The sequence below is a fragment of the Mesocricetus auratus genome, unplaced genomic scaffold (genome assembly GCF_017639785.1).
Source record: "Mesocricetus auratus isolate SY011 unplaced genomic scaffold, BCM_Maur_2.0 Super-Scaffold_100027, whole genome shotgun sequence".
Classification (NCBI taxonomy): Eukaryota; Metazoa; Chordata; class Mammalia; order Rodentia; family Cricetidae; genus Mesocricetus; species Mesocricetus auratus.
In genome coordinates, this window is record NW_024429208.1 from 23,308,505 (window position 1) to 23,376,416 (window position 67,912).

Genomic DNA, 67,912 nt, shown 5'->3' on the forward strand with positions numbered 1-67,912 from the left:
CACACACACACACACACACACACACACACACACACACACACAGAAACACACAGCTCCTCAGCTGAGCAAGAAGTCTCAGGAATAGAAGTCAGGGCCCAGTGTGCTCAGCACTTGGGGGGTGAGTTTGAGGCCAGCCTGGTTACTAGCAAGTCCCAGATCATCGAGGGCTACACAGTGAGACCCTATCATGAAGAAAAAGTGTGCTGGGCAATGATGGTACACACCTTTAATCCCAGAAGTCAGGAGGCAGAGGCCAGCCTGGACTATAGAGCAAGTTCCAGGACAGCCAAAGATACACAGAGAGACCCTATCTCGAAAAGCCAATGAAGAAGAAGAAAGAGGAGGAGGAGGAGGAGGAGGAGGAGGAGGAGGAGGAGGAGGAGGAGGAGGAGGAGGAGGAGGAGGAGGAGGAATGTGGCAGAGGGGACATGTGCCTGTAGATGGAGGAGGTCATGGGAGGCTGTCATTTTAAGCAGAACCAGATTTCTGGTGTAAGTGTTTTTTCCCAGTTGGTAGGTGCAGGCACTGCAATGAGATCCTCCCAGCCTACACTGAAGATGCTATATGGTGTGTGTGTGTGGGGGGGTGTCCCAGAGTGGTTTCCTTCCTTCCCCAGACTCTGCATTGGGAAGCCAGTCGTTCAGCTCCTCCCTGGTTCCCAGCTGCATTTAGTCCCTTTCAGTCTCCTGCTATCTAGGGAGGCACCCGGGGTATCAAAGGACAGTTTGGAGACTGACCTTAGTTCCCCCTTCACTCACACATGGTTTTTCTTCATTAAACTCCATAAACAATTGCAAACAAGTGCATCATAATAAGAACATCAGTTTTCTCTGCAAACAGGGGGAGTTGTTTTTTGTTTTTGTTTTTCTTAGCATCTGGGGAGCTCGCTAAAGTGCAGGTAATGATTCAGCTCTGGATGGGGGTTCTAAAACCCCGAGTTTCTAACAAGCTCCCAGATGATGCCAAAGCTGTTCTTAGGAAATGACAATTTACTCAAGGTGGCTTTAGGCAGCCCTACCTCTGCCTCTCACCAGTCAGCCAAGCTCTCCTGATACTATTCTACAGATTGAAGGACTGTGCGTAGTAGGAGGGCCCCAAAACCTTAGGTTTCAGTTAGTCTTCCCTCCTCCCCTCTGCACACAGAACAGGGGGTGGAGGGAGGAGGCTACATCAAGGACTGACAGGGACTGTGCAGGTATAAACCTGCAAGCCTAGACCTGCATTATAGTCTTAACTCTGCTGCAAACTGCCAGGAGTTGCAACCACTCCAGCCCCAGTGCTGTTGTGGTGTGTGCTCTCTGGAGTCCATCCGACAAATAGCTGAGGTCCCTCTCATTCTTTGTCTTTAATTAATAAGCACAAATAATCAACAAGTCTCCCCCAGGTTCATCTGAATCTGAAGCCTTGGCTTTGCAGCCACACCCCACTCCCCCTCGTGTGTCTTTGGAAGAGGTCATCTTTTCTGGTCTCTCTGTGCCTTTGTCAGTTGCAAAGGAGGGGTCGAGAGTCAAGGGATCCGGACAAGCCAGGACAGAAGACAAGCTTGTACACAGAGGTGCTTAGCACAGTTCTTGTTGAAAGAAAAGATCAGTCAAGATGGTTGAATTGGTTTGCATTTCTGTGAAGAATCAGGTGCGTGCGTGTGTGTGTGTGTGTGTGTGTGTGTGTGTGTGTGTGTGTGTGTGTGTGTATGGGGGGGGAATCAGACATTGTTCTCCTGTCACCTGGAAGCATGAATTCTAGAATCAAGGATAAGGGGCTAGGGAGATTGCTTAGCAGGTGCGAGCATGAGGACTTCAGTAAAAATTCCCAGCACCATGCAAAAATCCTGGCATAGCCGTGCTCATCAATGCTGGGGTGGCGGTAGGGGGCTCAAACAGGTGGACCGTGGAGTCTTGATTGTTCACCCATCATCCCCAGGTCTCTGCACTCATGTACAGCCACATATGTGTACACACACAAAGGGGATATTCCAAGTACTAAAAAATTCTATACATGTATGGCAGTTAAGGAGAGGGCTGGGGGTAGTAGCTCTGACCTGAAGAGGTTAAAAAACAAAACAGGGGACGGGGAGTATGCAGGGCAGACCTGATGTAGATCTTGAAGAACAGGCATGGGCAGGGGTGTCGGAGCATCATTCGACCTCACGGCGCTGGGGACTCAGTAAGAGTGGCGGGGTATGTGGGCATCAAGGACTGACCCAGGGGGTCTGGGTAGCAGAGAGAGAGATGCCTGGGACTTTCGGTTGTGTAAAGGTGAGGACGACTCAGCCAGCCAGCCAGACTTCTTCAGGGTCTTAGCTGCTGTGAGAGGGAGCCTGAGGGGTGCTCCCAAGGGGTACAGGGGAGGCAATGCTCCATCCTAGACACACAGATGGAGATAAGGATGGTGCTGCTAACGACACCCTCATTTAAGGATCGTCATTCAAGCTGGGCGTTGGTGGCACACACCTTTAATTCCAGCACTCAGGAGGCAGAGGTAGGCAGATCTCAAGATCTCAAGGCCAGCCTGGTCTACAGAGAGAGTTCTAGGGCCTCCAGGGATACACACAGAGAAACCCTGTCTCAAAAAAGAAAAAAAAAGAAAAAAGAAAAGAAAAGAAAAGAAAAGAAAGAAAATACTCTAGGAGGTCAGAAAATACTATAGGCATTTTCTCAACTAGTGATCAATGGGGGAGGTCCCAGACCATAGTGGGTGGTGCCATCCCTGGGCTGGTGGTCCTGGGTTTTATAAGTGGACTGAACTCCTAAGCCCGTAAGCAGCACTCCTCCATGGCCTCCATTAGCTCTGGCCTCTAGGTTCCTGCCTTCTTTGTGTTCCTTCCCTGACTTCCTTTGATGATGAACAGTGCTGTGGAAGTGTGAGCCAGATAAACCCTTTCCTCCCCAAGTTCCTTTGGTCATGGTGTTTGATCACAGCAATAGTAACCCTAAGACACCAAAGTCTTCCTTCACAGACCCAGGTCAGGTGGTTGCTTAGATTCGGCCTGTCTGCAGGCCCACACTGGCTGGAAGTGACCAGCTGTGTCCAGTATGTGGGGAGGGTTGGGGTGAGGGGGAGGAGTAGGAGTGTTACTTTGAAGCACTGTTCCTTCTTCAGCCTCTGGAAAGCTGGAATTATAGGAGTGAACCACCACACCAGGTTCAAGTTACTTTATTTGTGTGTGTGTGTGTGTGTGTGTGTGTGTGTGTGTGTGTGTGTTGAGTGTGTATGTATGCTCTCAGAGGCCAGAAGAGAATGTCATGGAATTATAGGCCCATGGGAGCCATCTTATGTGATGTTGGCAACCAAACTCACTGAGCCTTCCCTTTTGAGTCCCTTTTAAACAACCAACTTTTCATGCCTATATCTTGGTACTCCGGAGTCTGAGCAGAAGGATTGATTCAAGTTCAAGGCCAGTTGATAGCTTTCACAACAGAGTGAGACCTCCCTGCCCCCCCCCCAAGTATAGCATAATCATCCCCCAAACTGCTGAGCATAGTGTCCCACGTCTGTAATCTCAACATCTGGGAGGCGGAGGCAGGAAGATTGAGAGTTCAAAGTAGCCCTCCGATACATGACCAGTTTGAGGCCAGCATGGCCTACATCAGAATTTGTCTCAAAACAAAGACTTGGTAGAGAGATATCCTGGCTACTTGAGAGGCTGTGCTGAGGCAGGAGGATACCTAGATCAAAGCCTTGCCTCCCCTGCAGAAAGAGCTCAAGGCCAGCCCAGGAGACTTAGTAAAACCCTGCGTCATAGAACAACAACAACATAAGGCAAATAAATAAAGGGTAGCCTGAAAGAGAAGTTCAAATCCAACTGGGCCATCTTCGGCTCTAGACACAGCCCCTATCCGGCCAGCAGGCGGCGCGCACGCGCTGTAGGGCGGCGTGCAAGGCCAGCTCCGCGCCGTGACGGACGTGCGCGCGTCCTAAATCGGCGAGGCCGCGCACGCCCGGGGCTCCCAGCGGCGGGTGGGTACCCCCAAGGCCATTTCCGGGAGGGGCGGGTCCGACGGAGGCGCACCTCCAATCTCTGCGGCGACGGCGGAAGGGGGAACTCGGGTCCAGCGCGGGCAGGTCAGTCGCTCGCCGAGCGGAGGCGCGTGAGGTTTGCGGCTGTGAGCTTGAGCCTCTGCGGGGAAGAGGGCGCGGGTCCTCGGCCTGAGGAGGTGGAGCCGCTGCGGCGGGCCGGACGGGGCTAGGGCCGAGGGGAGCCAGGCCGGGCTGAGGGGAGGGGAGAGGGTGCGCGCTTAGAGGAGCAGGGATGAGCTAAGGGGAGAGGTGGCGGGGGTGGAGTGGGCGAGGGGCGAGCCGGGAGGAGCAGGAGCGAGCTGAGGGGTGGGGAAGGGGAGCTGAGGGGAGCGGGGCCGGGGCTGAGTGGGTGCTGAGACAAGGGGAGCTAAGGGCAGGAGTTTGAGGCCCCGGCTGAGCCGTGGCGCGGAGAGTCGGGGCGCCCAGCTGGGTCTACGGCTGGGCGGGCTGGCAGAGCGGGCAGGAGCAGCCCGAAGTCTGACTGGGGCTGTGGGGCTGTGGGCCCGCGGACGCAGCTGTCTCGAATCCCAGCCCGGGAAGGGGCGTGTCCCACTCGTGGACTCCTTGGCTGAGTTCTTCTGGAATCGGATGTTCTGGTTCGGTCCGGGTGTTGATGAGCCCGGCAGTGAAATCCCGAGGCTTCCAAGGAGCTAGCCAGGCAGCTGATCTAGCGGTGTGGCGACGCCAAGTCTTCGAGTAAACAGATGTGTTTCCCCTTTTTAGACGCTGAAACAGACAGCAGAGGAAGATGCCCAGTACCGACCTTCTGAAGTTGGTGAGTCCGACCTAGGAGACCCTCAGCCCTCTTTACTCTTAGAAGGATCTGAGTCATGTGGTGATTTCACCTCTGACCTTTGCTTTTGGTAAAGGCTGAGCATCTCTGCCATTTTAAAACAAACAAACAAAAAATTGGAGTTAATGATCAGGATGAATAAATCGATGAATACAGTATATGCAGAACTTACAAAGTCTTGGAGGAGAATCTTTTACAGAGTCATTGCAAACTCAGCTCTTCCTGCTATCACCACTAGAGCAATCGCTATTGTTTTGTTTCTGAAATAGGTCTGGTTGTGTAACCCCGGGTGGCATAGAACTCAGCATATACACTTGGCCTTGAACTTTAAGTAATTTTCTTCCCCCTTTCCTCCTACTGCTGGGATTTTTATTAGTTTTGGGTTTTGCCTGGTTGGTTTTGGGGGATCTTATATGTAGTCCTGACAGGGCTGTAACTTGCTCTGTAGAGCAGACTGGCCTGCAATTCCAAGAGGTTTGTCTGTCTCTGCCTCTTGGGTGCTGGGATTAAACAAAGGAGCAACCACAGAACCCCACTTTTGTTTGTTTTTGAGGCAGACTTTCTCAGTGTAGCCTAGGATGGCCTTGAACTGGCAATGCTCCTCTTTCAGCCTCCTTAGTGTGCTAACATGCTGGGCCTCTTTTGAGACAGTGTATCACTAAGTGGCTGGAACTGCCCTTGAACTCTGTATAGTTCAGATGATAGACGAGTGCTTGCTTTGTCTTCAGAGCCTAATGATCAGCTCGTAGTCAAATAGGTTCTTGTCCCAAATTTCATGAGTTTTCAGTAGGTAATAAGTAGCCTTACTAACTTCAAATTTTTATTACAAGAGGATTAAGTTTAGAAATGTTGGGAACTAAATACAAGGAATCTAGTCTCTCCATCCCCCTTTACCCCTTCCATGCAACAGTTATTACCAAGACACAGTTGCTGTTGGCATATTGGATGATTAATGGAGAGTGACTCCTAACAGTTTCTTTTCTTTCCTCTAATCTATCTGGATGTGTATGTAAATGATGAATTCCCATACAGAAGTAGAATATTTCTTCATGTAAGGATTTGTGAGAGGGTTAGTGAACTTTGTTGTAGTTGGTTTTTCTTTTTTCTTTTTTCTTTTTTTTTGAGACAGGGTTTCTCTGTGTAGCTTTGGAGCCTAATCTGAAACTCACAGAGATCTGCCTGCCTCTGCCTCCCGAGTGCTGGAATTAAAGGTGTGCACCACTAATGCCCGGCCTGAGTTCTTTCTTTAACTGTCATCATACCTGTTGATGGCTTCCTGGTATTCTAGAATGGGGATTTTGTTCTGCTAATTGCAATAAGGAATAGACATAGATATGAATAATCTTGACACATCATTTTCTGACGGTAACATAGAGATTGTATAAATTGCTTTCACTAGAAAAGTTGTCATTCTTAACCGTAGTGTGTTGTTGTCTGGGGCTAAATGTTCTTTATTATGATCTGATCAAGGTTCTTTTTCTACTTTTTAATGATATATAAAACTGGGACTCCAACTGGGAAGAAAGGACCTAAAAATATGAGAAACAAACAAAACAACTTTACAGGAAAATGTCTTAGAATCTCAAAAAAAATCTGCCTCTCTTTCTCTCTCTCTCTCTCTCTCTCTCTCTCTCTCTCTCTCTCTCTCTCTGTGTGTGTTTTGGCTTTAGGATCTTACATGATAGGCAAGTGATCTTAAATCCTCATTACTTCTTTTAGTTTTTTTTTTTTTTTGAGACAGGATCTTACTAAGTGTCTCAGTCAGGCTTTGAATTTAGAATCCTCCTGCTCACCAGGCCCTGACTAAAAACAATCTTAAAAATCATATGGTGAGCTTAATGTTGTGCATGGATCCAGATAGTTATCCCTTATGTTAGCAGAATAAGATAAACAGTAGGTAGGAAATTGGTATAAAGTGCATTTTTGAATAAGGAATAATAGACAACTCACATCAAGTATGTATTAGAGGGGTTGGAGAGATGGCTCACTGGTTAAGAGCACTGGTTGCTCTTCCAGAAGACCCAGGTTCAATTCTCCACACCAACATGGCAGCTCACAACTGTCTGTAACTCCACTTCCAGGGGATCTGTCTCACAGACTTTCATACAGGCAAAACACCAATGCACATAAAACACAAATAAATACATTATTTTTTAATGAATGTATTATATAGAGAAAGAGATAGTCTACACACTTACTAAATTTTTATCTAAAACTCTGAAAAATATTCTGACACCTTTCTTTTAAAAAATGAAAAACTAGACTTCTACTGACTTCCACAGTAGTTAAGTGGTGGTTGTTTTACCTTACGTGAAATGATTTCAGAAGATCCCTCATTTTCACCTTTGTAAAACTGCCTTTGGAACAAATTTCTGAGAGGTAGAGGTTTGTTGATTGCTGTGGCTGACAGCAGAGGGTTTGGGAAGACCAGAAATTGGAATTATTTGGGGGGCACTTTGGAAATTAGTGGGGGGAGAAAATTCTTGTCTCCTAAAAGTCCCTGATGTATTATAAAATCTTGTTTGTTTTCCGTTATATAGCAGTTACTGCATTGGTGTTTTGAACTTTGTGCCTATAAGTATAATGTTAAAATGTTTGAAGGGCATTACAAAGTAACTGTTGTAAAGGAGCTATTGAGTGACAGGACTGAAAACCTCTATGTGAAGAGTGTGTTGGAGGAAAGATCACCTAGAGTCTGCATATCATCAAGGAGCTCCAGCTCTGTGCATTCCTGCTTTCAGTCTTGTCTGTCCAGTTTGAGTAGCTTACCTATCCTTTTTCCATTTAGTCACATGTGGCATGTTATGGGATTGTAACACTTTCCATTTGTGTCTCAGGGAGAATAAATGAGCATGTTCCCCTACAGAGAATATCTCAAGAGGGAATTCAAGTTAGGCAATTTTGTAGCAGCCTTTCTTCACTCTGGCAACATTTTCATATTCTCTTCATGTTGTATTTCCACCTAATGGTATCACTTTGTAAGTTGTCAAATACTTAAGAGCTGTAAAGGAAAAGTTACTTCATAAAGCCAGGTAATAGTTGTCTTTTCTCTTTCCAAAGATGAGGAAAAAGTTGGTAGATATTCTATATAAAACAAACTTACTTATTTATTTATTTATTTGCTGGTTTTTTGAGACAGGTTTTCTCTGTGTAACAGTCTTAGCTGTCCTAGAACTAACACTGTAGACCAGGTTGGCCTCAAACTCACAGAGATCCACCTGCCTCTGGCTCCTAAGTGCTGGGATTAATGGCATATACTAGCTGACTAGCTTATATTATTTTGATGGTAATTTTTTTGTTATTGTTGTTGTTTTTGTCTCAAGCACCCACCCGCCCCCTGGGTTTCTTTCTTAGATAAGTTCTTAACCTAGGCAGTTTTGCTTCTGAGAGACTTTTTGACAATCTTGGGAAACACTTCTTGGCTACTAGATTCTTCTAGATAAAAGCCAGGAATGAAAGTATCCAGTAATGACCATGGCCTCCCCAACTAAGAGATGTGTTATAGACTGTCTGCAGTCCTGGGGTTAAAAACCCAATTGGAGGTCTCTGATATGGCTAACTGTATATTCATTGGCTTTGTTTTCCTGTGTGGAGAAGTGAGCTTCTTGCAGTGTTACTTATTTGCCCATGGCTCTAGTCCTGTTATCTTGAGATATATCTGTATGAGTCTATGGTATGATCTTCTGCAGGCAAACGGAATCCTGAAGAAAATAATGCTTTCTTAGTTCAATATTTCTGCAGCACCCTTTGCAATCAAGCCTCCTTCAGTTTTTAATTTAGGTTCAAAAATAAAATCTTGCCAGGCGGTGGTGGCACACGCCTTTAATCCAGCACTTGGGAGGCAGAGGCAGGTGAATCTCTGTGAGTTTGAGAAAAGTCTGGTCTACAAGAGCTAGTTCCAAAGCAGCCTCCAAAGCCATAGAGAAACCCTGTCTCGAACCCCCCCCAAATAAATAAATAAAATAAAATAAAGAAAATTTTGGGACTGTAGAGATGACTTAGGAAGTCATGAACATTGACTAGTCCTCCAGACGACCCAGGTTTGATTCTCACATGGTGGTTAACAACTATAATTCCAATTCTAGGAGATTCAGTGTCTTCAGGCCTCTTCCAAACCAGGCATACAAGTGGAATACATACATACATGCGGGCAAAATACCTAGTTTTTTTTTTTGGATTGATTGATTGATTGATTGATTGATTGTCTGGCCTAAAGAGAGTTCCAGAGTACATCAATCCATTGAACTGTCATGTTTAAAAAAAAAAAGAAAGAAAGAAAATACAAATTTTCCAGGTCTTTGAACTTAATCCATGACTCTTAAAAATTATTTTAAATATTTTGTATTTTTATTTGATGCATATAGGGTTTTTGCTTGTAATATGTGTATATAGTTCCACAGAGGCCAGAAGGCATCAGATACCGTGGAACTGGAGTACAAACAGTTGTGAGCCACCATGTGGGGGGCTGGCAATTGAACCCAGATTTTCTGGACAATCAACTAGTGCTTTTAACTATGGAGCCCTCTCTGCACCCTGACCTTTGACTCCCCCCCCCTCCCCCGGGATACTTTCTTTCTGAATCTCAAATGGAATTTAAGAATAAAGTGAGATTGACACCAGAAGTTATTTTTTATTATTTGAGCCTGGTTTCTTCATTGTAAGATTAATTGGAAGAAAGGGAAATTTCATTTGACTGACATGACATTTGAAATTGTGTGGGCACCCCAGAGGTAATTGTAGGGTGGATGCTGTATTTGATATTTCTCCAGTCTTAAGATAAGCAGAGCTCTAATAATTTCTCCAGTCGTTAGTCTAAAGGAAAGGGGACTTGTAAATAGATAAGCTACAAATCCCATATTTGGCTTAGCTTTGCATTTTGTGTGCTAGTAATTTTTAGTAACATTTGCCTTCTTAATTAATAAACATTACTCAAATATTACATACAGTTGATACATATAGGTGACAGAATTGAGAACCAGCCTGGGGTTAGGAATTTTCCATGGGGAATTGATTTGCAGTGAATCACAGAATCCAATTACTGAGAGAAAAACTCATTCAGTAAATGGAGTGGTGGAGGCCAGAATGGTATGACTTTATCAGTCACCCAGCACATTCCAGCTGCATGTTTTGAGTGTTATGGAGACTATTCACCAAGGCAGGGCAGGCTTAAAGAAAACTAGTGGGTAGCCATGAATGATGGTACATATCAGTCAGGGTTCTCTAGAGGAACAGAACTGACAGAATGAATCTCTATATCTTTCTGTCTACCTACCTACCTTCCTACCTACCTATCGTCTGGGATTTGTTAAGAGTCCCCCCTGTCTGCTGGCATTGGTGGCGCACGCCTTTAACCCCAGCACTCACAAGGCAGAGGCAGGCAGATCTCTGTGAGTTCCAGGCCAGCCTGGTATACAGAGAGAGTTCCAGGACAACCTCCACAGTTACAGAGAAACCCGGTCTCGAAAGTAAAAAAAAAAAAAAAAAAAAAAAAAGAGTTCCTATCTACCTGCCTGCCTTCCTCCCTACCTTTTTTTTTGTTGTTGTTTTTTTGAGACAGGGTTTCTCTGTATTGTTTTGGAGGCTGTCCTGGAACTAGCTCTGTAGACCAGGCTGGCTTCGAACTCACAGAGATCCGCCTGCCTCTGCCTCCCGAGTGCTGGGATTAAAGTCGTGTGCCACCAATGCCCGGCTCCTACCTTCCTACCTCCCTACCTCCCTACCTACCTGGGATTTGTTAGAGTTCCTTACAGGCTATGGGTCAGCTAGTCCAACAATGGCTGCCTCCTGATGGAAAATCTAAGAATCCAATTAGTGGTTCAGCCCACGAGGATCTTCAGTATACATTAGAATCCCAAAGACATAGGTTCTAATACCAGTGCAGGAGTGCCTCAGCTGCAGGATGTATGAACTTGCCAGTGAGAATGCGGGCACGCAAGTGAGCAACAAAAGCTGCTTGCTTCCATGTCCGTTATATGCCCTGCCATGAGAAGGTGTGGCCCAGATTTAGGGTGGGTCTCCCAACCTCTAAAGAAAAAACCCTCACAGGTGTGGCCAGGTGCTCGGGTTTTTAGTTAATTCCAGATGTAGTCAGGTTGACAACCACGAGTAGCCACTCCACCTCCCATCTCAAACTCAAGTGGGCAGGAGGATCCTGAGTTGGAGACCAGACTGAGTTAAACACTGAACTCCAGGCAAACTGTACTACCCAGTGAGACTGTCACAACAAAACAAAACAAACCCAAAAAACATAGCTAACAACAACAACCCAACAAGGGATGGCTTGGGACATCCTGGTGATAGCAGATGGAGAGCCTTTGTCTCTCTTAGGCCTGAGAAGGCAGAGGAGGGAGTATAGTAATTTTTAGAACCTTGGGAGTTTAGCTGAAGGGGAGTGGCAGGTATTCTATAGGACTGCAGCCACTAGGAGGACTGGCCAGTAGGAAGGGAAACAAAACTATTTTCCCACCCTCTGATTTTTCCACTGAAGTTGGTATTCCCCAACAGAAAGCAGATGGTACAAAGAGCCTAGTTGCTTTGTAGAGGCAGCCTTTCGAGGAACGTGGTAGAGCTAGGAAAGGTTGGATGGAGGAACTAAGGGAGAAGGAATGCCTAGAATGCCCAAGTCAAGTTAGTTTTACAGGAGCTAATGAGGAGTTAGTGCTCCAGCAGAATATTGAGCATGGATAGAATCACAGGCAAAGTGCTGCTGCAGTTCGGGCAAGCCCAGGCTATAAGGATACTAGCCATAGAATTTTAATTACCATTAAGAAGGGCCTTTAGAATCCTGAACTTCAACATTCCCCTCTCCTCCCCTCCCCTCCCCCTTCCTCTTCCTCATTATAGCTCCCCAGCATATACACTCCCCTTGACAGGGTCCGGCCATATAGTCTGGGTTGGCCTTGCACTCACCTCTCCATCTAGTGTGTCACCCACTCCCTCAGTTACAGACATGTATCACCACACCTAGCTTGAAGTGCATGTATGTGGAAGCCAGAGGTCACTTTATCGAGTTGTTCCTCAGGAGCCACCCACCTTTTTGTTTCAGATAGGCTCTCTCATTGGGACCGGGGACTGGCTGATTAAGTTAGGCTAGCTGACCCTGGCCAGTAAGTCCCAGGTACCTGCCTGTCACTGCCTCCTAAGCACCAGGATTACAAATGGGTGCTACCAAGCCTTGCTTTGGATATGCATATTGGGAAATGAACATGCAGCAAGTACTTTACCAGTTTAGTTATTTTCCCAGGCCCTATAAATAACTAACTACCTAGATCAAAACAAAAAAGAATTCCCAGCACTCCAGCAGGTTCCTCATGTCCCTCCACTCCTAGTTGAAGACTACTTCAGGTGGTTATTCCTCTCACTTTAGATCATCGTATTGATTTTCAGAACTTTAAGTGGAAGCATACATTATTTTGTGAGTTGCCATTTTGTTGAGTGTTTTGTCTCTATGTTTTTCTTCTTGTTGCTGTGTAGTATTAACAATGTGTAAATATATTGCAATTTATTCAATTTATACTTGATGAACATTTATGTTTCCAGTGGGGACTGGTATGAATGACATTGTTACATTCTATTTATTTATTTATTTATTTATTATTTTTTGGTTTTTCAAGACAGGGTTTCTCTGTATTGTTTTGGAGCCTGTCCTGGAACTCGCTGGGTAGACCAGGCTGGTCTCTGTGGGGGTGGACTTTGCAGCTTCCTATGCTCAGGATACTGCCCAGTGCTTCAATTGACTTCCTATTGTCTGTGAGATGTAGAACTCTCAACTACTCCAGTACCACATCTGCCCGCATGCTGCCATGTTTCCCATCGTGATGATAATGGACTGAACCTCTGAAACTGAAAGCAAGCCACCCCAATTAAATGTTTTTTTTTTTTACAAGACTTGCTGATGTCATGGTGTCTCATCACAGCATTAAAAACTATTAAGACACAGAATATCACTGAATCTTAGACTGTCCTTAACTCCTTATATTTGCAACTGGAGTGGCAGAATTCTCTGGACATTTTTTTTTGGAAGTGTGTAGTCACTGTTTTGAATTGCATTTGGCAGATAGATCTCAAGTGGAATAGATCAATTATTTATTGAGTTTCAGTCTTACTCCTAGGTTTAAAAACATCAGAGGCAAAATTTTGTTTCCAAATTTTAGTAGAAGAATCTACTAGACCTGGTTTAGTCTAGTATTTTGTTTTTTGTCATAGTAGAGGAAAGCTTATGATTTTTTTTCTTAATCCGTTTTGATAGTGTTTTCACACACTTTCCTAGCAGTCTATTTGGCTGTCAGAAACATATGGGTTTATGATCTGCAAGCATAAGTAGTTGGCAGATTTAGTTCCTGTTTTGTCAGTAAGTTAAAGGCCCTTGCAGCCTTCTGATTGATTTATTTGATGTTGAAGGTTAAAATTTGGAATATCTGTTACCAAATGAACATATGCTCATTAAAATATATCCTATTATCACCCTCTTTGAGAAAGTACAATGTCAAGCACAGGAATTAAACTACTTAAGGCCTTTCCCAGCTCCACTGACTTTTGCTTGATCAATACAAAAGGCTGTTTTACATTGCTGTTTGTGAGAAAGAAAGATAATGATTAGCACCAGGTAAAATATTTGTCAAACATTTAGTAAGTGTTGATTATCAGTAGTGATATGATGTGTGTGTGTGTGTGTGTGTGTGTGTGTGTGTATGAATGAGTGTTTTGCCTGCATATATGTCTATGCACTGGCATAGACCAGAAGAAGGTGTTATATCCTCTGGCACTGGCTCAGTGTTAAGAGCATATGATCCTCTTTTTGGGGCCTCAAGTTCTGTTCCCAATACTCATGTCAGGTGACTCACAGCTACCTGGTAACTCTAGCTCTGGTGAGATCTGATGCTTCTGGCCTCTGCAGGCACTTTTCGAGAATGTGAATAATCCCATACAGACATACACATGAACACATAATTAAAAATAAAATCTGTAAAAAATTTTAGAAGTCTAGGATTCTTTTTTTTTTCTTTTCCGAGACAGGGTTTCTCTGTATTGTTTTGGAGGATGTCCTGGAACTTGCTCTGTAGACCAGGCTGGCCTCGAACTCACAGAGATCCACCTGCCTCTGCCTCCTGAGTGCTGAGATTAAAGGCATGCACCACTAATGCCTGGCAAGTCTAGGCTTCTTAATTCAGTAATAAAGATAAGCTAGTTTGTTAATTATATTTATCTAACTCACATGACTTTTCCTCAGCTGTGATATTTTCAAGGAAATTAAAACTTTTCTTCATGAAGAGTATAGCTTATTTTAATGGATCTTGCTTGTCAAAAAATTCACATTTCTAGTCTTCAGAGATGTCTTAGTTACCTTTCCACTATTGTGAAAGGAAAATATAACCAAGGCTAACTTATAGAAGAAATAAAGAGTTTATTGGGGGTTTACAGTTCAGAGGGAGTCTGTGACCATCATGGAGGGGAGCATGGCAACAGGCAGGCAGGGATGGTGCTGAGCAGTAGCTGAGAGCTCACATTTGATCTACAAGTGAGAGGCAGAGAGAGCTAACGGTGGGCTTTTGAAACCTCAAACCCTGTTACACACACCTCCTCCAACAAGGCCACACCTAATCCTTCCCAAACAGTTCTGCCAACTGGGGACCAAGGATTCAGACATATGAGCCTATTGGAGTCAGTTCTCATTCAAACCACCACAAAGGATAATACATCACAAAAGGATAATACATTTCTTTGTGCTTTGAAAGGCATCTTGACTGAGTCATTTAATTATGATAAAATAGTTTGGAGCACAGTTAATAACACATCAGAGGAAGCTTGCATAGGCTGAAAGAGTATTTCTCTATGAATTTTATTTTTTTAATTTAGGGACCTTTTTTGAGATAGGGTCTGACTGTATAGTAGTGTGCCGCCATACTTGGCTCCACAATACTCTTCTATGAGTCTCAGCATTTCTTTTGCTAATTGAATTTAGTTTTATGCATTTTTTCTTCACCTAATTTAAGCACCTAATACATTTTAAAAAGATATATTTTTACTATTTTTTTTACAATTATTTGTGTATTTGTGGGTATGTACATGTGAATGAAACCAGTGCCTATGGAAGGTAGAAGCCTTGGACTCTCCTAGGGCTGGAGTTACAGGCACTGGGTATCAAACTCAGGCCCTCTGCAACAGCAGTTCTTAACTGCTGAGTCATCTTGCCAGCCCCTGTAGTACCTTTTTGACGTATTTCAGAAGACAGACACTAAGAATTGTTACTTAAAGAAAGCAGCTTGGCTTTTTGGTGCCTTGTACACACACACACACACACACACACACACACACACACACACACGCACGCACGCACGCACGCACGCACGGGCGCTTGAGATCTGTCTGATCTGTCTGTCAGTCAATCAGTCAATCAATCAATCAACCAATCACAGAACTTTGGCTCATCGACTTCTGTGAGTTTAAAAGGCTTTGCTTTTCCACTAGTGTACTGGCAATGACTTGGGAACATTGTGTTCTTTCTCCTTCCTGTGGCCACGGTTGTTTGGTATCTCAGTGATTGGGAAAATGCCTTGCTCAGTGCTTCAGGGCTGCAAGTAGAAGAACAGTTAAACTTGAAAGTGCTTGTGGAATAATACCGAGCATACAGTCTAACCTGACAGTGGGGTGGCCGGAAAGAACCTGTGGCCTTTTATGCTTTGGTCACCTTGATGCCTGCAGTGAAAGTTGAGGGGAAGTGTGCAGTTTGTCCTTGATGGAGGCTGTTTCTGTGTATCACAGCTCGTTGGTTGCAATGGCTATTTGGTTTGTTGCTCAATTCTCACCTCTTTAATGACCCCAGAGAGTTTTCCCTTTGGGCTTATGATTGGCTTTTGCTGATTAACTCTGCTGCCTTTTGAGGCTCCCAGGTAATGTTTTCTTACCTGTTTACTTTGTGCTTTGAAGTTTTATAGACTGTGATATGTAAGAGGATCAGATTCAGGTTCTTATTCACAGAACTCTCAAGTAGTAGTTGATCTGGGTAAAACAGGTTTTTCTTTCCCTTGGTAGCTAATTTCTGCTCAAAAGTTCAGCGTTTTGCTGAGGTGTGAGATGGAAAACAAAATACATGACTGAATGGGAAGATGAAAATTAATACTTTACCTACCAAAAGTTGGTTATCTTTCCTTATCAGAATGTGTGAGAAGCAGGACTTTCACTTGGTAATAACATATTCACCATACTAGTGAAAGCAGAACAGTGGTTTTTTGACAGGATTTCACTGTGTAGGCTGTCCTGGAACTCAGTCTGTAGACCAGGCTGGCCTGGAGCTCACAGAGTGAAAGTTTTTATCATACGATTCTACAGAAATGGACACCAGCATAGAGAAAAGGCAAAAGTGACTGGTGTGGTGATTGTATTCAATTAAATCCCTAATTGTGAGAAATTTCTACCGTTTTTCCTATAGGCTGGTACTTCAGAAGTTACAGTCTTCACATTCTTTTAGTATAGACCCCTCTCTAAATTGCCCATCCTTTAGAACACAAAGCCTTATCTAATTTTCTCACCCCATCTTCTTTTCTGATTGTGGGCAACCAGTAAAGAACTCTTGAGTGCGGAGGAAACTGCCAACTAGTGGAAAGGGGCCAGTGCCTCCTGCTCGTCTGTGCCTTTTTGATGAGCACTGAGTATAATTCGTACTAAAAGTGGATGGAGTGGTTTTTTTCTTGCAAAGGTTGTACCTAGGGCTTTATCAAAGGTTTCACCCAGGGCTTTGTGTATGCTAGACAAGGGCTCTTCACTTCTATGCCTTTCTTTTCAGGATTGCAAGGTAGACTTAAATTTTCTTTAGTGTCTGTCCAAGAAATAAATATTAGGAACAAAATATTAGGAACAATTGATCTAGTTGAGCTGGTGGATTGATGTGACTGATTTACTGCTTCCTGAGAAAGCTTGGGAAATTTCTTTTTCTTCCTTCTCAAGAGCTGGGTAGTTGGGTCTCAGTAATGTAAGTGGGCAGTTTGCTATTTCACCATAAAGAAAGGGATAAGGAAAGGGTCCTCCATTTCTCCCTGCCTCTTGTACCAGGAATTGAACCTAGGGCTAGTCAGGTGCTGCACCACTTAGCACCTCCTCAGCCCTTTCACCTTTTTGTTTTTATTATTTTGAGACAGAGTCTCACTAAGTTGCCCAGAATGGCCTTGAACTTGTGGTGCTCCTGTTTCAAAATATGTATTACTGGGCCTCCTGCACTAAGTGAACTTCTAGTGGGGATATTCTGTACCGTGGCCCTTGGGTAATGTTCATGTACTCCATTGGTTTAGTAGAAATGGTGAACCAGAAGTTAGAGTCTTTTGCAGGTTTGAGATGAGGGGAATTACATTTTGAGATTAGTCTTTGAGCCTTCGTTTCTTCACCATTAAAATGAGATTAAAGTAGATGGTCTTTGAGATTACTTCAAACAGTAACTTTTTATGACTTTGGAAGTCAGTAATCTAAAAAAAAATTAAAATTTGTGTATGTTTGTGTGCGTGAGTGTGTGTGTGTGTGTGTGTGTGTGTGTGTGTACCCCCACCCCATGTGTGCCTGTGGAGCCCAGAACAGAGTGTCACATCTTCTGAAACTGGAGTTATAGATGGTTGCAAGCAGCTTTGTGGGTGCTGGGAACTGAACCTGATTCTTCTGCAAGAGCAGCAAGCTTTTTCTAACTGCTAGGCCATCTCTCTACTCCCCAGAGTACTTTTTGAATCAGTTTCTTTAATTAGAGGTTCATTTCTTAGATTAGAAGCAGGTAGCAGGTGTGTAAGCCTACAGTTTGAGAAAGCCACACCCACAGGGACTTGGCCTTTGTAGACACCATTCTGGTCATTTGACAGTGTTGTCTCTCTTGGTTGTGGTGTAGTGAAGCTGTGGCTCCTTACTTTGGCCATTAAGATAAATGAGATGGGAGGAACTATGAGAACCGCAAGTGTTGAACCTGTGGATCTTCTGGTTTGCATCTCTCATAGTTTGATTCTGAAAAATGAGGTAGTAGGAAATAAAAATGAAACAGGTTTTCAATGTGATCTTTGGATCTCAGTATCTTTGCCTGCGAAGGACAAATCTGCTCTGATGACCTGTGATACTGTGATTGGTGAGCTTATCAGTTGAGTGGATACAGAGCTCAGTTACAGATGACTGGCCAAAGTCATGTTCAGTCCAAAGCCATTGTGCCCTAAACAACTTCAGTGGTAGAGATGTACAATTTCCTAGGATCTTGCAAAACACATGATCTAAAGGATATGAGCATTGTAATTATTTTACTTCAGCTGAATAAGTGTTGAATTCCTGCTGTGGTAAAGGTAGATGCTCTTCCATGTGTTGTAGGTTAATCGAACTTGTTTGTGTTCTTAATAGCACCTGAAGATGTGGATTAAAATCTTTGGACTGTTCTCCCTCATTGGGTGCAATGCTTTGCTCCAGGTCAGATTAAATCACAATGCCCCTAGGCTAATGCAGTTTGACTGTGACTGATGCATTAAAAAATGACCAAGTCAAGGCATGTTAGATGTTTAGCACATTAAAAGTGCAAAGAAGACATTGTACTGTGGTATAAGGATCAATCCTCTGCTGGGAAGTAGCTTTCCCAGAGCTCTAATTTTATAGTGATTTATAGAGGTCAAGAAAATAGTGTCTTCCTGGGTGAGCAACTGATACTCTGCCTAAGGTCTCAGTTATGGCCAGATGTGTACTGTGGGACAAACAGGCAATTAGCTTATATTCCACTATTTAAAAACCAGTAGCAAATTGTTGCAGGAGACAGTATGTATTAAGTTTTAGATTGGGATTGATTGAACTCATATGAAAATAAAAGAGGAGACAGATCTCTATGAAAGCAGATTTTCCTTCATCAGAACAATGAAGGGAGAATTCTCTTTGAGGGAATGGAGACTGTGTGCCCAGGTGCTTAAGGCTTTTATAGGGCAGCAAAGGGAACTTTTGGGGTAGAAGATTCTACATGCAGAGCTGTTCCTCTGCAATTTCGAGGTTATAAATACCAATGGAAGTTGGTATGTTGGTTTCTTATTAGGAGACCCTGGATCCTAACATCCTGAGGATGATGTTGTCAGTGTATCAATGTACTTGTTTTAGAATTTCTCAGCTCACCTGAGGTTTTTAGGTTATTAGCCCTTATTAAGTTCTTGTGCCAGTAGATATTGGTAGGTAGTTAGGACTGAAATATACAACTTTAGTTGGATGTGAATGGTGTCATATATCCAAAATATAGTCTGCCCTGAACTTAAATTATAAACAGAAAGCTCTTGGGGTACCATTGAATGTAATGTGTTATGCAATATTTTGCCTAGGGACAGTAAGAATCAAGAGTTGAAAGAACACTGGAAAGGTTAGGGTTGTAGTTGAGTGGTAGAGTATCCATCTGGTATGCAAGAAGCCCTTGGCTCAGTCCCCAGAACTGCAGCAGCAACAGAGAGAGGGAAGGTGGCTGAATATTGAATGAGGAAACTTAGGTTCTGACTTTCTATTCTGTCTTAAACCTTTCTGTAGGACCATAAGCATATCATTTCAAACCCATGGGGCCTCTGCTTATAAAGTGAGAATATTTATACTGTATTTGATCACTAAAGTTCCCTTTAGGTCCTAGATTCTGTGTTGGAGTATTGCATCAGGACCCAATTTGGGGTTTGTACTGTTGTCAAGACCCAAAGGAGCTGCCTTTTTCCAAGGAGATAATTCTGGGTTACTCCACAGAACTGCTCAACAAGCTGTCCATGTGGTGAGGTGCTTCTTCACTGGGGACTGAGCCTGCTCTTTGGAGTAACCCAAAGGACTTCAGGATGAAGCCAGAAGTGATTTCTGTGGTTACTTAGTTGCCTACACAAAAAGCTTGTCATGACCCATTTTCCTTTGTTATTATTCTGTCTTTTGAGATAGGGAATTTACAGTTAACTGAATTCCAGGGTTCCCATTCTCTTCCTGATAATCAACACAGTTGGGCCTAGAGAGACAACCAAGGGCTAAGGGCAGGAGCTGCTCTTACAGAAGAGCAGTACCACGTTGGGTGGTTTCCAACCACATGTAACTTGAAGAGGGACACACACACACACACACACACACACACACATACACGCACACTCTCTCTCTCTCACACACACACTCTCTCTCTCTCACACACACACTCTCTCTCACACACACACATACACTTGAAAATTAAAAATATTTTTTTTAAAAAGAATTGGCACAGCTATCAAGAAAATATGTTCTTTGCTGAACTTAATTTTGTAACTAATTAATGAAGACTGTCTGTATACTGGAATTTTAAGACTTTTGAGAATTGTTTTTCATTTCCTGTTCTTTACTTTGTCTCTAATGTTCTGTTATTTTTCATTTGGTGCTGTGAAGAATCAGTATCCAATGTTATCTTTTGACATTGCTGACATATAATTTTTATTATATGTGAATTAGGATTTAGTAACCCCACTCTGTAACATATTGTTGAACTATGTGGTTTGATTACAACTTTGACCCAAGTCATCTCTGGTAGAAATCATGGCATCCCTTTGATGGTGAAAGACTCCTGGTCTTTCCCAATTATTTTTTGCTGGATTTGCTGTAGCTTTGTAGAATTGAAGTTGTTGATAGCAGCAGTGGACTCTGGGGAATGGCCACCTGTTGTCGATAAGCTGTTTCCATGGATAGTCAGTCCACAGGGAACCTAAAAGTTGCCTAATGTTAATTGCCTTTTATTAGTCCAATTACTAAAGGTATTGTTTTAGTCCATTTGGGATGCTGTGTAACATAATGCCTTAAACATGGTTTATAAACAACAAAACCTCATTTATTTTTTTGACAGTATTGGAGGCTGGAAGTCTAAACTCAAGGCAGCGTAAGTTGAGGAACCACTTCTAGAAGTAGCACTCAGAAGAGAGTTCATACAAGGGGTTCCTAGGTGGTGACCATTTGCTGTGACCCCACTTAGAAAGAGCAGGTTTACTCTCTGGGGTCTATCTCTTGCCAGGGAACTAATTGTACTTGGGGATGTTCCTCTATGATCTCCTAACCTCTAAAGGTTTCTCCCTCCTGATAATGCTAGCTTGAGGGGTTGGTATCAGCAGAAATTTTGTGGGAGAATATAAGCATTTAGTCCATAGTAGGTTAAAGAAAAGTGTGTTAAGTACCCGTTCTATTTGTGAGATTTTGTGTTCTTAACAATTACAGATACCCAAGAGGAAGAAAATTCAAGCCAGTAGTACCACCTTTATGTCAAAACATCTACTTCTTTAGCTTTCCTTTTCTCCTAGTCTTACCATAGTTGATGGTAAACCACTTAACTAATCTCTCAAACTTGAACTTGAAATTTGGAATTATTTGTACTATTTTCCATAGTTTCTCATAGCCAAATTTTTTTGATCTAGTATCCTTTCTGTTGCTGTGATAAAACACTGAACAAAAGCATTGTAGGAAAGGAAAGAATGTATTTGGCCTATACTTCCAGGTCAGAGTCAGTTGTTGGGGGGAATCGGCTGAATTTGAAGCAGAAACCTCAGAGGAATGTTGCTTGCTGGTTTACTCTTAAGCGTAACTCAATACAGCCCAAGAACACCTACTTAGGGAATAGTGAAACCCACATTGGTCTGGGCCCTCCTATACCAATTAACAATCAAGACAGTTCCCCACAGACATGCCCACAGGCCAGTGTGATCTAGCAATCCCTCATTCCAGACTCTCTTCTTACATGACCAAGCTGCGTCTCGTTGACAGTTGAAGCTGACTGTGACAGTCACTAAATCTAGTTTCTGTAGCTTTAGAAATGTCTTTCAACTTACTAGCTGGGTAGCATGGCTTAAATCTATGATCCCAGCATATAGCATCATAAGATTACTGCTAGTTCAAGGCTATCCTAGGCTATGTAGTGAGTTCAAGGACAACCTAGGCTACAATGTTGAGATCTTGCCTTTAAAACAAAGCACAAACCACCCCAATTTTTCATTTGTTTTGACAATGAGGAGAGAAACATTTGTTTAGGGTTATGACTCCAGAGGGTTAAAGTCCATGTTGGTGAGAGAAGACATAGAAATATGGTGGCAGGAGCAGGAAACAAGCTAATCACATTTTGTTTTTTATCTGAACATAGGAAGTACAAAGCAAAAATGTGTATTTTTTTATCAGATTGATATAACGTTCCCAGTATATCATGTAAGGGCAAACCCGGTTGATACAACGTTTCAGTGTTATGTAAGGGTAAACCCAGTTGCTTTGTCTCTTGCCCTTTCCAGCCATCACTCAACTGAACTATTTGTTGCTGATGTCCATTCTTAGTCATCTTCACCAGTCTTTCAGAAAAAAAATTACTTCCATGTTCAACAATTTATGTCTGATATTTTTATCATACTGATTTGTTTCCCTTTACTCAGTATTATTTTCCACACATTTTTCTTTATAAAAAGATCTTTATTTTTAATGTTTCAACATGGATACATAAAATGTGCTACAATTTAACGATTTCTCTATCTGTGGACATTTACATTTCTTGAATTTTTTCTTTTACTATTACAAAGAATATTGAAAGGAACACACTTGAGCATTTCTGTCTGTGAACAAAATAAGAGGTTTATAGAAGTCCCCAAAGTGGTGTTTCTGGATCAAAGTAGATAAAGATTTACAATGTTAGTAGATGTCATTTACTTACTTAACCAAAACTTCATATTGATTTATAATTTTACCTGTCATGCTGTTTTCACTAAGCCTATTATCATTATTATTATTATATAATTATTGAGAAAGTGTTTGAGTATGTAGACTTGGCTAACTTGGAACTCAAACTCAGTATCCTCTTGGCCTGCCTCATCCTTCCAAATTCTGGGATTATAAGTATGGCATGCTTTTATGCCTTGTTTCCAAGCCCACTTAAAAAATTTATTTATTTTTATTTTATGTGCATTGGTGTTTTGCCATGGGTGTTGGGTCCCTGGAACTAGAATTACAGACAGTTGTGAGCTACCATGTGGGTGCTGGGACTTGAACTCGGGTCTTCTGGAAGAGCAGTCAGCACTCTTAGCCACTGAGCCCCCTGCCAAGCCCATCTTTAATATCCTCTCTGTCTCAGTTTTCTACTTTCCCTCCACTGTCCACAGTTGTGTTCAATTAAGAGTGTATGCCTGCTATATGGTGGAAACTCAGCAGTGGGTAGGCAGAAATGGTCCCTATCTGTGTAGCTTCACTTTTACCACATGGTAAGAACTTGTGCTGCTCCTGGGTTCTTTTTTTTTTTCTTTATGATAATGTAATTTTTAAAATTTAAATTAAAAACAAGCTTGCTTCACATGTCAATCCCAGCTCCCTCCTCCCCACCCCTCACCAACCCCCCCCACACCCCAAGCAATCCCCATACCGCTCCCCAGGGTATGAGGGATCTCCAAAGTCTGTCATATCATTCCAGGCAGGGCCTAGGCCCTCCCCCATGTGTCCAGGCTGAGAGAGCATCCCTCCATGTGAAATGGGCTCCCAAAGTCCATTGGTATTCGAGGGTTAAATACTGACCTACTACCCAAAGCCCCATAGATTGCCAAGGCCACCTCACTGACACACAAATTTAGGGGGTCTGGATTGGTCCCATGCTGACCTCTCAGCCATCAGTCTGGGGTCCATGAGCTCCCCTTTATTCAGGTCAGCAGGTTCTGTGGGCTTCACCAGCCTGGTCTTGACCCCTTTACTCATCACTCATCCCTCTCTGCATCTGGGTTCCAGGAGTTCAGTTCAGTGTTTAGCTGTGGGTGTCTGCCTCTGCTTCCATCAGTCATTGGATGAAGGCCCTAGGATGGCATATAAAGTAGTCCTCAATCTCATTATTGGGGAAGGGCATTTAAGGTAGCCTCTTCACTATTGCTTAGATTGCCAATTGGTGTCATCCTTGTAGACCTCTGAAAATCTCACTAGTGCTAGATCTCTCCTCAAACCTATAATGACTCCCTCTATTATAGTATTTCTCATCCTGCTCTCCTCTATTCCCCAACTCAACCTTCCTGCTCCCCCATGTCCTCTTCTCCCCTGCTTTTCTCCCCTTCTCTTTTTCCCAGCTTCTTCTCCCCTCCCCCCATGTTCCCAATCTGCTCAGGAAATCCTGTCCTATTCTCCTTCCCCAGGCTACCATGTATATCTCTCTTAGGGTCTTCCCTGTTTCTTAGACTCTCTGGTGGTGGGATTGTAGGCTGGCACTCCCCTGCTCCATGTCTAAAATCCATATATGAGTGAGTACATATCATGTTTGTCTTTTGGTGACTGGGTTACCTCACTCGGGATGGTTTCTTCTAGTGCCGTCTATTTGCCTGCAAATTTCAAGATTGCATTTTTTTTTTTGTCCTGCTGAGTAGTACTCCATTGTGTAAATGTACTGCATATTCTCTATCCACTCTTCAGTTGAGAGGCATCTAGGTTGCTTCCAGGTTCTGGCTATTACAAATAATGCTGCTATGAACATAGTGGAACAAATGTCCTGGTTGTATGAATGCGCATCTTTTGGGTATATGCCTAAGAGTGGAATTACTGGATTTTGTGATAGACTGATTCCCATTTTCCCGAGGAATCTCCATACTGATTTCCAAAGTGGCTGTCCGAGTTGGCACCCCCACCTGCAGTTGAGGAGTGTTCCCCTCTCTCCACATCCTCCCCACCATAAACTGTTGTTGGTGTTTTTGATTTTAGCCATTCTGACAGGAGTAAGATGGTATCTCAGAGTTGTTTTGATTTGCATTTCCCTAATGGCCAAGGATATTGAGCTCTTTCTCAAGTGTCTGTCAGCCATTTTAGACTCCTGTTGAGAATTCTCCATTTAATACTGTACCCCACTTTTAATTGGATCCTTTGGTGTTTTGGAGACTTGCTTTTTGAGTTCTTTGTAAATTTTGGAGATCAGTCCTATGTCAGATGTGGGGTTAGTGAATATCTTTTCCCATTCTGTGTCTTGTTGACTGGCCTTTGCCTTACAGAAGCTTCTCAGTTTCAGGAGGTCCCATTTATTAATTGTTGATCTCAGTGTCAGTGCTACTGGTGTTGTGTTCAGGAAGCTGTCTCCTGTACCAATTCATTCAAGGGTACCTCCCACTTTCTCTTCTAAGAGGTTCAGTGTGGCAGGATTTATGTTGAGGTCTTTGATCCATTTGGACTTAAGTTTTGTGCATGGTAATAGGTATAGATCTATCTGCAGTCTTCTACATGCCAGCATCCAGTTATGCCAACACCATTTGTTGAAGATGCTTTCTTTTTTCCATTGTGTAATTTTAGTTTCTTTGTCAAAAATCAAGTGTTTGTAGGTGTGTGTGTTACTATCAGGGTTTTCAATTCGATTTCATTGGTCTACCTGTCTATTTTTGTGCCAATACCAAGCTGTTTTCAGGACTATAGCTCTATCATAGAGCTCGAAGTCAGTGATGGTGATGCTTCCTGGGTTCTTTTTATGCATTTTTAATTGCTATATTCTTCCTGGTATGCCATTTTTTTTAAGTTCTGTAGGATTTTCTTTTACTTTTTAAACTAGCTTAAAATTGATCATCTCTCAAGCCACTCATGGTGTCACATGCCTTTAATCCCAGCATTTGAGGCAGAGGCAGACAAATTTCTATGAGTTAGAGGCCAGCCTGGTCTATGTAGTGAGTTCAAGGACAGCCATAGGAAGACCCCATTTCAAAACAAATGTATCAATAAAATTATTCTCTCTTGTTATCATTTTTCCCTTTAGTAGAGTTAGGTAGCCTTTCCTTGATGTTCTCTGGAGCAAGGAACTAGCTTTGTGCCTTAAAAATGTTAGAGAATGAGCCTGGTGGTGGTGGTGGTGGTGGTGCACGCCTTTAATCCCAACACTAGGGAGACAGAGACAGGTGAATCTCTGAATTTGAAACCAGCGTGGTCTATCAAGTTCCAGGACAGCTAGAGCTGTTAGAGAAACCCTGTCTCTAAAAACCAACCAACCAACCAACCAACCAACCAACCAACCAACCAACCAACCAAACAAACCCCAAGAAACTATTAGTGAAAGAAAAACAAAGAATCCAACAAACTAAGTTATGAAAGACACTATGGCCTAGTAAATAGGCACAAGGAAGGTCCTAGCCTTGTAGTCAGGGAGATAAGAAATAGAAGAGTAGACTGCTAGGCAGGTTGTGATAAGCCCATCACAAATTAATACTTGACAGAAATTTAGAGGTGAGTTTTTAAGAGTGAATGGCTCACTTGTAATCCTAGCTGCTTAGGAGGTTGAAGCAAGAGGATTTAGATTTGAGAACTGCTTTCCTTATAAAGTGAGTTCAAGACTAGCCTGGCAACTTAGTCATACCCTATGTGAAAATTAAAAGTTAAGAAGAGCTTGGGATGTCACTCAGTGGTAGAATATTTACCTGGAATCTGGCATGCATGAAGGAGGTCCTAGGTTCCATCACAGAGAGATTTTTACTGAGTCTGGTAAGTTTACAGGTGGGATTTCATTGTTGTTTATGTCAGATACTGTGTGGGATACAGTGATAATAAAATACTGTGCCAGACTTCAAGAGTGGGACTAGCCAACAGTAATCTCATAGTTGAATCTACCTCTATGAACCAAGAATTATTTTTCCTTTTTTTTCCTTCTTCAATAGAGTCTCATTATGTAGTCCATGCTGGCCTCAAACTTGTGGCACTGCTTCAACCTCTGAGTGCTGGTATTGTTTTCATGAACCACTTTGCATGCTTGATTTTTACATTTTCAGATTGCTGGCTAAAAAGAACATTTTGTGATATGGGAATTATCTGAAATTCAGATTTCAGGGTGCATATAGTTAAGTTGTGTAGGAACCCTACCGCACTCATTAGTACACAGAATCAGTTCATTGTCTGGATCCACAAAAGGGGAAAATTCAAACAGAGTAGGGGAAAAGTGGCACTCACATTGAGAACTGGTTTAAGAGAGAAACTGTCCCAGTATACTTGCAGTGAGATAAAGGTCTTAGCTAACACTGATGTGCTCAAGATTTGTCCTCTTATTTTACGAAATAGGCAGATCAAAAATTGTATCAAAGTCCTTGTGGCACTGTTAGATGGGAGCAGCTGGTGTAGAATCTTTGAAGGCTACAGAAGATGATAAGATTATTGCTAAGGTGCGGCCACATCATGAATAACAGTTTTGTCCTTGAAAAATGAGGATTTAAGAGCAGACTTTCTTTCTCTGAGTTTAGTAATGTTTTTGTTTTCCTTTTACATTTCTAGAAGGACTTTGAGCCTTACCTGGAGATTTTGGAGGCATATTCCACAAAAGCCAAGAATTATGTGAATGGGTATTGCACCAAATATGAGCCCTGGCAGCTAATTGCGTGGAGTGTCCTGTGTACCCTGCTGATAGTCTGGGTGTATGAGCTTATCTTCCAGCCAGAGAGTAAGTATATTACCCCTAGTGTAAAGGTGGGTTGGAATGTCACTCATGCTTGGTGTGTTGGAAGCATTTCTTTGTTTAGTTCTGCCTTTTAAAATCTATTTGGATGGGAAATAGACTGATTTATGAATTATGAAGTTCTATTAGTACTTTTGGGTAACTATTACTATTTATGGTTTTGTAGATCATTTTCATTTATAATTTACATATCATTTTCATTTATAATTTACATAAAAATTCCTTAGATATTTGTTACTAGATGACTCAGAGTGTAGCTTACACACTTTTCAATACCAGTTTCTTCCTAGAACATAATTGTGTTATTTGAGATTCCCAGACAGGGAAAGTCAGTTTAGAGACTAGATTGTTTTTATCTTTTTTAAAAACGATTTTGTTCTTACTCTTTTTATGTGCATTTGTGTTTTCTGAGCATGTGTGTCTGTGTGAGGGTATCAGAGCCCCTGGAACTGGAGTTAGAGACAGTTGGGAGCTGCCATGTGGGTGCTGGGGTTGAACCTGGGTCCTCTAGAAGAGCAGGCAGTGAGTGCTCTTAACCACTGAGTCATCTCTCCAGCCCCCCTTTTGTTTTTTAATCTTTTTATCATGCAGCCATTGGGCCATTTTAGTAGCATTGCAGTTACAGCAAAATAAATGTTGCAAAACATGACAGCCGAGAGGCAAGCTCCACTGCTTTAGAGCTTTTTAATTAAAGTGGAAATGAGACGTGACTGCCCTGTCTAAAATTATAGTTCACTGCCAGCTTTTAAAACACTGTTTAAACCCTGTCTTGAAGAAAAAAAAAAAAACAACCAAAAACAAGCAAACAAAAAAGCTACCACTGTCTTCAGTTTCTGTTCCTCATCCTCACTAGATTTTCTCCTACACTGTTGAGGAGACTGGCCTTTCATTTCAGCTCGTGGTCTACATGGTGGCTGAGGCTTAGTTGTCTATTCAGGTGTTCTTCTTACCAGCAAGTGTTTGGTTTTGATTCAGTGGCAAGGAGCCCATTATCATATTCATTTATTCATTTATCCACTCTATCTTACCCTTCCCCCTCCGTCTCTTCCTCCCTCCCTCCCTCTTCCCTCTCCTCTCCCCTCCCTCATTTCATCTAATATGTCTTGTCTTGTTTTGTTTCAGTTTGATATAGGGTCTCACTGTGTAGACCAGACTTGCTTGTAGCTTGCCGTGATCCTCCTGAATGCTGAGATTATAGTTGCATACCACCACCTCCTGAATGCTGAGATATAGTTGAAAAAAGCATGGCTATCTTTTTTTCTTTTTTTACTGTGATTGGACATACACATCTATATATACATCGTTGTTGCCTTTTAAAATTATTTTATATTTTGTGTGTGTGTTTGCCTACATATGTGTCTATGCACCATGTTCATATCTTATGTTACCTTTGGAAAGGGACTTGCTGGGATCAAGCACTGAGCCTTGTGCATGCTAGGCAAGTACTCTACCAATGAATTATGCTCCAGTCATTTTAAAGTATACAGTTTAGTGATGTTCACATTTAATTCACATTTACAATCTCTTTCTTCAGAATTTTCTCTTTAGTCTGAATGCATGGCGGTTTAACTTTGAACTCCCAGCTCTTGGAAAACTAAGGCAGGAAGATTGTTAAGTTTGAGGTTAGCCTGGACTATATTGACCTTGTCTCAAAACCCAGAAAATTTCAAAGTCTCCATTTCCCATTTTCCCTAACCCCTAAAAAAATCACCATTCTGGGTACTTTTCACTTTAAGATTGTATATTTATAAAACCAAAGTAAAGTTGGAGCTGTTGACATTTTTATTTGTTATGATTAGTATTAGTTTTAGGTATTTACTTCTTTAAATTAAAAAATGTATTTAACTGTAAATATTATGTTCAACATACTGTTTTGAAGTATGTATGCGTTACATAATGGCTAAATTGAGCTACTTAACATTGATTACCTCTGTTTTTTGTGGTTTGAGCCATGTATTTTGCTGAACTTGTAGCAGAAGCACAACCATCTTGGGTCCTGGTTTGCTGACCCTGAGCATTCCATATGAAAACTACCAAAACATATTAGTATGATAGGCTGTTTAAGTCTTTGTGGGTTGAACTCTAAGCCATTTTAGTTTTTAGTATGTATTTTCATTAAAAAGGAATCTGTGCTTATTTTCAGAAGCTTATACAATATGGATAAGCCACTGAGACCAATTAAAATCTTGCTACTAGAGAACACCAATTATATTGGTCAGGGTTCCTACAGGAACTGAACAAGTAAAATGAAAGAGATTCATTAAATTGGCTTACATGATAGGTACTGAGTAGGTGCAATAATGACTGTCTTGTCATTGGAAGTCTGAGGTACTGAGTAGGTACAATAATGACTGTCTTGGCATTGGAAGGCTGAGACCCTAATAGCTGCTCAGTCTGAAGCTGGGTCTATCATCAGTCCCAGTCTTGTGCTCAAGAGCCTGCCAAGAGGACTCATGAGTGCCACTGGCCTTAGTCTGCCTTGGAAGGCCAAAGATGGTAGGTTCCAATGGCTGAGAAGGATGATGGCAAAAGCATCATATCTGGGCTCCTGAAGGTGTGGCCCACCCTTGGAGAGGTTCTTCTCCCTAAGCTAATCCTTCCTGGAAATGCCCTGACAGAGGCTTGTCTCTTAGTTGATTCCAAATACATAGGAACTAGCAATCAAGATTAACCATCATACAACTGCCTGTCTATTTCTAATTTGAATTAGATTGAAGCAGACAAGATGGAGTTTTATAGGCTAAAACTAGGTGGACACTGACAGTTTCATTTGGCTTGCCAAATATACCCATACCTGTTTTTATTTTGTAACTTCCAAAAGGAATGTTGAACACAGATAAGAATGTTACTCCAAAGCTAGACATTGTAGCTTATGCCTGAAATCTCAACATTCAGGATGCTGAGGCAGGAGAGTCTGCAGGTGGGAGTGGGCATTGAACTAAATAAATAGCAAGTTCCAGACTAGCCTGGACTATAGAGTGAGACCCTGTCTTAGAAGGAAGGAAGGAAGGAAGGAAGGAAGGAAGAAAGGAAGGAAGGAAGGAAGAAAGAAAGGAAGGAAAGAAGGAAGGAAGGGTGGGTGGCATATCATTTTGATGGAATCATGGCATTGACTTTGCCCCCTTGATAATATTGGAATATGCTACATAGTAGAACAATCAAGTTATTTGTAGTGTAGTGAACTTGAAAGTCTAGAATCTAGCCTAGTGTTAAATCTGACTGATCTTTAAACTCTGTTCTCCTCCTGAGGGTAGTGAGGGTAACTGTGGAGCATATAGTGGAAGTCAAGGGAAGTAAGAACCTGGGGAGGGGTTGGCAAGCTGTCTGAAGTCCCAGTTCTTCCTGAATTCTGACTGGGGAATATGAGCTCATAGTTTACCCCTGTGTACTGTTGGTTTTTATTATGACTCTGCAGGTAAAGACACTTGCTGTTCAAGTCTGGATATCTGAGTTTGAGTTTCTAGCACCCATGTAAAAAAGCCAGGCACAGTTACATGTGTCTGTAATCTCAGTGTGCCTATGGCAAGACAGGAGGTAGAGACAGGAGAATCCTTGGAAATCCACAGCCTGTATACACTGTAGCGAACAGCAAAGAGACCCTGTCTCAATGTGGAAGGAAAGGACCATTACTTGAAGTTGTCCTCTGACTTCTACAAGTGCCATGTCCATCCCTTCCCAAATATATTAAAGAAATTTTCACTTTATATGTTTGTTCATGTGACCCTGGTTGTCCTGGAACTCATTGTGTAGACCAGACTAGCCTCAAACTCACAGAGGTCTGCCTCTGTGCCACCACACTCAGAAGAAGGAAATTTAAAATCTTTATTTATCATGGAGGTGTGTACATAAGTACATGAATATATAGGATGTATCTGTGTGCCACAGCACACGTGGTCAGAGGTTAACTCTGGTGTCAATTTCCACTTTCTACCTTTATGTGGGTTCCCAAGATTAAATTCAGGTAGTCAGACAGCATGTACCTTTCTTTACCTGATGAATCATCTCACTGGTCCAGAAGAATTTTTGTCTGTTTTGTTTTGTTTTTCAAGACAAAGTTTCTCTGTGTAACAGTTCTGGTTGTTCTGAAACTCACTCTGTAGGTCATGCTGGCTGGTCTCAAACTCACAGAGATCTGCCTGCCTCTGCCTTCCAAGTGCTGGGATTAAAGGCGTGTGCCACCAAACTGAGCAAGAGCCTTTAATATAGAAGAAGGGATACAGTTAATTCATGTAAAGAGATGTAGTTGTATGTTGTAGTGTCTAGGAGAAAACTCTGAAAACAAAATAGTGCCATAAGTGAGTGGCTCCAGTCTCTCTTGTTGCTTTATTGCAGTCCGGTTTCAGTGGTTCTGTCGCTGGGATTTACAGTGTTGATGGGTATTGTAGTAGAAGGACTGTGCCACCTAAAGCAAGCGCAGTAAAACAAAGATGCAGGCAGGCCTCGATGAGGAGACATGCCTGTGAGGCACCAAGTTAGGAGTTGCCCTACCCAGGTCCCATAGGAATGCAACCAAGGTTTGTTTTCAGTTCATGACTCAGATAAAAGCTGGTCTAGGGTCTTCTAGTTGCAAAAGAATAACAAAAAAAAAATCTCTGCAGTGCATTTGAAGCAGTGTAGAGTCCTGGGAGCCCTAGATTTAAAAAGTTGAAGACTTCACTTAACTCCTGCTCTCTCAGTCCTCTGAACTGTGTATTGAACATGTTCTAATTCTCCGACCTTCAGTTACCTTTTATGTCTGTCATTCTTAGATAGCTTGTAAAGCCTTCTAGCCCAGCCTTAAAGTGCTGCATGCAGGATCAGTGGGTGTATATTCAGTGTGAATGCACAAGTGGCCTGCCAACTTGTTGATTTATAATTATTAAAGTTGACAGGGCCAGGATTCTTTGTCCTTTGTAACTGCCCCAAAGTGGATTCTGACATCCATGGTTTTTCAGGTTCCTTTTAGGTCTAGAAAATGTAGTCAGGGTCAGTGTTGCTTGAGAGACTGAAATATAGGTTCTGGAAGAAAGCATGAGTTAGCCATTGCTTTGGGGGTAGAGAGACTTGTGAACATTTGGAAACCTTGGAAAGGTCAAGAACTATAGAATACGCCTATCATTTTGACTGGCAATTCTACTTCTGGAGATTTACTCCATGGATATACTTCTGTGTGTGCAGTATGGTGTGTATTAAAAAATTATTTATTTTTAACATGGTTCCTAGCAGCAAGACTTGTGAAGAGCCTGTGTGTCCTTTAGTGAGGAGAAGATTAAATAGATCATGGAACTTTCCTTTAATGGATGCACATGCGCATGCACACCGGCACACAGATGAGCATGAGTACACATCTGCTCATACCTTATACACACAGACAGGAGCGGATGAGGAATTGCTAATCTTTAATATTTCTGAGTGGGAAAACAAGTAGTACAGTAGTAGGCTCTGCCACCTCTTCAGGAAAAGAGAGAAATAAATGAGAATTTTTTTTTCCTGTACCGGTAAATGCATCAAATTTTAGAAGTGTATGCTGGAAACAAAGTGCTTATGTAAGGGCAGGATGAGGTCTGGATGGAAGGAAATGAGAGTAAAGAAACATTATCACATGTGCTTATTTATTGAAATTTTGGGCTACATAAATATATTACTTAAAAATTAAAAGAAACTTTCCCTCTGGTGGAAGTGAAGTGGTAAGAGACACCTGAATATTGCTGTCTGTTGACTAGTAGGTTATATCTGTGGAATTTCATGTAACTAATAGAACTATTTGTTTCTTGTAGGTTTATGGTCACGGTTTAAAAAGAAATTATTTAAGCTAGTAAGGAAGATGCCATATATTGGACGAAAGGTAGGTACGGTCTGTGCAGGGCTTTCCCTGCTTGGCATGTATGCCTCTTCTTCCTGTTGACGGATCAATATTCTCAAGGAAGAGGAACTATTTTTGTCCCCCAAAGTTATGGGGCATTTGACAGTGTTTGGAAACTGGTTAGGTTGTGACAACTCCAATGGTAGGCTCCTGGCATCTATGGCTGGAGGCTGGGCGGCTGTAAGACACTTCCAAGTGCATGGCATGGATGGCCCCACAGCAGTTATATCTGCCTTAAGGTGTTGGAAAGACCACCTTTGAGAAACCTTACTTTCTCCAAAGGAGAGATGAGGAATATTCTAAGAACAACTTGAAATTAGAAAACCTACTGAATGAAGTCTTGCTGTGCTTTAAAACAGTATTTGGCTGGACCGAATTTATATACTTGTCTGGGGATTAGATTGCAGGTTGGCAAATTTTCTGTGAAGAACCAGACATTCTTGACTCTGTGGGTCCCAGGAACAGGATAGGTAAGGAATGAACCTGTTTCTGTTCCAGGGAAACTACATGCACAAAAACAGGAGGTCTCTGCCAATAGCTCCCTGACTCCAGGGTTGGAAACTTAAGAGAGATAGCAACTGTCTTCTTGCTCTTTGTCCTCTTTATAGTAGACTTGCTCTCTTCACTGTGTCCTCTCTGCTGTCACTCCCACTGGGGTAAGACATTTCTCCTCAGGGCTGGGCTCTTTATCAAGGGGGAGGTAAACCAGACAGGCTCCTTACAAGGTGTAAAGACCTGTGAATTCTGAGTGTCTTCAGAGTCCCAGTGCCCTGCTCTGACATGTCTCTCACCTTCTCTCTGGCTTTTCCTAACTCTATTATTTCAGGTTTTCCTACAGTTAGGATTTTGAGTCTCCTAGAGTGGGGGAAGGGAGGCTACCGTGAAAGATCGGCTGTGTCCCAAGGGAGAGGAGGACTCCCCATTAGTATTCCTTATGATTTTAATGCCTCCACCTTTCTCCCTCAGTTATAAGAATGATTTGATTTAACTGATTGATTGGTTTTTGCAGTGTTGGGAACCATAACAGGTACCTCATACAGAAAAGGCAAACTTTCTGCTACCAATCTGTATTCCCAGAGAAACATTCTTTCTTTGGTGATGGTAGTGGTGGGACTGGGGGTTGAATCTGGGACCTCATCACTGCAAGGCAGTCACTTGACTGCTGAGCAGCAGTAAAATGTCTTTTTGTTGAGGTTTGGTGGCATCACTGTCGGTGGTGGTGGTGGTGGCATCATTGTCAGTGGTGGTGGTGGTGGTGATGACTCTACAGCTGAGCTGCATTCCTAGCTCCTCGAAGTTTTTGAGACAAATAAATGATAGGATTCCAGAATTCATAAATTTATAAAATTATAGAATTGAAGATCCTTAGAGGTCATGTAAGTAACTTCATTTTTCAGAAGCAGATTCTGAGGCTTAGAGACAGGAAGTTATTGTCTGTGTACACATGTGTGCTTTCTCAATCCTAGTTGTTTTTACTATTTTGCTAGTTGAATGGCAGCAAGTCCTTTCTCTTGTGGAACTTTCTTTTTAGTAGAAAAGACAGAAAGCAAACAAATGTAACATTTGCATTTTATAATTTTGTAAAAATTTAAATACAACATTTTTATGTAGTATAAAAATTTTTATATAAATATGAAAATTAAAAATTCATGAAAAATGAATTTTATAATGGATGCAAGAATTGGGAATAGGAAGAACTTGCTGTGCTTTTTAATATACTTCCCAATGGGATTTTTTTTTGGAGGGGGGTCTGTTTTCCCTTCTTAAAACAGTGTGATCTATCCATGAGCATTCAGCTTTCATAGTTTGTTCCTGTTGTATGGTTGCTGTACATGCAGCATGATCTATTTATGACTTAAAACTTGCCTCTATGTTCATAGCATGCATCAGCATTGTTCAGCTGTCTGCTGCCTGCAGTGCTGGCATGCTCTAAAGGAGTAGCTGTTCTGTGGCTTCACTGAAGGCTGCATGTGAGAAGATCCTCCGTATTCTAATCATCCGTGGTCAGGACTGAGAAAAAGGAAAATTGGTGTGAGACCCTGGGCATTAGACTTTACTGACTATATTGCCGAAGCCACAGCACTGTTAGCATATAGATTGAATGTAACAGATAGCCTTTTTCTCCACATTTACCACTCAAGAGTTTCAAAAGTAGCAGCGCCTGCTGTTTTGTGTTTATAATTTGCTGTTGTTTCTCTCCTGAGCCCCATTTGTAGAATTTTGTTTCTCTTGCTAAAAATAAGCTTCATGAGATGAAGACTATTTTTTTTTAATACTGTATATCGGGTTTTTGTTTTTTTGTTTGTTTGTTTTGTTTTTGCTTTTTGTTTTGTTTTTTCAAGACAGTGTTTCTCTTGTTTAACAGCTCTGACTGTCCTGAAACTCACTTTGTAGACCAGGCTGGCTTCGAACTCAGAGATTCACCTGAGTCTGCCTCTCAAGTGCTGGGATTAAAGGTGTGTGCCTCCATCTCCCAGCCGTTTTTTTTTTTTTTTTTAATGGCTGTATCCCTAGCCCGGAGTAGTAGTAGTTCAGCAGATATTTGTTGCACAAATGAGTAAGTAAATGAATGAAAGAAATGGCTCAGAAAATGTGGCTATGAAGATGGAAAAGAATCATAGTTGATAAATTACATGGCAGAAATGCTAGTTCCTCCTAGCATTTTTGGGTCAGATGGGTCAAGCTGCCCATAGCAGTTTAAGATGTAGTATATTCATTGTGGCAATTCTTAGGTCTGTGTGGATACGTCGGGAGCTGTATGGATCTCCATACTTGGGGTACTTTACAGGTGTCTGTTGAAGTTATCCATCAATTGCAAAACAGCCCGGATCCCCTTTTACTGTAACTTGGCGTGTTTTATGACTGTCTGTCCATCACAGTGTTGCTGTTGACAACACAGCAACAAAGGCTTAATGTTGCTGCACTCAGGCTAGTGCTGACTGAAGTCAGTTCAAACCAAGTGCAGGGCAGTGTTGGTGATGTCAGCACAAAGGGGGAAATTTAATGCATCTTTGACTTGTAGAAGGAAAGCTGGCTTTTTAAATTTCTAAGAGTCATTGTACACACTGGCTGGCTAAACATATAAAATGTTCGTTTTCCTTTAAAAAAAGGAATAAATCCCTTCTAATTTAGTAGCGCCTATGCAGTGTCTGGTGTTGGGCTGTTGCCTGCATCTCAGAGATAGCCTTTCTACTCTCTGTACTTCACTCTTTTACCTTCCAGTTAACTTTTTTTTCTTTATCCTTGGAGATCGAAGAACAGTTGAATAAGACCAAGAAGGATGTTATCAAGCACATGCCTTTCCTGAAGATGAATAAAGAGTACGTGAAAACTCTACCTGCTCAGGGCCTGAGCACAGCTGAGGTTCTGGAGAAACTCAAGGAGTACAGTTCCATGGGTAAGCCTTGGCCTAGGGATGCTGCCTCTGTCCTTGTCACCGGCTAATGTTGACATAGGTCAATGATCACATTGCTGGAGGACCCATTCTGTACTTTAAAGAGCAGATTTCATATTACAGATGAAATACAGATTTCTGTCAAAATTATGATATCTCTTTCAAGGCATAGAAGATTACTGAAGACATTTACTGTAGCTCCACCATCCGAAGATGAACACAGAGCTGGGTGTGTCAGTGCTTGCCCGTAATTCTACTACTTATGAGGATGAGATAAAAGGGTTCCTGCAAGCCCAAGACCAGCCCAGGCCAGCTAGGGCTTATATAGATACTTTCCAAAAAAATAAAAACAAGCAAAATGTAAAAAAAAAATCAAAAAAGCTGAGCACAAATGATAGAGACAGGTAGGCAGGGGCTAGAGAGATGGCTTAATACTTAAGAGCCCTGGCTGCTCTACCAGATGCCTGGGGTTCAGTTCCCAGCACCCACCTGGTGGTCACAACTATTTATAAACTCTAGTTCCAGGGGATCCAGTTCCCTCTTCTGGCCTCCCTGGCATGAAGCATGCACATTGATGCACAGACATACATGCAGGCAAAACACCCATAAACATAAAAAAATTTTTTGAGGAAAAAAAAGACATAAGTAGGTAGATAGATGAATGGACAGTTGATCTGCGTGGGTGTATATATATATATATATATCTACATCTATTGAGCTATACAAATGTATATTGTTCTTCTATATGCATTGACACATACTATGTTCAAAAGCATAGCCTGAGAATCACTCAGGTTCACAGATGCTTACATTTTCAACTGTAATATGACCTTCTTTGTGCTCCAGTTTTTCCTTAAAATCTCTACTTCCCCCAGAGTTGGATTAAGAGATTAAAGGAAATCATACATGCAAACACATAGTACCTGACATGTCATCTATCAGTTGTCCAATAAGTGTTAAGTATTACTGCTATTAGTAACATAAACACATGTGTGTCTGTTTTAGGTACAACTTTAAAAAGTAGCCTTTTGGTTTTTGAAACAGGGACTTAATAGAGCTGGAGATGACCTTGAATATTTGATCTTCCTGCTGTTGCTTCCCATGAGCTTGGATTGCAAGATGTGTCACCATGCCCAGTTTATGAGTGCTAGCACTGAACCCAGGGCATGCCAGTCAAGTGCTTACCAACTGGGCAACATCTCCTTCCAAATACGGTTTTTAGTTTGACATTTTAAATTTACAAACAAGTGACAAAAATGGCAAAGCAATTTCCTCTGTGCTCCTCATCCTAGTTGTAAAGCATGTTTACATTTGTCAAAATTAGAAAAATAGCACTAGTATGAAGTAGGAACAAATTCTATTTAATTATTTTTTTCTACTCACATACATTTTTATATTCTAGGGCCCAATTCAGATTACATTTTGACAAACAGCCTTTAAAGTTTCTAATTGATACATACAGATTTCTTGATATTGTATGGTACAGAATTACATATAGTCTGGGACAAGTATGTCCAACCTGTAGCCCACAAAAATGTTTCCCAAGATAGATGCAAATGAGGCTCAACATGTATGTAGATGATAGTGCCATATTATAATGTTAAAAGATTGAGCTCTCCTTGTCTAGGATGTGATGATATAGGAGTTAGTAACTCTGGGGCCTGCATTGTGTAGATTTCCATGTGTTTCAGGGCATGTTGCTGCCATCCTTCCTTTGTTTCTTATGTTATAACCCAGCTATTTTTTTTAAATAGTTAAAGAGCAGTGTGTGAAACCATGCTTCCTGTCTATCCTTAAGCATGGTGACCACAGGCCTGAAGACATGTCCTATAAGAGAAGAATGAAAGTCAGACTGGAGCCACACATGGCTGTAGGAAGGAGGGCTTTATATACACATTTGCTGTTCAGCCTTCTGCTCTTGCTAGAACTGGAGAACTCTGCTTTGGAAGGCTGCTGGTTCCATGTACTTTTTAGTTAGTTTGTTTCTGTCTCTCTCAGACCACTTTTAATAGGATGTAGCCTGTGGTAGCAGAAAGACCTGAAGGACCCACTCAGCAGATTTGTTAGTGTAATACAGAATGTTTCTGTGACAGCACGTGGAACTCTAGTGGGGAGCCCTTCTTGCCTTGTCTCATGGTCATTGAATGTTAGTTACGGCATGGACAAGTGGCTACTGCAGTGTGGATTTTCAGGCCTGGAAGAAAGGGGGGAGCCTGACCTGGAGGTGCTCCTCCATCGGTATGCTTTGTGCTCTGGCTGGAGTTCGTATAGTGATACTTCAATTTGCTCTTTTCTGTCAGCTCGGCTTATAGCAGTTCCTACACTTCCTGGGACTGGATAGGGAAATGAGGGGATGGAGATGCTACTACGGAAAAGGGTCGTATAGAGAACAGGAAATGCATGGAGGCAAAGGGCAGCTTTTATGTTGAGAGAATGTAGCTGTGGGTGAGGACAACATTACTGTCTATCCGCATTATACCTTGGTGCAGTTCCTATGTTTTCCCACAATTAATGAATGATCTTTCATCTCCATTTTGCTGTGGTAAGTCAGTATTGAAATTCTTTTGTTTTTAATATCAGAATAGCCTGAGTTTCTACTTAACTTATTCTTTTACTCTGCCTAAAAATACTTACTTTTAATTATATGTATGGGTGTGTGTCTGTGTGGGAATATATATATTTGAGTGCAGGTCCCCTCAGAAGCTAGGAGAATGCATTGGGTCACCTTGATCTGGAGATACAGGAAGTTGTGAGCTGCTTGGTATGGGCACTGGGATCCAGACTCTGATCCTCTGCAAGAGAATACAAATTCTTAACTGCTGAGCCATATGTCTGGTTCCTGTTTTGTTTTGTTTTTTTACCCATATGCACTGAAGTTTTTGTCTGTGCTGTTTGTATTAATGCCTGTCTTCCCAGTGACGCCTGCTTGCTGACTGAGGGATCTTGACTTTTTCTGCAGATATCTTCTGGCAAGAAGGGAAAGCCTCAGGAGCTGTGTACAGTGGGGAACAGAAGCTCACAGAGCTGCTGGTGCAGGTAAACACTGGGTGCTTGTGTGTATAGGTGCTATCCCTAGTTCATTTAATTATTTAATTTCCTTTTTGTGATAATAATAATAGTAGTAGTAGTAATAACAGCACTTCGGGGAAGTTTGCTGTTAAAATAAAACCATATCAGTTTAGAAGTTTCTTTTCACACAAACAGGTGAATGTGCGTAATAATGTCAAATGCATCTTCAGACTGAAAAGATGAAATGTCATTTATATCTCTGGGCTTTACTAGAGGAAGCCATATTTCTATTGAAGGAGCCTGCTGTTTTTATTTGTTGAGACAGAGTCTCTGTATAGCCCTGGCTGTCCTTGAACTACTTATGCAGACCAGGCTGTTTAAAACTCACAGAGATCCTCCTCCCTCTGCCTCCTATGTGCTGGGACTAAAGGTCTGTTCCGCTATGCTGGGCTTCATTTGAAATTTTTCATGCTAGAACTGATGTTGTTTGATACAGGTGTCAGGGCATATCAGGGCTGCTAGGTCCCAATGTTCTCAAAGCATACCCCACAAGGTGATCGATGATCCTGACTTTATTTAGACTGGCTTGTTGCTTCTTCCATTTGTAATCAAGCTTAGTTTTGAAAGCCACTTTTTACATGAAATTATAGTTAAAGTCGTGATCTTTCAGGCCTGCTGTTTAAGTACTGTGAAACATACACACACCTCAGTATTAGAGGTTTTACTTAGCTATATATATCTTGGCATAATGTCCAGGTCATAATTCTGTGTTCCAACTTTTCATATCTGTAGATGAAGCTCAAGTTCTCATGCAGTTGGAATGGGGTCTCTTTACAGCTCCTTCTTGTCATTTCTATCATCCTTGACGCCTCCGTGTCTTGTTTTCCTCCCACATTTCTTCCTTCCTGTTTGTGTGATGAGTTCCCATTCTCTCCTGAGGTTCTGATCACACACCTCTAGAGCACCCAGGATGTTAGTTCCCTCATCAGGGCCCCTTAGCACAAACAGACACATTAACTCCACAGCAGTGGCTGCTTTATGGCAGGCAAACCGTCATTGATTTTCTTGTTGCATTGTTTTCATGTTTATTTACCCTGTACGGTAAATACCATCAGTCTCCTTTGCATATGAGGAGACTGTGTGACTAAAAATTATAGGAAAAGCTGTATGATTTCAAAGGGAAGGTGATCTGTTGGTGTTATAGTTTAATACTTTTTTTTTTTTTTTTGAGACAGGGTTTCTCTGTGTAGCCCTGGCTGTCCTGGAACTCACTCTGTAGACCAGGCTGGCCTCAAACTCAGAGATCTGCCTGCCTCTGCCTTCTGGGGGCTGAGATTAAAGCTGAATGCCACCATCACCTGGCACAGTTTAATACTTTGAACTGCATTTCTATTTCTTCCCTTATCACATTGCAAAACCACTTGTGTCCATGTCTGTCTCTTCCGTTATATTTTGATCTTTAAGTTGGGGATAGGTCCTACCCTTTTTCCTGTTCTCACTCTTGGACCCTAACCCTGAAGACTTTACTCAGCACATCGTTTCTTGCCCTGTTTGGTGTGACAGCCTGTCTTATGTTATACCTCTCTGCATTTCTTTGCAGGCTTATGGGGAGTTTGCATGGAGCAATCCACTGCATCCAGATATCTTCCCTGGACTACGGAAGTTAGAGGCAGAAATTGTAAGGATGGCTTGTTCCCTCTTCAATGGGGGACCAGATTCCTGTGGATGTGTAAGTGGCTTATAATAGAAGTTTTAAAATAGTCTACTATACAATCACTACATTGTTATTATAGAATGATCTAGAGGAAGTGCAATTTTAAAATGTTACTTGTACTTTTGGAATCCTGAGTGTCAACATTTTGGTATATATTTTAGGTATTTTTTTCTCTTCAGTTTCGTGTTCTCACAAATCTTTAAGCCTATATAAAGTTGCTAGGACAGTTTGAAGAACAGTGTGGGTTCACCAGGTGTTTTGTCACATCTCTCTACTTGACTATTCCCCCTCTTTTCACCTACTCATCCATATACCTATTAATTGCCATTTATCTACCCCCCCCCATTTCTTTTTGAGATGGAGTCAAGCTCAGGCTGGCCTCGAACCTCTTTGTAGCTGAGGGTAACCTTGAACTCCTAAAACTCCTGCCTCCTTCTTCCAAGTGCTGTGATTGTTGGTATGTTGGCTTTTTCGGCATTTTTTGTTAAAGTGCTTTTCTTAACCCCAGTGAAAAGGCCACTTTCTTCCATACTGATAAGGTTTATGTGTTGTACAGAGGGGAGTTTGGGGCTTTCTATAGTCTCCTGTTGCTCTGTGGTCTTGGGCAAACCCCTGGTGGACACATTGTTAGAGGAAAATCTGGCTTTGTCAGATAGTCTTGTAGAAACTTGGGTTGTGCTTTGTTTTAGGGTTCAGCTAGTTCTTAATGTTACTTCAGTGATGGATATAATTGTTAATGCTTTGTCAAGCTTTTTTAGTTTTTTTGTTAGAAAAATCGCTTAGGGTATCAACTGTGTGTTGCTGGAAATAGAAGTGCTGTCCTATTTTTCTCACATGACAAGTCTAAATCAGTGGAAAGCCCCTTTCCCTCTGAATCTTCTTACCCTCACATCTTTTTTAAAATTAGTTATTTATTCATTTAATTTTTATGTGCGCTGGTATCTGACCTGTGTGTCTGTCTGTGTGAGGGTGTTGGATCCACTGGAACTGGAGTCACAGACAGTTGTTTTGGTTTTTTGGTTTTTTTTTTGTTTTTTTTCTTTACGAGACAGGGTTTCTCTGTATTGTTTTGGAGGCTGTTGGTCCAGCCTGGCCTCGAACTCACAGAGATCCTCCTGCCTCTGCCTCCCAAGTGCTGGGATTAAAGGCGTGCGCCACCACCGCCCGGCTGTCACAGACAGTTGTGAGCTGCCCTGTGGGAGCTGGAAACTGAACCTGCGTCCCTTGGAAGGGCAGCTAGTGCTCTTAACCACGGAGCCCACTCTCCAGTCCCACCCTCACGTCTCCTCTAGGCTATGTAGGCATTTGCATGATTCCTTGAGTCTCCAGCTGTCCAGGCATTGACTACACTACACAGCTCTCTAAGTAGAGAGTGGCATTGGTCTGTCTCTTTCTAACTCTGGATTCACTATAAACATATCTCAGACCTTTTTTTCTGAGTCAGAATTTGTATTTTCAGGGGTGTTGATTCTGTTTCTTGCTGTTCTTGACATATTTACTCCTTCTGTGGGAGTGCCATTTGCTCTTTGTCATTGATGTGTGTCTCATTTTGTTGTTGTTGGGTTTTTTTGGTCTGGTTTTGATCTGTTGTACTGAATTATGATTTTATGTACTAGAGCAGTGGTTCTTAACCGGTAGATCAAGACTATCAGAAATATGCATTTCTAGTGATCTTAGGAACTGAGACAACTAGCACTCAGTAGCAAAATTACAGTTATGAAGTAGCAATAAAAATTAATTTATGGCTGAGGGCTCCCAAGACCACTGGAAATATGTGTTTTCCAATAGTCTTGACCTACAATTTGGGAACCAAAGTGCTATGGTGAGAAACCATTATGAGAAAGCACCTTCAGCTGTTTCCTTACAAAGTTGGGCTTTTATTTTTCATACACCAACCCCATGTTTACAATAGTCACCATTTGTTTCGTCCTGGTTCTTGCAGTGGTCTCTCCTGATGGTCTGTTTGTGCTGACTCAAGATGGGTGACTTGTCTGCCCAGCTGGCTGAAGTTTTGTTCCTCCTTTATTTGAACTTTAGGGTCTGTTCTTCAGAGATTGTATTAAAAGTGCTGTCTGCACAGTTGAAAGAGGGTAGTCTACTTTGAGCTTTAATTCACCACGAATCCCGGAGATCTTTACTCATTTGCTGTTCTGTCTTTTTGTGTGTTTCTATCTCCCATCATTCATGTCCACTACACACAGAAAGGAAGAGGATAAGAAACCTCTGCCTTTCTGAAGATGTGGCCAGGAGGGTGTGGTCATGAGACTTTCCCAGACTTTGCTGACAACCCTGATTTCCAGGGTCCACTGGGCATCATTTCATTGTATCTCTGAATCTGTAGTGTGCTACTGTTTCTTTGTCAGTGTTTGAAATTTGTTACATAGCTTTCTCTTTCCTTGTTTGGGGGTGATTATTGCAGAGCTCTTGGGGTTGTTGTTGTTTCCTTACTCATTTCTTTGAAGTAATAAGTAATCAGCCTTCCATATTAATACAGAAATACAATCCTAAGGACTGTCATACTGCTGCAGTTAAACCTTGTGTTTCTCCAGTTATCCTCTTTTTAGTGGTGTGGCAGGGACCAGGAGAAAGGATGATGTCCAATTCCCAGTCTCTTCTTGTGTTTAGACTTCTATAGAATGTTCTCCTTGTTTCCCTCTCTCCTTCCCCTTGGTCTCTTTCTCTTTTTTTGTCTTTGCTTCTCTCTGTATGTCTCTCTTGATGGACTGTTTTTGGTGAAAAGGGCCCTGTTCACTGCTGAGAGAAGCAAGAAGACTAGGCCAAAATAAAGGGAAATCTTTAGACTGAACCTAGCTGTGGGTCTTAAACACTTCTCAGACCTTTTTCTTCTGCTTCAAATTATCTTTCCTTGTATTAACTTCATTTACCTCAATCACAATGGATAAGAGGGCAAATTCATATACTAAAAAAATCAGATTACAGGTACTTTGGCTGGCTTGCATAAATGCCACCCTGTTCAGCCATATCTGAAAGAAAATGTTTTGTGTTCTTAAACACATACCTCAGAGTGAAGTTTTATATATTTTGAAAGAAGTTGATAGACACAGGTGGCTTGTGGCCTCTGTTTTCTTACTCCATAATTAAATTTCTGCCCTGAAAAGACAGGACACATGATGTAGATGACTAGGAATTAGGAAGTGTTCTTGTTTTGGTCATTGTCAGGCTTGCAATTGTGTAAGGCCTGGTACTTTCCTCGCTTTTCACACAGCTGTCTTGGTAGCTCATGTGACAAATCTGAGGTTTTAGCTAGACCACAGGGTGTTGTTGCTGATTTGTAGAGTTAACTATTAGCAGTCTGTCTTCTCCAGCATAGAGATCTACAAACAAGGGATCTGTGTTCACATTCTATGAGCTATTTTAGGGAGGGTAGTCACATGTTTCCTGAAAGGCTTCCCGAGTCAAAAAAATTACTTAGTTTTCTGAGTTAATCTTCTTCATAACTAACTCTTGACCACTGGGATTCTATATACTATGGTATTTTTATTCTGTATGTAGATGTTAGGAAAGTTTAATAATCATTCTTCATTCTATCTCTAATTAATATATAATCCAAAATGCAGAAAGTTTTACTTCTTATCAACTGATATAATGGGTAACACTGAATGAATTGCTTAGGGTCTTGGGTTTTCATTTTGAAAAGAAAAACCAAGAATGTATGACTCTTCATAGATACTGAGTCTAAGATGAGATCCTTCTAGCTCAGTGCAGTAGCCTTCAGCTTGTTGGGAAATCATTCAAGCTCAGATATTACTAATAGGGTTTATTTACTGAATGTCAGGCTGGGTTTCAGTTACTGGACACTGGCACACCCTGTAACCCTGTTGTCTCTGACGAACACTGTCCTTCTGGACAGTATCTGCAGCAGTGCCCACACACTTGTCCATTTATGCATCCAACATTTTAAGGTCAAAGAGAGCTGTACCTCCTAATCCCTACCCTTAACTTACTTCAAGTTTCTTTTCTTTATGTAGGTGACTTCTGGGGGCACAGAAAGCATCCTGATGGCTTGCAAGGCTTATCGGGACTTGGCCTTAGAGAAGGGGATCAAAACTCCAGAAATGTATGTATGTGTGTCTGTTTCCCCTCTGATATTGTCTGTTTGGGGCAGTGTGGTATCAGCTGAGCCCAATCTGTTTCTCTGCTGCTTCTCTTCCTCCCACAATGCCAACCCCCTTCTCTCCCTGGCCCAGCCCCTCTCTGCCTTTTCCCTTCACATCCACTAGTCTTCTAAATGGAGCAGTTGGTGATGCGAGCTTAAACACAGTGGACACTGGTGCTGAGAATGGCATCCTTTTCCCAGAGGAGACAGTAGAGGACTACGTCTCTGAGTCCCCTGTTGTTCATTTATCCAGAGCCTAAGGAAAGTTGCCTTTGTACTGTAGTTTATGAAGTACCTTAGACTAGCTCAAGTACTCCGAAGGAACATTTCCATTTGAGAGCTATTTCTAGAAGGAAGAATTTAAAAACAACTTTTTTTTTAAATGTTTAGTTACTATTATTGCTATTGGTGTGGGTATAATTTTGGTTCTTGGCTGACTTTCCTCTAAACCACCTTCTGTACAGGGTACTGATACCATACCTTTTGGGCTAGTGTTTTTTGTTTTTTCTCCAAGCATAGGTAACTAAGTGGTTTTTGTTCTGTGTGTCATCAGACTGACTGACTCACTTTGCCTATGAGAACAAAACTGGCTGCCATCATCATCTTCACATGTAAACCTTTGGTGCTTCACACTTAGTCATTGTAAAGATTTTTCTATCTTAAAGGAATCAGTAATGGTGAGAGTGGAGTAGTAGGGATATCTGAGAGCAAATACGTATCTCTGACTGTTTTCTCCTTGAACATTATTTGAAAACTAATTGTAACCATGTGGGAGAGACAGATTTTAGTTTTTCATAGGTGGATGATTGTTCAGGGCTGGCAGGCCCCTCTGGCCTGAGGCTCGGCTGCTGCTCTGCGTCTGGTGGGCAGCCTTACTATCTGCACCTTGCTTCTCTCAGAGGCTCTCTGCATGGTCTGAGTGTATCTGCACCCTCTGTGTGATAGCCTTTTTCTGTCTGGCACAATTTATGCTTTGTGTCCTTTTGTGTTCTGAGTTTTCCTTCATGTTGTCCAGTGTGTGTCGTGCCCCCCCCCAGGCAAAAAGTCCTAAATATAACAGGAAGAAATTGTCTGCAGAAAATCAATAGGCTGGCTCTTTTTGTTTATACCAAGAAAACATAAACATAACAGTGTGAAGGAAGGTAATCAAACATTTTAACTGGTGACTTGAGTTGCTGCAGTGTTCTCCTGGATCCTGTTGTGCTCTGCATTTTATTAGCCCCCTTTCCCCCATTGCCTAGTGTGGCTCCTCAGAGCGCCCATGCCGCATTTGACAAAGCAGCTCACTATTTTGGGATGAAGATTGTGCGTGTTGCGCAGGACAAGAACATGGAGGTGGATGTGCGGGTGAGTCCTCTGAAGGTTCGAGGGGCAGAGTGTCACACTGACCACCTCTGTGTTCTACACGGATGGATTCCCCTGCTCAGGCTAAAGCAGCCAGGCAGTGTGACAGACAGCTAGGTTTCTGAGTGCTAAAAGGTGACGATCTGGTCTCTGCTGGTGTAGAGCCAGATTTTACTTGCAACACCTTTACTTTCTTTCCTTTATTTGTAAAATGAGCATGGGTGAACTTGCCCCAACACTCCCTTTCACAGACCTGAACATGTTTTTATGTCTCATGTATGTGAAGAGGAACTTTTCATTTTATTATAAGGTTAAGTCAAGTTTCTACTAAATCGTCACTGGTAGATTGTGAGGCTGGGACTCCCAGGTGGCTCCTTTGCCTCCTAGCTCAGTATTGTTTCTATTTCCATAGAGGTTGTATTGTTCTCAGGTAGTATTTCCATGTGGGCTTGCGTGCACCCTTCATAGCAGAAGGCAGTTCTCCCAGGGTGCAGAGACAGAGGAACCTGGACTCTGAGCCAGTGGTCCCTATTGTCCTTACAGCAAAAGACTACGATTCTTACTTCTCTTAACCTTTCCATCCCTAGGCAATGAGAAGAGCCATCTCCAGGAACACAGCTATGCTGGTCTGTTCTGCCCCACAGTTTCCTCATGGTGTGATAGATCCTATCCCTGAAGTGGCCAAGGTGAGAAATTCGGGCTATGCCGATTATCACTTAAAATAGATGTGGTAATGCAGGGCTTTGTGAAGAGAAGGAGTTCTGATTTTAAGTTTGAACACAGCAGGGATTTCTAGCGCTCATCAACCCTAAGGTAAGCCCCTATACTTCTTTTGGGAGCCTCTGATTCTTAGTTTCCAACCAGGAAGTAGTCTGCCATTAGGAGCATGCCTGCCATGTAATAATGACTGAAGTAAGACCTTCCCCTCTAGAGGCTGTTAAATCAGAGCTCTGCTATTTTCTCACATGATGGTAGGGGGAGCTTGAGGCAAAGGCATATTTAAATACAAATTACATGAAATACATTTCAGATGGACTCTTTGAAGACTAAATATACATGGAAAATACACTTCCATTTTAAAACGTTAAAGGGGGCTGGAGAGATGGCTCAGCGGTTAAGAGCACTGACTGCTCTTCCAGAGGTCCTGAGTTCAATTTCAGGCAACCACATGGCGGCTCACAACCAACTTGAATGAGATCTGGTGCCCTCTGCTGGCCTGCAGGCAGAAGGCTGTATATACAATAAATAAATAAAATATTTTTAAAAATGTTAAAAACAACTATTTGGGGTCTGGGGTTGTGGATCAGTTGGTAGACTGCACTCCAAGGTCAGTATGAAATACGAATTTTTGATCTCCATTACCCCATAAAATTGGGCATGGTAGCATATACTGGTCATCTCAGACAGAAGGATCAGAAAAGTTAAAGATTTTCCATGGGCTAAATATCAAATTCAAGGCCAAGTTGGTATACATGAGACACTGTCTTCAAATATGTAAACATATAGCCACATTTTAACACTTACAGGATGTAGTTTAGAGTAGCCCATCCTTCCACTCATATCCTGCTGAGGGCTTATTTATATTCTCATATGTTCTTTTTTAACTAGCTGGCTGTCAAATATAAAATCCCTTTTCATGTGGATGCTTGTCTGGGGGGCTTCCTCATTGTCTTCATGGAGAAAGCAGGGTACCCACTGAAGAAACCGTTTGATTTCCGGGTGAAAGGTGTGACCAGCATTTCAGCAGATACTCATAAGGTGAGCTAAGGAAGTGTCCAATTGATGACAGCTGATGATTTTAACTATTCTCCTCAAAAAGAGTTGACTGAAACATTAGTCTCTCCACACGCATACTGTCTTAGTTAGGGTGTCTGTTTCTGAGAAGAGACACCATGACCACGGCAACTCTTACAGAGGAAAACATAGAATTGGGGCTGCCTTACAGTTGAGAGATTTAGTTCATTATCATCATAGTGAGAATCATGGTGGCATATATGCAGATATGGTGCTGGAGAGGTAGCTGAGAGTTCTACTTCTGGATCTGAAGGCAACAGAAAGAGAATGTCATACTAGACCTAGCTTGAGCGTCTGAGATCTCAGCCCCCACCCCCAGTGACACACTTCCTCAACAACCTACTCCAAGAAGGCCACACCTCCCGATAGTGCCTCTCCCTATAATGCTCTGGGACCATTTTCAAACTGCCACACATACCAACTTAAAAAATAAAGTCTGACTTTTGTCTGTCGTCAGGTTAGTTGTCAGATGGTGCTTACAGTGTGGAGGGGACAAGTGTGCTTGTCCTTTGCTCATACTGGGCTGAGGATTTCCCTGTCAACTGACTATACAGCCAGGACCCTTGTGCCAAAAATCTCTGAAGTCTTGAGGTTATTGAAGGTGGTGAGGATTGATCCTGGAGTTCCTGAGCCTAAGTGGCAATCTGCTAATAGCAGAGTCCCTTTTAAAAAAAGAAACCTGTGTGTTCAGCTGCAACAGGTTTACACTGTTTGCTGTGTCTGTGCTCACCACCCATGGTAGGCTGAGATGAAATCCATCTTAGTAGGCAACTCTTGAAAGTATATCCAGATGTAGAGAAAATCTTAATGGCTTCAGGGTTGTGTACCTTGTTTTGATTATATTTCTAGAGCTAGTTTTTTTTTTTAGATTTATTTATTTATTACATATACAGTGTTCTGCCTACATGCCAGAAGAGGACACCAGATTGAATTGTAGATGGTTGTGAGCCACCATGTGGTTGCTGGGAATTGAACTCAGGACCCCTGGAAGAGTAGTCAGTGCTCTTAACCTCTGAGCCATCTCTCCAGCCCTAGAGCTAGTTTTAAACTAGATCATAGTGAAGAGTTGTTTTTCAGACTATTAATGATCTACAATAAATTTTAATTACAGTCTATCTGCTTTACCACCCAGACAACTTCTGTGTCCTTTTCCCCTTTAACTGTCCATTCCTTTGTGGGTCTGGGAATGAAACTTGCGCTAGCTGTGGCAAGAGTTCACTAGAAGAATCGACTTGCACAATCTTTCAAGATAGGATAAGTGGTTTTGCATTTGGAACACCCAGTATGTTCTTTTAAGAGTGTAATGTTGAGCAAAAGAGATGAGAATCAGATCAGATAATAATTTGAGCTTCCAAATGACTTGGGTTCCATTTTTTTTTCTGGCTTTTACTAGAAATTTATCCTTGTTTTCATACTTACATGCTATCTCAGAGGAAGTTTTTTGTTTTGTTGTTAAGACAAGGTATTTATATAGCCCAGGCTGGCTTCAAACTATGTAGCCAAAGACGGCCTTGAACTCCTGATCCCCCTGCCTCCACCTCTCAAGTACTGGAACTGTAGGTATATGCCACTGTGCTCAGGCTTGCCAGAGAAAGTTTTTAAGTAAGAAAAGCCAAAGACTGAGTGAGAGATGGAAGAAACTGAGTCTTAATTTTTCCCCTGGATCTCAGATTCTTCACCCCTGATGGAGAAAATGTGGAACCCATCCCTCCAGTTCCTTCTGCCTGTTAACACTGTTGAATATGAACCTTGCCTAAATGGGACGCATCAGGGCAGCATCACAGAACTCCCGTGAAAAAGCAGGCTTTACTGTGTGTGACAGTGTGGACAGAGATGTCAGACACAATCACACGCTGACCTCTTTGCTTCTTCCCTCAGTACGGCTATGCTCCCAAAGGTTCGTCAGTGGTGTTGTACTCTGACGAGAAATACAGGAGGTACCAGTTCTTTGTTGGTGCAGATTGGCAAGGTGGCATCTACGCATCTCCAAGCATGGCTGGTTCACGGCCTGGTGGCATCATTGCAGCCTGTTGGGCCACCTTGATGCACTTTGGTGAGAACGGCTATGTTGAAGCTACCAAACAGATCATCAAAACTGCTCGCTTCCTCAAGTCAGAGTATGTGTGGGCAATGGGGTTCCGCTTTGTCTCTTGCTATTTCTCCTAGTTGCCCCAAGGTATCTCTGTACCTGGTGGTGTATGTACCCTGAGAGGCTGGGTACACTTACCTAGATGGTGCTCAGGGGGAGGGGACACTTGCATTCTGTGCTGTGACTTAGGAGTGGGGTAAACTGGTAGAAGCCAGTGGTTCTGGACAGAGTTTAAGCCTTGGAACATTTATGATACTCTGTCTGGCATTTTGATCTCCATAAGAATCACCCATCCCAGTCTGGCCTCTGATGTAGAAGAGAAGACTAAAGTCCCTGGAGGGTAGGCTGTGTTCATCAACTGAGATAAGGACCAGAGGAGTAGCTCAATTTCTTTTTCATTTGCTTATTTTTAGACTGGAAAACATCAAAAACATCTTCATTTTGGGGGATCCTCAACTGTCAGTTATTGCTCTAGGCTCCCATGATTTTGACATCTACCGATTATCTAATATGATGGCTGCCAAGGGGTGGAATTTTAACTACTTGCAGTTCCCGAAAAGGTATGCTTTTTTAGTTTGGGAGGGGAGTAAGACAGGGTTTCTCTGTGTAACAGCCCTGGCGTTCCTGGAACTTGCTCTGTAGACAAGGCTGGCCTCAAACTCACAGAGATCTACCTGCTTCTGCTTCCCAAGTGCTGGCTTTAAAGGTATGTGCTGCCATGGCCCGGTTTGATAAGATACGCTTAAAGCCCATGCCCCTCCCTTCATTTCATTACCTTTGGAGCTGAGCTAGCAAGGTAACCGGATATACAGGGTTCAGCTTTTAGAACCCAGCACATTGATAGCAACTGGAGTTTGTAGACAGAAGGAGAACTGGCTGCCAGCCTCCTGAGGCAAGTTGTCGCTTGTCAGGGTTCCCTCTGTCCTTTCTCTGGCCTCTGTAGTCAGTGCCCCATCTTGTCCAGAGCTGTCAGTTGGCTTCTCTTAAGATACCGTTACCTGGGTAATGTTTATTTCATGCAAAGCCCTCTAAAAGGTTTCTGATCATGCAAGCTGTGTGTACTCTTATCTATGGCCTCCCTTCCACAGCTTACTGTCAGTGCTGACCCTCTCCTTCCCCAGAGTGAGCTAGGCTTTCTTAAGAGCGTTGAAGTCCTTCAAGACCCAGTTCTGTGGTTCTCTCCCCACCAGGACTTACCCTCTAAGATGAAAGCCCCTTAGCCTTTTTTGCTCACACACATGATTTAAGGGGCCACCATTGACAGTTTATGGGATGGGGACAGGACAGAGCAGCCAGCTGTATTCATTTTGGTTTAGGTGGTTTTGGTCATGCTGAAAACCCTGATCTTCTCACTTAAAAACCCATGGATTTAAGAGCCTGATTCCAAAGACTAGGAACAGCGGCAGTTGGGAGTCAGCCAGTGTATCCTCCACTAGGCTGGCTTTATTTTAGGGTTTCTTTCTTTTTCAGAGTCTGTCCTTCTCACTCTTTTTCTTCTCCCACAGCATTCACTTCTGCATTACATTAGTACATACTCGGAAGCGGGTGGCAATCCAGTTCCTAAAGGATATCCGGGAATCAGTCACACAAATCATGAAGAATCCTAAAGCTAAAACCACAGGAATGGTAAGGATACCAGGGCATCCCCACGTAGAGATATTAGGAGTTGTGTGGGAACCTGAAGTAATCAGACTGTTTGGAGTCTGTTTCTGCCCTGTTCCGTGTGTACAAACTCTCAACAGTTAATGTTGCTGCTGGTCCCTGCTTCTCCTTGTTGGGTATCTCAGATGAGGTAGGAAGAAGTTGCTGAGCTGAAGCTGGGGTGCTCTCATCCTGTCTGTTAAGAAACTTTTGACACGCGGGCGTTGGTGGCGCACGCCTTTAATCCCAGCACTCCCAAGGCAGAGGCAGGCGGATCTCTGTGAGTTCCAGGCCAGCCTGGTCTACAGAGTGAGTTCCAGGACAGCCTCCAAAACAATACAGAGAAACCCTGTCTCGTAAAAACCAAAAAAAAAAAAAAAAAGAAAGAAAGAAAGAAAAAAAAAAAAGAAACTTTTGACACAGGAAAGGCTATGAGCACTTTTTTTTTTTTAAACAGTAAATACCATATAGTAGTCCCTTCACTTGGAAGGGCAGGCTGGGAAGTACCTGTGAAAACCAACACATTGCAGTTGCTTTTATGATGGAAGGATAGGATGCCTAGGCTGGGAATGGGTGCTGGGTATATATGAATAGTGGCTATACTTATATCACTAATAATATGTCCTTGGTTGGATTTACAGGCTGCCATCTATGGCATGGCCCAGGCAACCATTGACAGGAATATGGTTGCAGAAATATCTACCGTCTTCTTGGACAGCCTGTATAGTACGGACCCTGTGACTCAGGGAAGGCAGATGAATGGTTCTCCAAAGCCCCGCTGAACTTTGATCCTTGTTAGTTCCCTGGAGCTTCAGGCCTTCAGAAGGCTCTTGGCATTTGGAACAGACCACACACAACTTGACATCTGGACCTGCTCCTTAGAGCACAATACGATAAATCATAAGATAGCTTCAGCCTCAGGACTCCTTTTGTTTCCTTTTGTGGTTTTTAATTTGAAGACCCCGAAGGATTCCACTGCATAATGAGTCTGCTCTGGTTTATAAATGCTACCCTAGAAATTGTTTTAACCATATTCTTCTCTAACGTCTTTGGCATCGTCTTCACTTAATCATTGTGTGGTGACTCTGACCTGTCCTGATTGCTTAGGGAAAGTGTGAGATAGCAAGAGGGTGTCTTTGCTACCTCAGTTAAATGTTTTGGCTGTCAGGCAGGAGGCATTTATGTACTGTGTTCCCCAGGTGGTTTTATTGTGCCCCAAGCAGGAGGTGATTTCAGCCTCTGCTTCAGGATCTCAGGATCACTTTCACTGCAGTTTGTTTACTTTTCCAAGCACAGGTTGTCGAGGCCACTGACCTCTTTTTTGCATAACAGGAGCATGCTCCCCTAACAGGGCTTGAAGTGCTTTTTGACTTCTGTGCATGACCATGGTTGCTACCATCTTTGGAGAAGCCTGTTGGCAGTGGGACTGCTCCTTGTTCGTTCTTATCTCTGGAGGGTAGGAAAAGAACATGTTTTCAGAGAATCTAGGGCTTTCTGGCTGTGGTGCTGCCTCTCTGGAGTAGGGGTAGATCATACCTGAGTCCTCTCCTGGGCCTGATGAGCTAAAACCAGACCCTTTCCCATATTTTCTTGAATAGCAGTGTAGGTAAGCACCTACGTGCACATGTGGGTGGTGGTCCTCCCCTTCCACATTGCCTTAATCTATCATGTAATGAGAATCTGTTTTTATTGAAGGAAGCACTCAAGTGTCCTTGACTTTCCTCAGTGGGTGTGAAGATGTGCAGGGGACCTTTCTCCATCAATGTGTTCTTCCTGCCCCTTCCCTCTTACTCAGCTTCCAAAGGTATGACAGCATTTAGCTTCAGGTACTGGATGTTCCTCAGCCCCTGCTAAATGGAAGCAGCATAGGACAAGAGAGGCATTTTGTAGTAGAAAGGCGTGGCTGCAGCCATTACTCACTGGGGCCTGGATTCCTTCATAAGGCTGATTGCCCAGAGTGATACAGGGACAGGACCAACCCCCATGCTAACGTCCCACTTGCTTCTCCTTTTCAGGGATGGGGGCTCTCATCTAGGCTGAGCCCTGTCTGCTCTGATGATCATACTGTGTGCCTTTCTCCCCAGCTGTGAGTAGTAAACTTACTCCTCACCCAGGCCCTGGAAGAAATGGACCCGCCTTCAAGGGGTGTCTGTGTGTGGAACAAGTCAGCAGGAGCCTTGCTTTGTTCCCTCCTTTCTCAGGGATTCCTGAGTATTCAGCCTAAGTATTGCTGGCTGGGGGAGCCAGGCCACCAGGCTCTCCCTCACCCTCCTTGGGAAGTTCTGACCCCATAACCGTTAGTAGCTGGCTCGTTGAAGGGCAAGTGCGTACGTGCACTTCCCTCCTGTACGCTCTGCAGTGCACTGTAGGGTGGAGGGATGCTTGAGACCGAGTTCCTGAGCCCATGCACTTCCAGTGATTAGAGCTGTGCAGGGCTCATCTCTGGGTCTACAGTACATCATGCTGGAGAGGACCGGGGACCACCCAGCAGGCACCACTGGCTTGCCAGTACCTAAAATGGAGAGGCAGGTCTTCTATAGTCTCAGAAGAACCAGGAACTGACCCACTCCCTTCTTTGTGACAGCACTGGTGTGGGCGATGGTGTTTTCCAGAGGGTCCTGCTGCAGCTACTTTATGATTAGGAACTTTAGTGTCACTTCAGGCTTTCATTGCGTGTGTCTTTGCGTGTGCATGCCGTGCCTAGCCATTGTCGGGGGTGGGTAGGATGTCTAGTATCAGGTGGCTTAGTAGGTGCCACAGTAGCTTCTGCAAACACTGTACTGTCTTGTTTCTGTATTAGTCATAGGTATTACTGTGAATATACTGCCATGTCACTTTTAATATTACCAGTTTTATACTTGGAAAATGGTACTTGTCTCTTTGAAAACTGTTTTATCTTCTCTAACCTCCCCATTTCCTATGCCCTTTCCTGACTGCAGCAATAACTCTTAAAAAACAATTGAATAATTAAATGTCCCAAACTGTAATCATTGGATGGTTGCATTCATTGTAGACAGATCACAAATACAGCAGTTGCTGAATGGGAAACTGGTGAACAGTCCCCCATTCCGTCCCCCCCACACCCCATCCCTGGTGGTGAAGTTGACATACCTACTGCAGTGTCCATCATGTCCAGGCACTTCGGCAGGGACTGTTGTCTCTAGGAACTGTGGTTATGTCTGGCCAGGGAGATCTATAGTCCTGGCCCATAGTTCCCTGGGGCCGTGGTCCTGACTTCCTCTCCATCCACTTGTACCAGAACATGGATTAGCCATCTGGGTGGTCCCCTACCAATTGGACAACGTGGCTCTGTCTGGGCATTCAGAAGCCCATCATTTGGTTTGGGGGCCTATAACACTCCTGGGTAATAATGAATGAGTGCTTGTGTCACATTCTCTTCTGAATAAGAAAGAGAAGGCTTGGGCTGGAGAGATGGCTCAGAGGTTAAGAGCACTGACTGCTCTTCCAGGGGTCCTGAGTTCAATTCCCAGCAACCACATGGTGGCTCACAACCATCTGTAATGAGACCTGGTGCCTCTTCTGGCCTGCAGGCATACATGCAGACAGAGCACTGTATACATAATAAATAAATAAATCTTAAAAAAAAAAAGAAAAGACTTCCTGTGGTTCAGGTAGCCCGGCTTTAACACCAACAAGCTTTTAGTGCATTCTAACAAATCACCCAGATCCCTGGTCACTAGAAAACCCTAAGACCGTCCCCAGTACACTTGAAGATGATCAATCACCAGTCTACCTTGGACAGACCTGGTTGAACTTAAAGAGCAGCTGGGATGCTGATGGCTGCATACCTTTTTGTCTTTGGTGTGGTTCTTGATGGTACCAGGTTGCCTCAGCCATACCCAGCGGTGACAAAAACAATGGCAGACCTACTCTGATAGTCACCAATTATAGTCTGGGTAGGCAAAAGTCAGGCTTTGACAATGCCCCTTTCCCAGGATACTGGGTATTGAACTCAGGGCCTCATACACAGTGGGTAAAAGTCCTACCACAGAGCTGTGTTCCAAGCCCTTTTTTATGTTGTATTTTTAGTTTTGAGGTAGATTCTGACTCAGTTGTCCAGACTAGGTTTGAATTTTTGGTTCTCCTGTCTCAGCCTCCCAAGTAGGTGGCTTCCAGGCCTATGCCCTCAGGCCCAGTTTGACAGGCTTTTCTTGCTGTGGAGATTCTGGCCTTCTTTCCACTTGTGATTATATGTGATTGTCATTTTGCCCCTCCTCTGTTTGGTGCCCTCCCCTAGGACTTCAGTGACCTGGGTTGGTCTGTGACTAACACTAGTTTCTAAAAGCTGTTGCCTGTCACTTGCCAATACAGATTTGTGCCTTGTACAGATTTGGAGCCACCTAAGTGAGCATTTTCAAATCCAGATCCACGGTAAGTGGAATAGGAAGACCATCCACAGCATAGCCCGTCCTCCATGTTTTCTATCTTTCTTCCCTTGCCCTCAGTTGTCAGAGCCAAGCACACTTGGGAACATTGTTGCAGTGGAACAGAGGTGCCGCTGTCTGGGTCTGGGTGGTCTTGATGTTCAGCTGTGCAGACAGACTGCCGGTTATCACTAGCATGACTGGGGAGGGCCAGCAGCCCTCTCAACAGCATGTTCATTTTTCAATGCCACCCTCTTCATCTTCTGACCCTGGGGGGAACCAGTTTACCTAGGCTCATTAGGCTCCAGGCCAAGAGTCATATATGTGAAGACTACAGTAGGGACGGCTGCTCTGTCTACTGCTCTGGATGTCTTTATGGCATACATGCAGGTGTAGATGAGATTAGGCTTGGCTTCCATTCTTAACCATTTTGTCACTTGGGCATTTTCTACACCTGTGAATTCCTAGCCAGGGACCTGACCTGTGTTAACTGTCTCTAACTGCTACAGTAGCAAATAGCCCATTAATAACTATACTACCTTGTCTTCCCTGTAAAGTATCAGCAGGTAAGCCCTTTGCTGAGACAGAGACTTGTAGAAGCGGTCAGAACTGGAGGTCTTAAGATGTTGTTGGTCTCTGATGTAGGCCAGTGTATTAGACAGTATATTGGAAATGACCAATATACACAGAAGGGGACTTAGGGTAAAGAACTGGTTCCAATGATAATGGAAGCCAAGTTGGCTAGTTAGAGGAGCAGTTCCAGCCTACAACTCAAGACCCATGACGTCAGGAATGTACTAATAATCCCAGCTTAAGTAGGAATCCGGAGTTCCATGTGAAGGATAGGCAGCCTTATTGCCCTGTATAACTGATTGAACAAAGCTCACCTATATTAGAGTAATCTGCTTTACTAAGGACCAATTCAAAGCTTAACCTCAGCCTGAATCTGATACCTAATGGCATATCTAGGTTCATTCATACAAAATTAGCTATAATAGCAGAAGGAAGAAAATCATGGCTGTATACTGCCTTTCTAGATGTATGTTCACATGCTGTATGCGCACTTTGCCCTATTCCTGATGCCATTAGCAGTTTTGGTCTCTGAGGTATAACTGGCATCCTCCCTTGGGGACAGACTTATAGCCTTAGTGAGATCATCCCTGTTGGCCAAGCATGTACAAAGCCCTGGGTTTGATCCCCAGAGCCTCAAAAACCAGAACAAACCCCTCTAAAACATGGTTGTGCCTGGGTGGTGGGGGTGAGCGTCTTTTAATCCCAGCACTCAGGAGGCAGAGGCAGGAAGATCTCTTGAGTTTGAGGCCAGCCTGGTCTACAGAGTTGAGTTCCAGGACAGCCAGGGCTACACAGTGAAACCCTATCTCGAGAAACCAGACCAAAACCCTAAAAAGCTAAATATGATTGATTTCAGTTTGGCATGACCTGTTTGGAAAAGAAGGTTCTAGATGCTGAACCACTTGATAGCATAGTTTTATTGGAGGCATAAAAGCAAGTGTCCATCATACAGTGGGGCTTGTTTTAGTTGTGGGGTTTGAGACTGAACTGTATGTCATGACTTAACACAGCTACTTGAATAATGAACTCGAAAGAGTAGAAAAGGAGCAAGATCCAGCCTGGAAAGAACAATACTGCTGCTGGGAAGCCTATGGAGAAAAAAAGACCTTATTCAAACGGCAGAGGAGGGTGACACAGGGAAAGGTGTCAGTTCCTGGTCTTGACACCTACATCTTCCTGTACGGGGACTCATCCCTATATGGAAGTGGTGTTCACTGCAAGCAGCAGGGACCAAGGGCCAGCCTCCTCGGTCTCCTCCCTAGGTGTCTTGTTCAGTCACTCCTTCCCCCCAGGAAATATGGAAAGGGGCGGATCTATGTCATAGACACAGCGACTTGCTCGATGAAGCTGGCCAAGTTTATGTCCCGTTCTGAAAGACCAGCACACTCGTGGGTGCTCAAGGTGATGTGGACCTGAATGAGAGAAAACCAGAAGTTCAGGTGCAGGCAAGTGCCCTCCCAGGAAGAGCAAGAGAGCCACCAGCTGTGGGCTCAAGTCTACCAGGGACTGCAGGATAATAGTCGGTTAATGGAAGTCCTTCTGAGGACAGAAACTCGCCACTAGTCATTCCTGAAAACAGTACTGGCCACTGTTTCCGACAGCTCTAAGAAAGGTGCCAAGCTGCGGACATACCATTTTCACTTGATAATGATGACTTCAGTAATAGGATAAAAAGAAAAATCACAGCCAGATATTAGGAGCAAAAAAAAAAAAAACAAAAAGCAGCGGCCAGCAAGATGACTGTGTGGGAAAAGACACTTGCCAACGGACCTGACAACCTGAGTTCAACCTCCAGGATCCACAGAGTAGGAGAGAACAAACTCCCACAAGTTGTCCTCTGACTTCCACGGGTACAGCACATACATGCCCACACACTACACCAAACAAATGTTTAGAAACATTCTTTTAAAGGCAAAAGTTAAAATCAGAACCGAAGGTGGCCAAAACACATCCTTCAGGTTTTTATAATCAGTCCAGCAGAACTCTTAGCATGCTCATAAGACAGTCTGATCTGCTGGCACAGACAACTGAGTTCCGTTGTATTGCTCTCTCGTTCTTCCATCTAGAATAAAGCCATTGGTGCTGTTTACGGTGGGTATGCCCTTCCTTTCGGCTTCCCTTCTTGGGTTTCGCCTTCCTAATGCCTGGCCACAGTCAAAGTGTTATTCTTTGCACTTATTATCAACAGTGAGACTGGTTGTCTTGTGGGGAGTCTCTGTTGGCTCTAGGAAGGGGATAGATAGAAGTGGCCATCAACTTACTGGTGAGGAAGGACCCACAGTGAGGTCCAAGAGCAAACCTTCAGGAAGACTTGGGGTTCTAAGAGTTGTACAAGGGCAAGGCGGGGCATAACGGGGTGGGTGGGGCAGCTCCACTCACCTTGTTGTACACATTAAACCACTCAGGATGGTGGTCCAGCTTTTCAGCCTGCAGGGCCACTCTTGTCATGAAGCCGAAAGCCTGGTAAAATGAAAGGAGACCCAAACCTTGTCATGGCCTAGATACACGAGGATAGCCCAGCTTCTTCCAGGGGCTTCTGGAGCTCTAGTCCCCTCCCCTGTGGCATTCTGCCCCCGATTCTGAAGCCTGTGATAATGTTACTAGCATCCCCAACGTGGTGCAAACAGTGCAGGCTGTTAGTATTTGCCAGTTCTTTGCTGTTTATTGAAGTGCCTTCAGAAGGACATGCGCTTGCTACCCTCTGGAGGACTGTCCTTCAAAGACTTCAAGTTCCCGGAAGGGAGGGTCCAAGGCCCTTCCTTTTGCAGGTCACTTGGATATGTATTTCCCCTTGCCTAACAGGACATGACATGAACGCAGAGTATGGCCTGGTAAGTCCCCAACTCCACATACCCTGTTGAAGTCTTTAAAATGGAACTGCTTGAAGATGGCGTCCCGGCCTTCCAGCTCATTCCACCCCACAGCCCTCAGATTTGGCAGCAGCTGGTCCCGCTCCTCCGCACTCAGTCTGTGTGCCTTGCCAGCCTAGAAGAGAGAGCAGAGGCCCCAGGGCATTCCTTTTATAGGTCAAGAACATGCCCCCGAGCTTTGGGAGGAATTCAGCTAGTGCTGGCTGCTGTGGACCAAGCGCCCTGTAGCAAGCAACAGACCTGTAGGTTTTCAGGGAAGTGTCCTGCTAAGAGGTGGGGTCTGGGCTGGTTTACTGACAGGCTCTTGGGCCCTATATTTTTTGTTTGGGGCTTTTTGTTTGTTTGGTTTTCGATGTATGTGTTTGTGTGGGTGTGTGCATGTATGTGTGTAGAGGCCACAGGATAACCTCAGATGTCATTTTCATGTATCATTTGCCTTTATTTTAATTAAACAATTTATTTTAAATTGTTTCATTCAAATTTTTATTTTATGTGTAAGGGTGTTTTGCCTTCACATTCTGGTTCCTGAGGAGGCCAGAAGAGTGTGTATGCCCTAAAACTGGAATCACATGCAGTTGTGAGCTGTCACAGGAGTGCTGGGAACCAAACCCAGGTCCTTCGGTATAGAAGAAGCCAGTGTTCTTAACCACCGAGCAACTCTCCAGTCCTCTCTTCCCTTATTTTTTTAGACAAGTTCTCTCACCAAGTAGGCTAAGCTGGCCAGCCATTGAGCCTCAGAGATCCATCTATCTCTGCCTCCCCAGCGCTGGGATCGTAAGTACAAACTAACATTTAAAAAGCTCTTCCTCGCCAGGCATTGGTGGTGCATGCCTTTAATCCCAGCGCTCGGGAGGCAGAGGCAGGCGGGTTTCTGTGAGTTCGAGGCCAGCCTGGTCTACAGAGTGAGTTCCAGGACAACCTCCAAAGCAATACAGAGAAACCCTGTCTCGAAAAACCGGAAAAAAAAAAAAAAGCTCTTCCTCAGGTAAGAAGACCTGTGTGACAGGCTAGAGGCCAGCACTGGGGCCTACAGACCCATCACTGGTGTGTGTACTCTCAGAAACAAGGGACACCACCTCATCGCTCTCCTGCACTGACAAGGGATGCTTGTAGAGAAGGCAACAGAAGTCTGCCCTGTGGTTAACAGGGAGGCCTTTCCAGATCGCATGGTTGATAAGCTGAGCCCTTGAACCAGATACCAACCAGGTATCAACAGAACCCACTGGTTTTTGTTTTTGTTTTCTTTTCTTGCCTTCCAAAGGAGTAGTGGGTACAGGTTAATTAGTGGGATTTAGGGGGGCATGGGGGAGGACGGGGTGGTACTTTCTCTTTAGAGTTTTCAGAACCTCCAAGTCTTAGAATGACAGCACTCTGGACTCTGGGGTCAGAGGGATAAGGGCTTTGTTTGCTTAGCAAAGCTCTGGCAGCCTCTGGCAGTGTGGGCCCAGGAATTACTGATTATCCAAGCCTGTGTCTTTGGTCCCCAATGACCATTCCCAGGCCACCGCTGCCAAAATGCCCTCCCATCCCGGGCCGCTCCAAAGGAGGTGCAGAGAATTGCGCTGTTTGGGAAGAGTTGCGGGTCTAGCAGCTACAGGGGTACCCCTTTCCAAAGGACCTGAGATCCTGACCCATCTCCACACCCAGGTGGGACACAGAATCCCAGCTAGGTGCTAGGGCGGGGACAAGACCGGGGACAGCACTAAGGTGCAGAGAGAACTGAGCCCTGCCAAGATCCCGCACCCCAAGGGACCAGCTAGAGCCAGGGCCACGTCACGGAGACCCGCCTTCCTGCCACACCCTGCCGGAACCCGCCAGCAGACAGGCCAGGCTCCAGTCTCTCCAGGCCCGCCACCGCCGCCACCTCCCCTATCTGCATCCCAGCACCCCTGAGGGCAAAGTGACCCTAGCCCGATGCCATGGCATTGCCCGCACCCCTCAGCATCGGAGCCCTCGCCCCACTTCCAGATCCCCGCTCAGGGTCCGCCATACCTCCTGCACTTACCATGTCCAGGGCGGGTAGCAGGTGGCGGCAGAGAGGGAGAAGGAGAAGCGGCCGGCAGGCAGCAGGCCACCGCGGGGGCGGGGCAGAGATCCGGCCGCAGCCGGGTAATGATTAACGTGGGTCCTCCTTGCTCCACGCCCTTCCAGCGCTTTCTGTGCCCTGTGCTCTGTGAGCATGGCTGCGTGATGGCCTCCAGGGCAAAGACTTTGGCTCCTCGCTCTGCTGTCTGTCTGCTAGAGGACTCTGAGTGCCAGACTGCCTGACCTGTTGTTATATCAATAACGACAAAAGGCAAAAGCCACGCAGATAAAAGCGACACACACTGAATTGCACAAAGGTAAAGAGCACCGTTGTAACCTTCCTGGCAGGAGAGAGGATATCTAAACGGAGACACTGTGTCCCTCCATTGGGCTGTCAGCTTTTGAAACAACGGACCCCCAGAAATCGGAATTCCCCTAGGAATCGCGTTAGGAGAAGGAAAAGGCCGAGAGCTGGTGCCAACCAGAAGAAAACTTGTCTACTGGAAAGATTTCACAGCGTTCTGACAGCTTGCCAGACCACGTTGAAGGTGACCACTCACTGACTGCATCTGCTTAGTTAGGCATTCCTCCTGTCCTCCAAGATGGACTTGGAGGATCCCGGACCTCTTGGCTTCTCTTCCCAGTGTGGCCACATCGAATACAATCACCACCTACCTTGTTCTGCATTCCAATGTTTTAATTTTCAAAACGATGTATTTATTTGTATGTATGTGTGAGTTTGTGTGTGTGTGTGTGTGCATGAGTTTATGTGCACAGCATGCATGTAAGTGCCATGGAGGCCAAAAGGGAGCATTGTGGATCCGTTGGAACTGGAATTACGTGCTGTTGTCAGCTACCTGATACGGGTGCTGCGAGTCAGATTCAGATTATGTGCATGAACTGAACCTCTGCGATGACTTGTCTCTTTAGTTGGCATATGGAGAACAGATGGCCAGGCCTGGCTTGTTAGGGCTGCCAGGGCCCAGGCTCTGACCCTGACAATTCCAGAATCAGGGTGAGACATATGCTTCTCTTAGGAAACCTTCGGCACAAAAGACTAGGAGCCTCAGCTCTGAAGTCCCTTGTGCCACCTGGTACCCTCTCCTTCCAGGGCTCCTCCTAAGCCAACCATTTTCAGTCGCTGTAGAGTAGTTTGAGTTTTCTAGACAACTCCATACACAAAACCACATAGCATATACTCAGCTTACTTGTTTTGAGGCCTATCCCAAGTGTTCCATGTGCCAATAAATCTTTGTTTCCATGGCTAAGTAAAAGTATTGTCTCCTTGGCTCTGGAAGGGGTGGTGGGTATAGGTGAGTTGTTGGGAGGGGCTTCTCCTTGTCTTTAGAGTCTTCAAGAACCTCCAAAGTCTGACTGCAACCCTCTTAACTCATTGATTGGACTGTGAAAGTCCCTAAAAGGTACTACCCTTTCCACTGAACCTTCTATGAGACTGATCCTAATGCTGCCACCCTTTAATAAAGTCCCTCGTGTTGTGGTGACCCCTGTCTTAGTTAGGGTTTCTATTGCTGCGAAGAGATACCATGATCATGGCAACTCTTAGAAAGGAAAACTATTTAACTGGGGTGGCTTAAACATTTTCAGGGGTTTAGTCCATTGTCATCATGGTGAGACATGGTGGCTTGCAGGCAGGCATGGTGGCGGAGAAGGAGCCAAGAGTCCTACATCTTGACTTGTAGGCAACAGGAAATGGTCTTTTTCAGTAGGAGTAGCTTGAGCATAGGAGACCTCAAAGCCTACTCCCACAGTGACACACTTCCTCCTACAAAGCCACTCCCTTTCTTTCAAACCACAACTTCCAATCATAAAATTATTTTCATTGCTACTTATTAACTGTAATTTTGCTACTATTATGCAATGCAATATAAATATCTGGTATGTGACCTCTGTGGGTGTCGTGACCCACAGGTTGAGAACTGCTGGGAGCCTCAGTGGTTCTGGAGAGTTAAGAACACTGTAGGTCCAAAACCTGATCATCCTTAACTCCCTTAATAGTCATTATTTCCCTGCATATGTGGCCTAGTATGTTGGTGACTGGTGGGTAAATCCTTTGAAGCATACAGAGAACTAGTTTCCACCAACCCAGTGGCTAAAACTGGCTACCAGGTGACATCTCGTGAGGCCTGTAGCTGAGACTTCTCACTGTTTGGGAACTCATCTCCCTGATGTTTCCACCAACGTACTTGAAAAAAAAAGTCTTAAAATTTTTTTTTGTTCTGTTATTAGAAAAATATGAAACTGTTTACCATGTTGGAACATGGAATTTGAGGTAATCTGAGTGTTCCTGGGCCTCCATCACTCACATTTGGTTCCAGAATATACTCTCTGTGTCCTTTTTTGGGTGAGTGAGTGTGTGTGTGTGTGTGTGTGTGTGTGTGTGTGTGTTTTCGCCCGCACATGCTGCTGACAGGGCTATTACAAATAAAGTGGATAGAAGTGGTCATGTGCAAAGCTTGGAAGCAATACATGCTTTCACTTTGTGGGGAGTCAGTATGTAGGTGAGGAAGAAAACCTGGATTGTATAATAGGACATGTCTGTGAAATCCTAGGGAGCCGGGCATGGTGTCGCGCACCTTTAATCCCAGCACTCGGGGCAGAGGTAGGCGGATCTCTGTGAGTTCAAGGACAAGCCTGGTCTACATAGTGAGTTCTAGGACCAGCCAGGACTACATAGAGAGACTCAGTAAATAAATAAATAAATCTTATTGATGTCACATCGGCAGGATGTATCTCTTCCTAAGGTCGAGAGTTTTAAAAAAATGTATTATCTTAATTTTAATTTTTGTGTGTGTATGTGTTTGTGGTCACAGAGCTGGAGTTACAGTGGTGAGCTATGCAACGTGAGTTCTGGGAATTGAGCCCAGCTCCTTTGGAAGAGCAGTAAGTGCTCTTAGCTGCTAAGCCGTCTCTCCAGTCCCTGAAGGCCCAGTTCTTGCTGAGAATATTAGGCGAGTGGTTAAGTGCTGTTATTGCTGTTGAGAATGTTAATCTGCAATATGTGTTTATTGTGTGTGTCCTTCAGTGGATTTTCCGCTGATGATATTTTTTCTTTACTGCCTTTAAACAAACGAAGCTATTAGGAACTAGCCACTCCTCTTGATTGACAGCCCCAGGCCCTTTCTTTGTGCCTGGCTGCCTTGAGCTGGGGGACCAAGCAGTCCTTTCCTTGGCAATTGGTTCCACTGTCAGCGTGACAGGCAGCTGCTTTGACTTCCTTCTGGTCACTCTGAGAGAGGCGTGCCACTCCAGGTACCAAGGCCACTGCAATCAGGGCAGCCGCTGGAGCCAGCCCTGCTGTTAGGAGACTTTGCTGCAGTCACGACCGTTCCAGGCAGGATGCACAGCCTGTAAAAGACTGGGAGACACAGGCCTCAGTGAACCGTAGATCATCTTGTTCTCCCGACAGCACCATTCTCGCTCAGCGTGGAAGGGGGAGGGAGCTCACCAGAGACTCAGTAAGAAGCCTGTGGTTGGCGTGTGTGTGTGTGTGTGTGTGTGTGTGTGTGTGTGTGTGTGTGTATTCATGTGGGCACATGTACCACCACATGGTTGTATGGGAGTCAAAAAACAATGTGTAGTAGTAAGTCCTCTTTTTCCATCATGTGAGTCCCTGGGATTGAACTCAGGTCATCAAGTTTTATCAGCAAGCGCCTTTAGCTGCTGAGCCATCTCATGGGCCCAGTTCCTCCTTTTCTTTTTAACTGTATTGTCCGGACCATTGTTAGAAAACCAATTGGCTTGATTCCAGGTGCTTACTGACCTACTGTCCATGGAGACAGGCACATCACTGTCTTGACCACCACAACTTTGTAATAAGTTTTAACACCTGGTACCTAAGTCTCCCAACACATAAAGCATTGTTCTCTATTAACCTTTCTTCCTACACGCCTTTTCTTCTCCCCTCTGTAGCAATATAGCTAATGTGCTAGTATAAATTCTCTGTATCTATTTTTGTAAAACTTGTGTTGCTTCATATACACATACATATATATGACTATATTATACATATATTACAAGAGTACTATATTACTCATTGTTTTGTATAAAACATAACACTTAAGTCAGATTTGGTCCAGTCCAGGATGCCTTGAGTACACTTAATCTAGAGTGGCAAAGATTCTAACCACTGCTCTGCATTCTGTGATGAAAGTCCACCCTGGTTTCTCACCCTACCAGTGATGGCCACTCTCCAACTCCTTACTCAGCCACACCATGATCACCCCAACATCACATGAGCAGATGTCGTCCCCCACCCCCAGGACCCAGGGCAAGGCTGTACGTGGATTTTCAGCAGCTCCCAAGCCAGTGGGAAGATTCCTACAAACACACCTGCATGGCCAGCACACTTCCCCTCACAGGTTTGCATCTCAGAACCTTCCAGATGTTTCCAGAACCAGGACAGCGGCAGCTGTTCTCACTTGTGCCATGTGAGTGAGGGTTCCTGTTTTCTCACACATCTCGCCCTTGGCAGTGTCAGACCTTTCTTTCTTTCTTTCTTTCTTTCTTTCTTTCTTTCTTTCTTTCTTTCTTTCTTTCTTTCTTTCCTTTATCCCTCCCTCTTCCTTCCTTCGTTGTTGTTGGGCTCACAGCTACAGACTGAGAGCTTGAGACTTGGAGATTTTTGCAGGCTTATCAGCATTTGAGGTGCACTGTCTGTGAGTTGCTTTTTCATATCCTTTATGCCGTTCTTTTGGAATTTGTTTTCTTTTTAGTCGACTCTGTGGGAGTCCCTGTGTAGATGGCACCCCTTATCATCTTCACATCTTGCAAACAGTCCCTGCCACTCTGCTGTGTGAACACTCGCGTCAGCCCTGATTTCTCTTATACCTGTTGGGAGGAAGGAAGGAAGGAAGGGAGGGAGGGAGGGAGGGAGGGAGGGAGGGAGGGAGGGAGGGAGGGAGGGAAGGATGGCCAGCCAGAGGGCAACTTTCTGGAGTTGATTCTCTTCCTTTGATCATGTGGGACTCAAGGACTGAACTCGCGTTGTCGGGTTTGGAGGCAAGCACCTGTAGCCAGCCCTCTTGCAAGCCCATAGGGACATGGCGGTTCCTCTGATCTTCGTTTAACAGTGGTTCACTTTCATGTGGTCATCTTCATATGATGGGCGTTTCTTTTAGCATTTCTGTTTTGTCTTGCTGTGTAGTCTACCTTGTGAGCCTGTTGCTTCTCCCTTCCAAGAGGTGGGATTACAGTAATGTACAATGAAACACACATTAGCATTTTCTGAAGAGGAGCTAGACAAGTATCTTTCCATGTTAGTAGAGGGACATTAATGTTGTGATCACTGCTCATTTTTATTTTTATCTATTTATTTCAAGGCAGGGTTTCTCTGTGTAGCAGCTCTGACTGTCCTGGAACTCTCTCTGTAGACCAGGCTGGGCTCGAACTCACAGAGATCTGTCTGTCTCTGCCTCCAGAGTGCTGGGACTAAAGGCATGCACAACCACGACCTGGTTATCTTTTCTGGTTTAGAGACGAGGTTTATTGTAGTCCTGGTTGGATTCAAACTCCCTGTGTGGCAGAGGATGACCTTGGCCTTTTTTGATGATCCTCCTCCTAGCTCCTGAGTGCTGGGATTACAGATGCATGCTTCTTTGCTTTTTTTATTGACATTTTGAATGCAACAGTGACTTCCCACACCACGTGCTTGTTGGCTGCCCATGACAAAAAAAATTCTTAATAGGTTCTGTGTTCGTGCATGCGTGCATGCATGTGTGTTTTGGTGGGTGGAAGAATATCACCCAGGTACCTGAAGCCATGGTTGCTTTGGCTCAGAATAAATGTTTACTGCTTCTGTAGCAAGAGCTGTGTTTCTTGTCTTTAGAGGTTGTATTTATTTTTAACATTTCCTGTGGGACTTTAGGGGGGGCAGTGTGGAGATTCAGCCTCGATGCTGAACTACAAGAGAGATA

At 43.5% G+C, this 67,912-nt stretch overlaps 2 protein-coding genes across 3 annotated transcripts; one reads left to right on the forward strand and one right to left on the reverse strand.

Annotated features, from left to right (window-relative positions):
- The first annotated feature begins 3,931 nt into the window (after positions 1-3,931).
- On the forward strand, positions 3,932-55,113 carry Sgpl1 (sphingosine-1-phosphate lyase 1). Of its 2 annotated transcripts, none has more exons than XM_005070841.4 (15): positions 3,932-4,062; positions 4,741-4,792; positions 27,002-27,167; positions 32,939-33,006; positions 36,274-36,421; positions 39,378-39,454; positions 41,028-41,156; positions 45,131-45,219; positions 46,500-46,605; positions 47,190-47,288; positions 48,211-48,360; positions 50,275-50,513; positions 50,899-51,045; positions 51,991-52,111; positions 52,768-55,113. In XM_005070841.4, exons 2-15 carry the CDS (start codon positions 4,766-4,768, stop codon positions 52,906-52,908), a joined length of 1,707 nt encoding a protein of 568 aa, XP_005070898.1. In that variant the 5' UTR covers positions 3,932-4,062; positions 4,741-4,765; the 3' UTR covers positions 52,909-55,113. The 2 variants fall into 2 exon arrangements, with proteins under 2 accessions (XP_005070898.1, XP_012969393.1); XM_013113939.3 differs by having other exon boundaries at positions 4,060-4,154.
- A 2,870-nt stretch (positions 55,114-57,983) lies between these two features.
- Positions 57,984-63,191, reverse strand: Pcbd1 (pterin-4 alpha-carbinolamine dehydratase 1). Its single transcript, XM_005070842.4, has 4 exons — positions 61,960-63,191; positions 59,938-60,069; positions 59,464-59,544; positions 57,984-58,496 (listed from the first exon to the last, which is right to left on the reverse strand). The coding sequence occupies exons 1-4, from the start codon at positions 61,960-61,962 to the stop codon at positions 58,398-58,400; spliced, it is 315 nt and encodes a 104-aa protein (XP_005070899.1). The 5' UTR covers positions 61,963-63,191; the 3' UTR covers positions 57,984-58,397.
- Positions 63,192-67,912: the final 4,721 nt, after the last annotated feature.

What these genes read in the sequence shown, in the direction of transcription:
- Sgpl1 (XM_005070841.4), top strand. Translation starts at nt 4,766, where the DNA reads ATGCCCAGTACCGACCTTCTGAAGTTG. An exon ending in TACTTGCAGTTCCCGAAAAG is followed by an intron (nt 51,046 to 51,990) that starts GTATGCTTTTTT and finishes CTTCTCCCACAG; the next exon opens with CATTCACTTCTGCATTACAT. An exon ending in AAGCTAAAACCACAGGAATG is followed by an intron (nt 52,112 to 52,767) that starts GTAAGGATACCA and finishes TTGGATTTACAG; the next exon opens with GCTGCCATCTATGGCATGGC.
- Pcbd1 (XM_005070842.4), bottom strand. An exon ending in ATTTTAAAGACTTCAACAGG is followed by an intron (nt 59,545 to 59,937) that starts GTATGTGGAGTT and finishes TCATTTTACCAG; the next exon opens with GCTTTCGGCTTCATGACAAG. An exon ending in GGTTTAATGTGTACAACAAG is followed by an intron (nt 58,497 to 59,463) that starts GTGAGTGGAGCT and finishes TCTCTCATTCAG; the next exon opens with GTCCACATCACCTTGAGCAC.